General features: G+C 41.3%; 1 protein-coding gene across 1 annotated transcript; it reads right to left on the reverse strand.

Moving 5' to 3' along the window:
* Nucleotides 1-14,685: 14,685 nt before the first annotated feature.
* ADGRF1 (adhesion G protein-coupled receptor F1) lies at nt 14,686-40,483 on the reverse strand. Its single transcript, XM_068558060.1, has 15 exons — nt 40,425-40,483; nt 38,803-38,954; nt 36,609-36,666; nt 34,220-34,369; nt 33,081-33,254; nt 31,007-31,107; nt 29,912-29,970; nt 26,292-26,443; nt 24,979-25,142; nt 23,143-23,331; nt 19,914-21,287; nt 18,193-18,234; nt 17,126-17,185; nt 15,450-15,516; nt 14,686-14,904 (listed from the first exon to the last, which is right to left on the reverse strand). The coding sequence occupies exons 2-15, from the start codon at nt 38,869-38,871 to the stop codon at nt 14,831-14,833; spliced, it is 2,733 nt and encodes a 910-aa protein (XP_068414161.1). The 5' UTR covers nt 38,872-38,954; nt 40,425-40,483; the 3' UTR covers nt 14,686-14,830.
* Between the last annotated feature and the right edge of the window lie 31,606 nt (nt 40,484-72,089).

The following is a 72,089-nucleotide window of genomic DNA, read 5'->3' on the forward strand; positions in this document are numbered from 1 at the left end:
AAACAATGGGGAGACCTGAGATGGGAAAACACCAAAAAGCTGCTTCAAGTGCTTATTTGTGTGTTTAAAAAAAAAAACAGGGAGCTGTGAGTGCCTCTGGATCACGCTGTGTTGAGGTGAATATACAGTCGTATTAAATGAATGAGCTTTACTTTCTGCATCTCCTCCGGCCATATTTTCTCTCCCACACCCGGAGCCACTTTCTTCTTACTCCAGCTTTACAAATGAATGATATAGAAGGCAAAATTGTTTTGATCAGAGTGATGCCCATGTTTCAAATTGCATGAAGAGGGAGATGCCTGTGAACAACTGCTGACTTAGGACTAGCTCATGAATTAGTAGCTTAGTATTGAGAAGATGCAGGTCAATCTTCTGGTGGTTTCTTTTCTATGTTTTCAACATCTGGATAATCAATTAAATCTCTTTTAGCTTTTATCCGATCACCTGCCTTTCCTGTAGAAAATTGTAACGTATATGTATACGTGTAGATGATTCACTTTGCTGTACAGCAGAAAATAACACAACATTGTAAAGCAACTATACTCCAATAAAAATTTTTTTTAATTTATTTTATTCAAGTATAGTTGATTTACAATGTTGTGAAAAGCTTTTTAATTCGCAAATGAAAATGTATACTTCAAAGGTATGCAATTCATTTCTTTATTTTTATTGAAGTATAGTGGATTTACAATATTGTGCTAGTTTTGCATGTACAGGAAAGTGATTCAGTCATATATGTATTTTTTTCAGATTCTTTTCCATTATAGGTTATTACATGATATTGGATATAGTTCCCTGTGCTATACAGTAGGCCCTTGTTTATTTTATATATAGTAGTGTGTATCTGTTAATCCAATACTCCTAATTTATCTTTCCCCCCCTTTCCTCTTTGGTAACCATAAGTTTGTTTTCTGTGTCTGTGAATCTGTTTCTGTTTTGTAAATAAGTTCATTTGTATTATTTTTTAGATTCCACATAGAAATGATTATCATATAATAGTCGTCTTTCTCTGTCTGACTTACTTCACTCAGTATGATAATCTCTAGGTCCATCCATGTTGCTGCCAGTGGCATTATTTCATTCTTTTTTATGGCTGAGTAATATTCCATTGTATGTATCAAATATATGCAATTGATATTCAAGTCTAATACCAATGAGTTAGCTATCACCAAAGAAAAAAGCACAGTCTTCACTGGTGAGAAGTGCATAATCCAGCAGGTGAAACAAAGTTAATAGGGATAAAAAACAGCAAATGATAGAAAAACTATGCAATCAATACCTCCTGTAACATGTTGGTGGCTACTTGAGTAGGATAAGATTCAGAGGAGGGGGGGAGTTGATTCAGGCAGGAGCAGGCAGAAATGTTTTCAAGCAGGATGTGGGCTGCCATCTGAACCTTGAAGAACCAAGGAGGTTTGCAAAGGTGGAAGGGACAGTGCGCAGGCTTTCTAGGTTGAATGAAACAACATGGGGAGTGGTAAGTTTTTCCTTTGGAAGTAGAGCATAAAAGTAGATGAATATCAAATTATTTATTGACGGGGCCCAAGTATTCCAAATCAATAAAAAATAACCTCTCAAAAAGTAGCAGAGTCTAGGAGAGACTGACCAGACAAGCTGAAAATTTGTAAACTTGTGATGGGTTTGTGCCCACATGGATGGTGAGAGGCACATAGGAACCTCATCTCTCCATCTTGTTCACCACTGTATCCTCAATACCTAGAACAGTGTTTGGCCCATAGTAGGTGCCCAACAGATTTTTGTCAAGTGGATGAATGAATCTTGGAAAGACTCAAAGTGAGACCTGGGCTCATACACTTCCAAGCAGAACCATTTCAGACCTACAGAGCTACTGTTACATTTGTTTTCCTGAATGGGTTGGTCTTCAGTGGTGTTTGCTAAGAATACAAACCCATTTGCCCATTGGAGTAAAGGTGAAAGAACTCAAGGAATGTTCTCTTCCCTTCAGAAGTATGTGAGAGTAAATGTCCTTTTCTAAGCTGACCTGTTCCCTGCCCATGCCTGGAAGCTTGAAGTTTGATTGCTCACTCCAAAGTCTGCATGACTACTAATGTTAATAAAGGTCACACAAGTGTTCAGCCCTTTACAAACAACTCAATTATTAATTTTGCCGGAATCATCTGCACACTCTGAGGGTTGAATATGTATGGTAGAGTTTATTGTGCGTAATGGCTCCAAACCTAGTCAAATCCCCTGACTGAGCTTCAACTAAATACAAAGGAAAGATCTGTCCCAAGATTTACAGGATATATTTGGAAGGAGGAAATGCTCCAACTAAGAAAATATGGCGAGTTCAGGTGCCCCTTCATAAGATGAAAATAAAAAGGAGACCATGTTTTATTCCTTATCCTAGAACTAAGGGTAACTGTGATATTTCAGGGTGGTTGTTGTTGTTTTTTCTGAAAATGGCCCTTTCCTCTCCTTTCCACCTCTTCCACCTTGATATTTTACTTCTGACAAATGGAAGAGAGTAAAGAGATTCTCCCAGTACGAATCTCTTTTTCCTTATGTGGGCTCATAAGCTCTTCGAGAAAAGAGGAAGGTCAGTGTCCTCCGTACACTAATCCCCAGTGTCTGCACTTTGTTTTCCTTCTAGGAATATAGAACCCTTTGCAATTTCTCCACAACGTGCTCTCAGTAGCAGTAGAAATAGAAGTGATTTCTTTTTTCCCTCCTTTTTACTTTTTTTTTCTCCCCCTCATGCCTCCAACATCCAATAAAGGTTTTTTTGTTTTGTTTTGTTTTGTTTTGCTTTGTTTTACATATTTGATTGTTTGTTGGACAGCTCTCCCCTGTCCCTATCTCCCTTGGAGATGAGCTGAGAATGAAACTGGAAGATTTCCTAGGGGCTTCTCAATGCCTGTCTTTGACTTTTCCACTCTGGGAGAAAGAACAACAGTTACCTTCTCATTCAAGAAATTCAGCCTGGAAGTGTGACTTCCTGAGAGTGTGTCCTCGCTCCTAGGAGGTAATTCAAACTTCCTGACCTTCTTATCTCTCCATTGTTTGTGGGCACTAAGGTTGGGGAAGTGAGGATGGAGTTTTGATGCCTGAAATGGCTGCACAGACTGTGAAGGTTGTAGGTAGACCCACCAGTAGAACCGTCAACCATGAAGTCCATGGCCAGTATGTTAGTGGCTAAGTGATGACATTTCTTGCTGAGGCTGAATGAACAGGTTGACAGGAAGACATTAACCAAAGTAGACTAATGTGATAGATACCAGAAGGCATCTTGGTAATCCCTCCCTCACCAGCCTTTCGGCGAGTCTTGAGTCTTGAACAGTTTTGGGAGCAGGAAGAACATGGGTTTTGAGGTGAGAGAGTCCCTGGGTTTAAATCTCACTTTTGTCACTTTCTAGGTGAACTTGGTCTCTGTTTCCTCATCTACAGTACCGAAATGGTAACTATAAAGAGGATTAAGTGACATTTTCTAGGTAGAGAAACTAGTATTGACAATTGTACCTGGAACACAAAAGATGTGCAGTAGAAGTCTTGTTGACTCTAAAAGCACTGATTTTTAATAAGATGTGCTCTGAGAGGACTGGACAAGGTGGAGGTGATAACTATAACATCACTAAGTGATAGCACAAGAAAAATGCACTTGTATCTAGGCAACTGTTCAACCAGGAGCCAGAGCAGTGTCTTAAAGTGATACATATGGACCCTAACTCCCGGTCTGCTTGCTCCCCCTCTTCCCCCTGGGAATCTTGTAAGATAAATGAGCACATGTAGGAACCATATGCTGTCATGTACTGCTGTTTATCCGAAAGAAACGTTTGCAAAGGAAGAGCTGGACTTCAATAGTGAAGTCTCACCTCTTGGCAGTAGAAGCTGCTGGTCCCTGCCAAGATAATGTCAGATCTTGAACAAAATAACTCATTGCCCATTTCTGTGTCTACAGTGTATTTTTGCACATGACCATGGGTTTATCGGCTGCGCTGGAGGGAGAATCCGAGTTAACACTTTGATTTGGGGCTTTACGGCACTATTGGGCTGGCAGGGAGATGGGAGAAGAAGGGCATGTGTGTGCAGAATTAACATTTCCCCACCTTCAGGGCCAGCATCACAATCTTCTAAATATCTGCTATGATGACAATATCAACAATTTTGAGAAAGGTATGAATTTTTGGAGAAAATCACATGTATCCCGACCCATTTTTTTTTGTGAATAATTCAGTAGCCATGTAGAACAAGGCAGTTTTTATTTTGAAAATTAGGTATAACTCCAAAGCTCTAATGTTATGAGATCTATTCCCTCTGTATTTCATACCTGGTTCAGTCTCATAGAAATTTTCCAAATCTCTTCTGTGATTTTTTTGAAGTAAACATCAAACACGAGCTGACAAGGGAGAATACATGCAGATATAAAGTGGATCCCATTTGTGTGGAAGGATAAAGTCTTGAAAGATATATTCCAAGAACAATGATTATTTACTGTGTGTGGTGGGGGAATCAGGGGCGGGGTACTGGGGAGGCAAAAGTAAAATAAGGAAACGGATTTTTATATCCTATCTTATGTATTTTTTTATTTATAATAAAATAAAAGCTAAAAGTGATTATAGCTAACATATATTGAGCACATACTATGTTCCAGGAATTTTGCTACATGTGTTATTTCATTTATCGATACTTCTCACAACAACCCTATAGGCAGTTCCTATCACTGTCTCAATTTTATCATTGAGCAAATTGAGGCCTTGGAGGGACTAAATCACTTGCCAGAGGACACAGGGCTAAGTGCAAGAGCTATGCTACAGTGCAAACTCGGAGTCCAGATTCCATACTCCCTGCCACGGTACTCAACTTCCTCAAATGAATAAAGTTAACATTCCTTTTTGGGAAACAAAGAATCAATTTCACTCACTCAGAGTCACACCTCTTACACATCTTATGCTCTATACTTGGAATGTACACTTTGTTTCATTTAGACACTCAACCAAATGTCTGGGACTGTACTACATAACCCCTCCCAGCACCTGCAATGCCACATTGGGCGGGGGAGAGGCAGAAGGGAAGAGAGGCCGGAAAAAGACATCTGAGGCTGGTGACCAGTCTTCGTTAAAGTAAAAAACAAAAAGCAAAGAGAGATGGGCTAGAAAGGCATTGTAATTTAGGAACCTGAGAGTCCTGTACATTTGGAAATGTCCTAAGTGGAAGTTGTGGTAATGCTTTTGATATTCTTAAAGTCTATTTTATATTAACAAGGGAAAAATAATTAGACATTTCTTTTGGTTGTGAGTCTTCAGGATTCTTCCCTGTAAAGCCTTCTTTGGTCTGGACTATTTTTCTTTCTACTTGTCAAGGGTCATTAAACTTTTCTATAGGATAATGAACAAGAAAAAGAAATATACATCCAGGGTCCTTCTCTCCTTCACAGCTGCCCATAGCCTTTCTCCTCAGCTTTAAACAAGTATTTTGTAAGCCACCTCAACAGAATGCTCCGATATGAATGTTCTGTGTGATTAAATCGCTGACACACTGACCTTCATACCCTTGAAAATTGGGTTTCTTTTCCCACTGAAAGAAAAGGAAGAAAAAAGAAAATGTATTGAACTCCTATAGTATTCAGGCATTAAACAAGCCTGAACATGATGACAATAGATAATTGTCATCTTTCCGATTTTTAACAAATAACTAGAAATAAGATAGCCTGTCCAAGGTGGTCAATAGCAGGACTGAGATGTGAACCCTTGTCTCTGGACCTTGAAGATTGTATCCTTCCTCTAAGTGCACTACTTTGGGGCAGTGACAATATCATATAGAATTCATGCTGCTTTATTAACATCAGCATTATTAATATTAGTAATAGCCGGTATTTGTTGGAGGCTTACCAAATACCAGGCAGTATGCTGAGAATTTTCAGGCTTCTCTCATGAGCTCCCAACAATAACTTTACAAAGAGTTATTACCCTTAGCTTACAGATGAAGTAACTGGGCTTTGGGAATGGAATCAATTTAATACCGTTAGTAAGTGCTGGAGCCAGGCCTCAACCCCTTTTCTTTCTTTATCAGTTCTGTTACATTACACATCGATCACTAACACTTCTCTGCTCGCACCAGTACCAAGACCGTCTTGATTCCTGAGGCTCACGGAAGTGTTGTCATTAGAAAATGAAACAAAAAAGTCCTCACTCCCTGCCCTACCCTCCTGCACAGGGCAAGGTTTATTCAGATCCTAATCTCCTGCCCTCAGCCTGAAACATTCCCCCTTTGAGTTCTCTAAGTCGGTGGTCCCCAAATCTGAGTGTGCATCAGAATCCCCAGGAGGGCTTGTTAAAACAGCGCTCCCTGGGCACCACTCCAGAGTTTCTGATTTAGGAGGTCTGGGGTGGGGTCCAGGAATTGGCATTTCTAACAAGTTCCAGTCATGCTGACGCTGCCGGTTGGAGATATAGTTTGGGAATCATTGCTCTAGTCTAAAAGAAAGCAGGGCAGGTGCACTGCATGTTTGCAGAATTTAATATGTAAAAAACTGTCAACATAAATTTTGAAAGTGATTCCATGAATGTGACTTCTTCCATACTCCTTTGAAAGCTGATGGGGAGGGGGGCTGCATAACATTCCCCGCATCAGGTGACATAGAGGACAGGTGGCGCTGGCTCCCCACACCCAGCCTACTTCAGGAAAACAAAGTCACATTATCACCAGCACCAGGCAAAGCTTTCATGCCACAAAGAGTTGTTCTTGGCAGTGCCTGGCTGTGTGTTGTCATGGAATCCACAGCTGCCTTGCCGTGCCCTACTGGGGGACATGGCTGAGATCTAAGAACCAGGAAACCTTATCCATAAAAGCAATGTGTCCCTTGGCAACACATCACACTGGGGCACTCCTCTGCTCTGGTTTCAAGTGTCAGGTCAGAATTCCAGAGGGGTGTTGCCTCCCATCTGGCTGGCATAAAAGTAGCTGTTGGCAATGCTTTACCTGTGATTCCTACCCAGCAAGATAAGGTCTTGCCAAACCCACTTGGTACCCTTTGGTGATAAATTTCTCTTCTCCCAGGGTGTTACCTATGAAGAGACACAGAATCAGAGAAAGTCAGGACTGGAAGGGCTCTCTGAGCTTATCTAATTAATGCAGATCTGTGGTTTTACTGATGGGAAATTGACCCACAGAGAAGTGATTGAGGCAAACTAGAGGTGGGCCTCCCAAGGACTCCATCCCAGAGAGAACCCTCTACATAAGCCCCACGGAGCCCATCAAGGAAATGTACATGGGCACATTTTTTTTAGGATCAAGCCAGGTGAAATGGAGACAAATTACAGAAGAGTTTGTGGTTATCAGTGGGCTCTTCCCCTATCACTTGTCCTTTTCTCAAGTTCTAACCCTTCCCTGACCTTGCCCAGGTTATCAGGAGAATCTGGAGTCAAGTGTCTGGATAAATTACTTCATGGTACAGCCTGAGGGTCCAATATTTATTCCAAAGCAGTAAATCTCTATTCACAAAATATTAGGAATGGTTGCTGCTTGCATAGAGTGAAGCCAGGAGGGTTTCTGAACAAGGGAAGTGAGGCAGAGTGGAGTGCTCTGGACCCTTCCTGCTGCATGCAGCTTACCCAAACTCTCCGAGTCCCAGCTTCCTTATCTATAGAAGGGGGAGAATAATATGCAACTTACTGTGTTGTTTTGAGGATTAAAGGGCATGATCTATGCTGAGTCTAGCACAGAAACTGGAATCCTGAGGGCTTTGGTCACCTCTGTTCCCTTTCCTACCCTTTCTTTCAATAATGTAGTAGGGAAGAACAAATCTGACTCCATATTGGATCTGTCTCTTTTATTTTAATCTTTGTATTCTATTGCTTTTGCTACAAGTTAATCACTAAAGGGATGTTGCCTAAGGCTTAAAGTATACATAATGGCCCATCCTGCCGGAACCCTGCCTCCCATGCCTGAGGATTAAGCTAAAATACCTTTGTTTGGCTCACAGGAAACATCCTGACCAGGCAAACCTAGGAATGACTGCAGGAAAGAAGAAATCAACACATCCCCTCCGGAGTCTGGCCGGAACCAGGAAATATTTGCAACAGTTAACACTTTTTTTGCTTTACCTCCTCACCTTCCCCTCTTGGCTCTATAAAAGAAACTAGCACCCAAATCTGGGCAAGATGGGTCTTTGGGACACTAGGCCACCAACTTCTTGGTCTGCTGGCTTTCCGAATAAGGTCACTATTCCTTGTCCCAACACCTGTCTCTTGATTTATTGGCCTGCTGTGCAGCGAGCAGTATGATGAGCTTGGACTGCATAACACTAATGCAAGCCCTGGCAGCAAGGGAAGGGCTGAGGAATAAATTGCAAGCAGCCCTGATCTTTCCCGATTAATCTTTGAGGACCTAGTAAATCTTTGCTCTGAATGAAGTCACAATTTTGTGTTTCTTTTGTTTTGTTCCCTCCACCCTGAAGAGTTAGGGTAATTCGTTCATGGAAGCTCACGTATGACAAAACTGTACAAAATCTGCCAAACCATTTTCCCCGAAAGTAAACAATGAATCCAAAAATCTAGGAATATCCCCAATCTATTGGGTGCCACATACTTGAATTAACTTGCATTTGCCCAAGTTACCCAAGGTATATCCTGTTAAGACAACCTACATTTTAAATAAAACACTGGTGTTCTAGCAGGCGAAAATCCCCTGCCAACCATGGCTAATTCCTGCTTTGCTTAAAAGCAGCCTTCAACTGTTCGTCAGCACCCTTGGGCTTAAACCCAGGAAACAGAGATATTGTTTCCCAACCCCAAACAGAGTTATTATGTTCTTAGCTCCCTAATCTCTTTTACTAGACAAAACACAGTAGCAACACTGTAAATTGTTCCTAATTAGAGTAGTTGGATTAAAACGCCTTTCACCTCGCCACATTCCAGGCTGGATCTCAGGTGTATTTAAGCTTTGAGCAATTTGTCCAGGATTTATTTCTTGGTCAGAGCCCGCCCCCTGAAGTTTAATAAAGGTAAGTACAGCACAGTTTTGCTGCCTTCTTAACAAAAGGCACATTGTCTTTCCTCGTAAGAATCATTTAGAAAGAAATAGATTTGGGACTTTTACCAAAATCTGCATCAGGCTGGGAAACATTCTAGGTGCGACAAAATGACCATCCCTCAGCCCCTCCATTTGTTCTGGAAGCATCCAAAAAACAGGGAGAAAATTAATCTTTCTAAAATAGCTAGTTGCAGATCTGGAGGAGCTTATCCAATATGAGGGATGGCAACATCTAAACACGATTCTGTTCTCTGTACTCAATGTGAAACTTCCCAATAGTGGAATTTCTTACTCTGAGTGCCTATTATATTCATACATTAACGATCTTCACATTCAAACTGCAATGGGCAAGTCGGGCTCTTTATCTTTCTTGACTCTCAGCAGTAGTTAACCCAGTTGCTGTCCTTGAACTCCTTCTTGAAATGCTTTTCTTTGCTTCTGGGTCTCATTGTCCTGGCTTCCCTCCTACTTCACAGGCTGCCCTTCTCCTTCCTCTTTACTGAATCCTCCTCCTCTCCCTACTTCTAAATGATGGGGTACCCTCAAAGCTCAATGCTTGGACCTACTCACTTCTTTCCCTGTACCTGCTAGGTGATATCATCTGGTCCCATGGCTTTAACCATAATGTCCAGGGTGAAGACCCTAAGAGTGTATGTATCTCTAGCCCAGATCTTCCCTTGAACAATAGATTGGTATGCCAAGTGGCCTACTGGACATTACAAATTGAAGGTTTCATAGGCATCTCCATCTTCAGGTCAGACCTGAAGCAGCTGACCAAGGCTACATAAGCTTGTGGCCAATCAAATCAATCAAGGTGACTTCCTATTTCAGGATGTCCCATGCTGTCTCCAATTATACACACACACACCTTAAACCAAAGTCACATGGATATGATTTCAAGAGTCAAATAACTCTATAATTCCCTGCTTCTCAGAGACAAACTCTTTTAACTGATTTAGTTGATTCTTTTGATATTTATTTCTGTTTCTAAATAACATGACTATAATGCTACTTCTTGGTTTCTCAGTTTTATTGATTTCCAAAAACAAAGAATGAATATTTAGATCTCTTTTCCCATCCTCTCAAATATACTTCCTATTCTCCACCTTCCCAATATATTGTTATTATTTTGGTTATATCAAAATCATTTCACATTATTGGCACTCTGTATGCTGTATTCATAGCTGAGCCAGGTAGTATGTTTAATTGCTCTTCCTTTTCTGCACAACATTTTATTTCTGTTAGGTGTAACTTTTTTTTACTTGCTTAGATTTCTGTGTTCTTATGAAAAATCCATCCCCAACCTACCTCAAAGTATGTAGGTCTCTTCTAAATAACACTCAAGTATATCAGGTATCCTATCAATATCACCTTGTTGAGCAATCTCCCCTGTGGGTCCAGCCTGGACCTGCCCCACGGCTGCTGTCTGGCTAGCGACCCCCTTATTCCCACCCTAGAGGTTCCCTCTCTCTCTCTCTTCTACTGCATCTTGTGTCCCAAGTCTTTCTGGGCTTATTGCTGCCTTTGGTGCAGTCTGTTCCCCAGTAACCTTTGGGAAAGGAAGTATTGCAGGAAAACGTGTCAAGAATTTCTGCATCTGAAACTATCTTTATTCCTCCTCACACTTAATTGCTTTTAGGTTGCAATCTTTTCTTCTCAACATTTTGAAGACATTTTCCGTTGTTTTCTAGCTTATATTGCTGCTGTGAAGAGTCCTGATAATATTCTGATTTGGACCCTTCAGGTAAATCCTACTTTTTCTCTCTGAAAATATTTGCATCTTCTTTTTTTTTTCTTCTGTGACCTGAAATTTCACAATAATGTTGTCTCAGTCCATTTGGGCTGCTATAGAAAAATACTATAGACTGGATGCCATATAAACAACAAATACTTATTCATCACAGTTCTGGAGGTGGGAAGTACAAGATCTGGTGAAGGTTCTTCCGGGTTGCAGATGTCCGGCTTCTTGCTACGTCCTCGGGTGGTGGGAAGGGCTGGGGAGCTCTGTGAGACCTCTTTTATAAGAGCCCGAATCTCATTCATGCAACATCCACCCTCATGGCCCAAACACTTCCCAAAGGCCCCACTTCCTACCACCATCACCTTGGAGACTAAGTACTAACATATGAATTTGGGGAAGACACAAACATTCAGATGATAGCATGTCTAACTGTGGGTCTATTTTCACTTATCATACTGGGCATTCTGTGGGCCTTTTCAGTAGAGAAACTCATGACCGTAAGTGACCTAAAATTGTTCTCTATTGATTACTTGAATGATGCCCTTCCTTTCGTTCCTCTAGTCTTTCTTTCTGAAAATCCTACTATTCAAATGGTGAAATTCTGGGTCTAGTCCTCTAATTTTTTTCTCTTTCATTTTACATCTTTTTCTTTTATTTCTATTTTCCAGGTCATTGCCTCAACTTTATCTTCCATCCCCTCAGTTGAAGTATTTTAGTGGTTATGTTATTCTATTTTTAGTTCCAAAGATCCTTTCTGTGGCCCCAGTATGCCTTTTAATAGCACCCTGTTCATAAAGGCAATGTTCTGTTGGAGGTTAGTATTGATCCCTGCCCTTCACCCTCTTTCTAGTCATTCCCCCCACCTCCCTGCCCCTGCCGCAGCTGCCTTTCTCTGTTTTCTCCTTCGTCTTCTAGTCGAGCTCATAGAACTGGATTCTAGGTGACACCATACTGGCTCTTTCTGTTTGTTTTGGCTTCTGCATTTAAAACTGGGTGCTTTCCTAGAGAGCCTAGTGGGCTGTGACAGTTTGGCTATACTTTTTAGAGTAGGACATTGAAGAGCTGATTGGAAGGTCTGTGAACAAAGTGCGTATGATGGCTCTTGGCTTCACTGTAGGGTGAGCTGTGTGAACATTTCATTAGCAAACACCCAGAGTCAGTATCTTTCAGTGTTTTCTCCTGAGAAGGACCATCCCAGTCTCTTGCCAGGAGGAGGTAAGCCTCGCTGCTGGTGTTATATGTTAACTTTCACTGAATCTCTTTGTTTTGGAGACGGTAAACTCTCCCTCAAATGCTTCTGGAGTCTCTCAGTCCCCGAATCCCATTTTCCCCCCACATATCCATATATTCTATTGCTAGGATGGAGGAAGGGATGGTTACTTGGTTGCTTGGGGTGAGGGAGGCATCTGAGAGTCTGTTTCCTAAACTGACTTTGAACAACTGTACGGTTTAGTTCCATCTTCACTTCACTTCTTACGGACACTGGGTGCTGCCAAGTCTCAAGTCTCTTGGGGGATTCTGCAGGGTAAAGCAGCTTGCTTCTTGGCTTCCCCCGCTTCTGGCTTCATATTTAGCTTTCTTAGGCCAGCTAAGTCAGTTTGCACTCACCCCACCTGCTTTCCAAAGTTCTGTTGCTGTTGCTTCCTCTCTCTCTCCTTATCCTTAGTAGTTCAGGTCTGGTAATCCCTTCCTCCTGCTGTTCACACCTTTAGAAATCCCCTTCCCTTGAGTGTGGCCAGGACTTGTGACTCACTTCTAGCCGATAGGATATGGAAAAAGTTATAGGATGTCACTCCCCTGAGTACCTTATATTGTACAAGACTCTGTCTTAAAAGCAGACTGGACTAAGAGACTCTCCTTGCAGGCTTAATGACATAAGCGGCCATTTTGGAAAATCCCAGTGGCAGGGATGTGTAGGTGACCTCTAGTGTCCCAAGGTAGCCTCTGGCCAATAGTCAACAAAAAGCCAAGGTTCTCTTTCCCACAGCTGCAAGGAAATAAATTCTGCCCATAAACTGAATGAGTTGGAGGTGGATACTTCTCCAGTCGAGCCTCCAGATAAAGATGTAGACCAGCTAGCTCCTTCAGTCTTGTGAGACCCTGAGCAGAGGACCCAATTAAGCTGTGTCTGGACTCTTGACCCAGGGAAACTGTGAGAACGTAAATGCAGGTTGTCTTAAACCCTTAAGTTTGTGGCAGTTTTTTACACAGCCATAGAAAATATTCCAATGTCTTTCTCCTTTTTTAATTCTTTTATTGTTGTTTCAGTAGCATTCTGGAAGGGAGCTGAGCTGAATGTGTATGTAGTCAGTGGGTTAGACAAACATGATATATGGTATGTGATCCAACACACTTTTAAAAGACCCTACTTTCAATTAAACAGGCAAATAAAAATTCTAGCTACTTGTTATGGACTGAATAGTGTCTCTGCAAAACTCATATGTTGAAGCTCTAACTGCCAATGTGATTATTTGGAGACAGGGTCAGTAGGGAAGTAATTAAGGTGAAATGAGCTGATAAGGGTGGGGCCCTAATCTGATAGGATCGGTGTCCTTATAAGAAGAGGAGGAGACACCAGAGAGCTCTATTTGCATGTGCATGGAGAAGAGGCCGTGTGAGGACACAGACAAGACAGAAGAGCAGTCTCACTGGAAAACAAGCCGAACGGCAGCTTCAACTTGGACTTCCTGGACTCCTGAACCATGAGAAAATAAATTTCTGTTGTCTAAACCACCGGTCTGTGATGTTCCGTTATGGCAGTCTGAGCTGACTAATATAGTCCTACAGATAGCAGTAAATGTGGACTTGACTTACTTTTGTAATCACAGGCTGCTGAGACTTTAGGACATCACGGCTACTCGTAAAATAGTAGCTAGATGATGCCTGAGCTCCCTTGCAGACCAAGGAGTCTAGGATTCTAATTACAATTAAATTAGCAGATCCAATCCTGCTAGGCTGACTTATATAACCCTCTTCTTATTGTAGTTCAACTTCCATAACTACTACCCTGGCATAGCCATTTGCCATCCACATTGCCCTGCTCACATCTCACCTCTCTGTGCCTTAGTTTCAGCAGCTGTAAAACAGGGATAATATTATTCCCCCTTCACAAGCTCATTGTGAAGATTACATGAGCTAATAGATGCAAAGCACTTAGAATAATGCCTGACACATAGTGAGCACTCTCTACATGTTGTTTCTTCTTTTATGACTTCTTAACCACCGCCATCATCATCATCATCATTGCAATTGTTATTGAAAGAAATCAACACTTGCTTTGAAAATGCCACAGCAGATTTTTAGGAGACTTTATGAGGCTGTAGAAACGGACTAGGAACCAAAAGTCCTAAAAGCGCCCTTTACTGGCTTCACTTTGGGAAGTCACTTCACCTGTCCAAGCCTCTATTTCATCATCTCTGCACTAGGTCTGCCTGGACACCTCACGTCATTGGATGGGGGACCAGATGAAAGTGCCTTGTAAACTGAAAAAATACTGCATTATATATATATAAAGTACTGCATTATACTTCCTAAGTAATGGCTATGAAGCTATCTGAAATGGACACTTCCATTTTGTTTCTGATTAACTTTCAAAGTTCAGTGACTGTACCTAAAAAACAAGCATAAAATCCAACTGGAAGTTTTTGGAGGAAAATGCCTTTTCTCTAGGAAATTTCACCAGTGACTTTTTTATAAGAAAGTGAACATGGTCCATCAATGTATCTAAAGTGATTTCATGACATTTCCTTACTCCAATTCAGATGATTAGAAAAGTCACATGAATAATGCTATTTTATGAAAAAAGGAAACCATAGTTTGTGGCAGTGAGAGGCTAGTACAACTGACATAATTTCCGACAAAAACCTAATCTTCTGCATTTATGAAGCAATTCCTTTGAATCAAACCCCATGGAAGTAATCTCTCCATTTAATTGAAGATAAAGATGGCTGTCATGAAACTGCTGTGAGTTCCTTATTATATTCTCAGACTCCGAAATCAGAAAAATCCATTGAATATTGAACATCATTTCTTCACTGACATTTAGCTCTAATGTCAATTTGCTCCAAAAAATTTTTCTTGATTTTAGGGTTCCCGGCCTTATTCAGATGATGAAAACTGAGTTAGCATGATGTCGTTTGAGGACTCTCCAGTATAAGAAAGTACATATTTGCCTAAAAAAGGAAAAAGAGGATAAGAATTATTGCTACTATGTTGGAATCAAGCATAAGACCAAAATGAAAATAAGCCTATGCAATTCCTTACAATTCTGGACAGTGTTAGGAAGAGGTTAGGGTGTACAGCATTTTATTAATGCCATAGAAGCTTACATTTGCCAGACATCTCTCATTTGAGAAGAGAAGCACCGTATTTTCAGACGTTGGGAAATGAGATTGGTTTGAGATCACTGAATGTTATTGCTGGAAGGAAACTTAGTGATCTCTTAGTTTTTCTTTTTACTGATGAGGAACAAAGGTCCAAAAAGGTAAAGAGATTTATTAAAAGCCCTCAGGCTGGTTGGTGGCAGTGATAACAGGACCCAAAGCTTCTGCATGAGCCCATTGAGCATTTTGGGAGGGAAATATGCTCTTTCAAGTTCCGACACTTGAACTTTATCTGAAATTCAAAGAATTTTGATTGGACTCTAAAGTGAGTTGCCCATGATGGATTCACGTTCTTTCTTCCTACCCCTTAGAACCTTTGGTTTGCTGTAACTCACGTTCGTGTTGGAATGGGTTGAAAGTCTTTTTGAATCTGGGTTTGACAGATGAATCTGATGAGTTTTGCTGCACAAAAGAAAACCAAGTCATTTAGGCATTCAAAGTATTCTTTTAGGTGCCTGCTTTTTCATTCAAACTCCCTCAGAAGATTACAAATACTCATTTTTTCTTCTGCCAAATGTGCATTTACTTTAAAGCAAATGAGCCACCTACCCAGAAAACAAAATCTCACTTTTGTCACCTAATTTGAAAGTGAAACGGGAGAAGGGGTACAAATCCAGAAGATGCAAAGCCCTCACTGACCACTGCTGCCTTCTGAAAAGGGTCAACAATTTACATTAAAAACAGGGAGATAAACCACTGTCAGGCATCTTTACTTTTGGTTTTGGTGTATTTTACTTTTCAGTGTTTTTCTCTCTTTGGCCTTCCAATGAGAATAATTCTGACTTCCTGCTTTGTAGGGTGGGGAGTGTCCTGTCTTGCTTTATTAACTAAAGGTTTGACTTTAATGCAGTCACACATGCTGAAACTCCCTCCTTTTCTTAAGAGTAGAGAATGATTCATTAGTTTCACATTTTCTGTTTCAAGGGATTTTAGTTCTTCAAGACATAAAATCAAAATCACAGAATATTAGAACTTCTGCTTTGAGTAACTAGTCTAACACTTAATTTTTACATCTTGAGAACATTGAAACCAAAAGGTACTAAGTAACTTTCCTGAGGTCACACAGCCAATTGGTTACTGAGTCAGAAATACAGGGCAGGTCTGCCAGCTCCTGGGTCACAGCTTCCTAACCCACAGCCCTCTCCTATGAAATGCAGACCCAGGAAAATTATTTTATAAAAATGCCAGAGGCTAATTTCCTCACTGTTTTTTTTTTATTTCAAAACGTTATATTATCCCTTGTTAAAAATCTCTAAATACCCATGTAGTTTTTCATGCACTTAAATCAGCTGATTTTTATCACACACAGAAATTTCTGCTTTAGAACCCTTTCTGAAAGGCCCTCCATGTCTTGCTAAAAGACAAAAGTCTGAGTTAACGTCAAAAATACAAAACTGAGAGGCAAGCACTTTTGTTCCTAACTATACTGTTCCTTACATGGATTGCACTTTTGTGGCGAAGAATGAAAATAAGAATGCTTTGTTTCCATACAAACTTGTCAGTTTGTAGACTGAAGAGCTAAAATTGCAAGAGACAAAGTCAGGTACACCAGCATAAGAGAAAATTCATAAAGATCATTTTACATATTAGAAGTTAATGAAGACTTCCCCCTCTGATTTTCTGGAGAAGGAAAAGGGGTCTGCAGGAGATCTAGACAGGCAGGCAGAGCAAAGGACACTATTGATTCTAGAAATTGGGAGACAAGTCAGACTATAGCAAGCAACAATGTTGAAATGTATTTGCTCTCAAGAGCACCACAGACTCCCATGCCTGAGAATCCTTGAAGCTTTCCACACCTTCACATCCATTCACCCATTCACTCATTCACTCATTCATTCAACAGCTCTTTAATGAGTATTGACCACGTGCTGGACATTGTGCCAGATACCAGGAATATAACGTAACAGAAACTCAAGGGGTTTACACAAAAGTGGGCTTGCCGTTGAACTGCGTAAAAAAGTGCAAAACTGGAACTTCACAAGTTGCCTCCACGGCTGCAGGAGATGATTACCTTTGATGCTTGGTTCCAAAAGCTTAAAGGAGACAACTTGTTGAGTAGCAGCTGTCGCAGCTATAGGGCAAAAAAGAAATAGTGAGGAACTACACATAGGCAATCATACAGAGGCAAATCAAGAACAAAACTGCAGAGTGTAATTGTTATTTAGCGGTAGTATTTCCCGGAAGCGTTTAATAGGCTATAAGCACGTGGATCTGATGAAAGGATTTCTTTTCTTTTATTTCTTTTCTTTACCTGTAAACAAATCTAGAATGAAACAAAGAGCAACAGTACCAAAAACCATAATAATTCAGATTCTAGACATTAGTAACTGGCAATAATGGCTAAATCGAAGTTTATCTTTGAAGTGAAGAGTGTCCTCATCAAGTGAATGGTGCCAACAACAGAATTATTTAGTCCAATCAAGAAGGAGGCAAATTGCTTCTTTGTAAACAGGGGTTTGGTGGCATGTGCAACAATTATGATAATTATAAAATATCCTTATCTTCTTATTAAAACAGAGGCTACATTTATTAGCTTATTGTCTTTACCTCTCTCTGCAGAATGGCTCAAAGCTTGGAAAAATAATGAAAGAAGTTTAAGTTTTTTTCTATTATCTTTTACTTACATTGGTCATCCTTCATTAGGAATTCTATTTAATGTTAGAGGCTATGTAATATTTACTATATAAAATTCTAGAAACATACAAATAGATAGGCCTTTCAGCATATTCTAAGTGAATGAATAAATTAAGTAAAGGAGCAAAAAGGAATTCACCCCTAAGGAAAGTTTTTCTGCTGGTTAATTATGCCAAATCATAATTTAAAAGTAGAAACAAGTTTCCCCTTTTTTTCTACAATGTTCACATTATATGTTGTGGTTAGTTCTCTACAGCTCTGTTATCAGCAATGAGTGTTTAGTTTCTTTGTCTCCTGACTGAACCTGCCTTTTGTGAAATTATAGAATTTTATTATGCAGGTACCCATGGTCTAACTTCTTATATATGAATAAAGGCCCTAGAACTGAAAGGGAGGGACTAGATGCCTGGGTTAAAGGAGAAAGTAAGAAATGAATACACATACCTTACTATCCAAGAACATTCCAAAACATAAGATGAAAAAGCCCTTAAAAAAAGGAATAAGGCACATGTATTATCTTTTCCTTTTCCAGTAAAAAAAAAGCATTTATATGTATTACTATTCTATTATATCCCCTCACATTGAAATTATTTCCTTGTCTGTCCCCCTGTTGACTGTGGGTCCTTGAAGGTAAGGATACTGTGTAAACTCCACAACGCCTGGATTAACACAAAGTACGCAAACATTTTTTTTTTTTTGGTTGAACATATAATTAAATTATTGCGTGAATAAAGTCTGAAACACATGTAGAGCATCATTTTCCCCTTTGTGTCATCCTAAACCCAAAACAAAGAACTTCCATTTGCTTCTATGTCTTAGTCTTTCTTTAGGCATTAAACAAACGTTAACTAAGCGTCTATGATGTCAGCAGTCACTGAAGTCCAACCCCAAGGCCAAGTAGAGGAAGTTGACTATATCAGCATCCTTTCCACCAGGTCCATCCAGCCCTTGGGTAACCCTTGGCAGAGTCTTTCTTGGACCTTGAAATCCTCCTCCCAGGCAGAGGACCCTCAGTTGGTGCCTGTTCAGACAGCATGTCACCAAGGGCCCTGGACAGAAGTTCCCTAAACCTGTCACCATTAGGTGTGTGCTCTCTATGACTGCCCTCTGTGCCACAACCTAAATGTACCCTGGTTTGTTGCAGTAGGTGGAGAACCAACTGGATTCAGGAGATACTTACTGAGCGCTTACTCTGTGCCAGGCACTGCTCTAAGTGTTAAATGATCTCATTTAATCTTCACATTTACTCTAAGATACAGGTAATAATATTATCCCTGTGTACCAAACGAGAGAATTAAGGTATAGAGAATTTAAATAATTTGTTAGCAGTCACACAGTTGGATAGCATGACATATTTGAGCCCAGAGCTATTTAACTCCAGAGCTCAAACGTTTAACCCCCACTACCCTGAGTCATTGTCCAGAGGAGACCCAGCAAATATTTCTTGAACCAGGACTGAAGGCTCTCTTCCAGATTGACCAAAACCTAAGGATTGCTTTGCCCACCTACTCTCTGAACACTCTCTGATCGTGGCATGTAAAACCCATACTTGGCAGCAGAGTTGGGCAAACTGTTTCTGTAAAGAGCCAGAGAGTAAATATTTCAGGTTTTGCAGGTCATCCAGACTCTCACAACTGCTCAGTTCTGCCCGTGTAAGGAAAACAGCCACAGACCCTAGGTAGACGAATGGGCATGGCTGTGTTCCAATAAAACTTTATTTACAAAGACAGTGCTGCCTACCATTGGCCAGGCCCTGCTTTCTGGCACATTGGGGACTTCCTTTGCACCATTCAGACTCAAAAAGCACTCTGGATTTATTTCCCTTTCCCTGTGTGCTTTAACAGACATCAGCACAAGACAAAGAGGACTGGGTCAACAGCAAGAGAGATTAGCGTTAGCTATGTGAACTCTAACAGATTTAAAACCCTGGAATGGATTATTGAAGAAGCCTGATATTCTGCTTCAGTATGAGAATAACTGTTGGGAAGACTGGATTTTTTTTTTTATTATTTTTTTCTATTCACTGTTGCCAGGCAATTTAGGTTATAATAGTCCTGCTAGAGGCAGGGAAATGAGATTGCCCCCAGAGTGGTCTTCCCATGCTCAGTTCTCTACAATTATTCCAATTACCCGATGATGTATTAGGTGGTTCTTATCGCTCTCACCTGGGATGCATTGAGTGATGCGAAAATAACATGCCAGACCAGATTCTGGCTGTCAACCATTGTTCCTATGCCAAATCCCCAGGTGAGCCCTAGCAGGGGGGTCAGAACGAGGAGGCTCCTGCCCATGCGGACGACAGTGGCCTTGCTGTCCTGAGTCAGCCTTTCTCCAACAGCGGGCCTCCAGAGCTTCGTGAGAACTAACAGGACCACCACCAAGTTCACAGCCACAATAGTCAGGGCAGGACCCGCAAAGGCCAAGAGAGGTTTGCTCCCATCGGACCAGTTAAGCCAACACACATCTTTCCTTTCATAGCCATTGCTGGGTTGTGTGACCGCAATGGTGATGATGGATATAATGAGAGGACACCCGTAGCCCAGGCAGAACCCGACAGCCACCAACAAAGGCGTGGCCATGTGGTGGAACACGAGGATAACCCGATAAGCCAGCAGGAAGCCGAGCATAAGCATCCAAAAGAACAAGGAGAGGTAGAAAAAGTGTGTAAAGAACACTGCAGCTGTGCAGACTCCAGAAGGGTTTGCCGTGGTGTCCACGGTGGCAGCGACAATAAACCAGATGTCTGCGATCAGGAGGCACAGGGCTATGTTCACCATGCAAATGTGACGCGTGTGTGAGGTTTGGCTTTTGTTGACCTGCTTCCAAAACAGAGCTTCGATGGTCAGGCATAAGATGAGACTTCCGATGGAGACCCCCAGTCCCACAAAGGTGATCCATTTCACAACGGGAACGATGGCAGGGGGGACAGAGGGTGACATCAGCATGGAGAAGGAGGTCAGGTGAGTACAGCGGCACGTCACCGAGTCTGGAGTTTCATTCACTAGGTGGCAGCCATTATCGTTCCACTGCGAATGGTTGAAATCCCAAAACACACAATGAGGCTGGCTCAGATTTGATTCTATCTTGGAAAAAGTCAGGAAAATTTCACTGATGGAATAGTTTGGGATAACCATGGATATCACGGGCCCATTGACCTGAGCATTTCCATTTTTGGTAACAGGTAGAATGTTCCCCAGGGTCAAAGAGGTCATGCTGATGATAGTTTCTGGAAGGGGCTTCTGGAATTGGTCTGACCTAATTAATGCATGGCCTCTGATGGGAATGGAGGTATTTTCTGGGAACATTTCAGTCTGATAGTTGTAACCCAAATTGCTTTGATTTGAGGATGCTGGAATCCCTTTCCAGTTAATGAATTCTCGAGAAAATTCCAGAGGCAGAGCTGTCGAAGGGACCAGAACGCTGATGTTTTCCAGTGACGCTAGTAACTGGGATCCGGCATTCTTTTCTTTCTGAAGTAACACCGTCCAGTTGGTTACCGAGGCAGAATTAAGGACGTGGTCAGATATATTGATGACATTCTGAAATACAAGGGTGAAAGTCAGTTTGGATTTTGAGTACACAGGTCAGAGGACTACGGGTGGATAGTCATTAGTCTTAAGCTCAGGAAAATTGCCCAGAGAATTGGCTCAGTTGAGGACCACATTAAAACTCAGCAATGAAATTCAGCTCTGGTGCTCCACACGGTGGAAGCATTGGGTTAAGCAATGAGGGTCAGCAGAATCATGTCAGTTCCAGGGTGATCACCCCTGGGAATTCATACTCCGATTGGGGCTTCGGCGTAGAGGAGGAGAATCCTGCAATGGGTGCTGCAGAGTGTGCATTTTCTTCCTTCTGAGATGGCAAACGGGACTGCATGACTCCTCAGGCTGAGGGTCCAAGAGTGAGACGTTACTTGTAATTGCTTTCCCATATCATGTTTTTTTTGCTAATATCAGAAGTTCTAAATTCATGTCATGAATGTTCAAGTTTTAATTCATTTGTATTTATGACTTTTCTTTAATAGAGGAGAATATAAAGCAAAAATCCTTAAACACTGGACATGCAACAAGGAAGCATTGAATTGTTGTGGGTTTTAAGGGTCAGTCTCAGTTTGAGATTCCTTTTCAAGGAATTCCCTGGCAATTCAGTGGTTAGGATTCTGCGCTTTCACTGCTGAGGGCCCAGGCTCGATCCCTGGTTGGGGAACTAAGATCCCGCAAGCAGTAAAGCCAAACAAACAAACAAAAACAATAGCAACAACAAAAACCAGGTTCCTTTTCCAAACGTACCTGAAAGGCAGCGTTTTCTCACCCAGGACCCTCATTCACTCTTACGGGTCTGGTTCCCAGGCATCTGCTGCGGGCGTCTATCCCTCTGGCTGAGTCTTACCCTAACTGAGCCCTCTGTGGCTTCTGGCCCAAATCCCATAGTGAGCTCCTCCTATTGCCCCAGCAACCTCTGCCTTCTTTTTGTTTGTGTTTGCTGCTCTGTTTTTGTCCTTCATTTTATCTTTAGCCTTTTTGTGTCATCTTGTTTTAGTTGGTCTCTTGTAAACAATGCATAGTCAGACTTAAAAAAAAAAAAACAAATCTGAGCATCTTTGATTCAGGGAGTTTAACTTATTCACACTTAATGCCATCTCTGATGCTATGTTCACCTTATACAGTTAAGCAGGATTGTGTGATTATGTAACAGTATACATTATATAACCCAATTTTGTAAAATATTATATGCTTTAACATATAAAATGCACACATCCAAAGTGTTTGGAAGGATATTTATTTAACAAATATTTATTGAGTACCTGCTATGTGTCCCTTGTCAATTTTCTAGGCACTGAGGTGACACGTAAAATGTAAGCAGTGGCTATTCTAGGGTGACAAGATTACATATCACTTATTTTTCTTTTTGTTTATTTGCATATCTTATAGTGAGCATGTCTCATTTGAGTAATTTTTTAAGTTAATTTTTAAATATCCAAACTAAATCATGAATTCCCCAGTCGAAAAAATGGAGTTCTTAAAATATACTAAATATGATATACTAAAGTCAGAGCTTATGGCCACGGGAAGGAACAACTGCCGACTCAATATTAAATATTAAAAAGTTGGCACCTGCGTCATTCAGCGTCATTCAGGGCAGAGGCTCACGCTTTCCCCTCAGCCAGATGCTGTCCAGGCAGTCTGCCTGGAGGCAGCTCCCTCTTACTTTGAACTCACATAATTGACCCCAGGGGTTGCTTGTACACTGCAGAGGAAGCAGTGAAGCTCACATCAAGACTGTTACATGGCTCTTTGGTCCTTTTCAGCAGCACCCCATCAACTGGGGCTTCTGCCATTCCTCCTGCAAGATTGAGCATTTAAAGTGAGCCATTCAAGCTCAGGCAGACCTTACCTCCATTGTCGAAATGGACACATTGAAGTGTCTTTCTAGGGACAGGGACGAGATATTGCCCAGAATTGACACCACAGAAGCCAGATTCCCGGCTGTGGTTGATGGGTTTTCCTGAATGACCATTGACAGATTCTGCACCAAGGATGACACGGTTGCCTCAGTGGCGTTGCTGGCAATCACACTGAAATTCTAGGAATAGAAATGGTTATGTTCTGGAAAACAATGAAATGTTTGTGCTTCATCAGACTTAAATCAGATTTCATGGCCACGAATAACCAGCATTTGTATGGTGCATTATAACGTAGGATAATCATATAACAATGTTAACAACAATATAATGGCTGTCATTCAGTGCTTTTTATTTTCCATACAGCGTGCTAAACGTTTTACTGGGGATTCACTGATTTCATCTTTACAATACCCTTTAAAGGAGGTACCATGATTATTTTCACTTTATGATTAAGGAAACTGAAACTTGAAGAGATTCACTAAGAAGCAGTTTTATATAAATTGTTACCGTGATTATACAGAACCTGATGTTCAGTGAGATTCAGTGACTTTCCAAACAGTACCCAGCTAGGAAGTGGAAAGGTAGGGTCTACTTGGCACTAAATCCTATGTTATATCCATTATACTATGCTGAGAAATCCCTATAGAGGATTTAGAGGGACATACGTGGAGATTTTGCTACACTTGGTCACTGGATTTGGGGTTTTACTTCTTCCTTGAGGCTCCCATCTGCTTCCACGACACTGAGCTAATTTGGAAGGCAGCCAAGAGGGATAGTCCCTTTGTTCAAAGCACATCAACCCAGGATCCCAGATCCCCCCTGTTTTCCTTTTTACTCTTCTCAGCTGACAGAGCTGTCTTCTGCCTAGGGCACCTGGGATCTGACTGTCCTCACACCCTGGGGTGACCCAGTCCCAGCTACGATTCGTGTCCAGAAACTGGGCCAAAGAAGGCAAGAACAAGGATAAACCTCAGAAGACATCTGCTCCAATCTTCCTCCCCAGTTTACAGATGAGAAAACTGAGGTCCAGAAAGAGAGCAGTAAAGCTTCCACAGTCCCTTGGTGAATATTGTGGGGTTCTCTGCTTCCAAAGCAGGGTCTCTGGCTGGGACTGAAGTCTGCTCACTATGAACTATTTGCAGGATAGTGTCTGTGAACTGGTCTTGGAGTTCCTCTTCCATGACTTGAGTTTTAACTCCTCACCATTTGCTTCCATCTTTCTATCTACTACATCTTAAGTACTTGAAACTTCCTAAGAGAGCATCATGTGGAGGTCATAGCACTGGGCTGGAAATCAAGTGACCATGTTTCTAGTTCAACACTACTGCTACCAGAGGGACCACTAGCCCCTTAGTCTCCCCTTTTCTGATCTATAGAAGGAAGTTGGTGAGGCGCATGGCCCTGGAGAGCCATTGAAGTTCTATCATTCTATATGGCTGACTCACTCCCTGCCCCGGTTTCTGACAAATGTACTAAGGTTATAGCTTCTGACTTATACCTTCACTTGGATCTTTGATTCCCAGGCTTTCTGAGGCCAGCTTAGTTGCTGTTCTGCCATCTTCAGCTCTCTTCAGCATTGATTCACACCTCTGCAGCACCCTCCCCCCAAAACCATCCAACCTGACGTTTCTGAGGTTCTCGGCTGCTACCTAGACTCACTACTCACACCTACACTCCCTGGGTTTCCCAGGGTCTGATGTCACTGACTTCTGACCAAAGAGACAAATTGATACATTTTACCTTCCACCCAGCCATACTCACTGGGAGACACCCACTGTGAAACTCAAAACCAGGGCAAATCTGCAAGGTGGAAATGCTTTTTTTACCTTCTTCAGTTCTTCCAGCTCAGAGAGCACACACGTCTCCCTGAGGACATGCCACCCAGAGGGCTGGCACCTGGCCGTGATGCTTCCGGAGTAGCCGCTGCTACAGGGAAGAGTATACTTATCATTCTTAGACCCAAATCCAAAGACTATGCTGTTACACTGGGCTGGAAAAGAAGGGAAACAAAGAAGAAAAATGTCTCTGAATATTTTGACACTCTCTATAAACCATAAAGCAGTGCTTTTTAAGTCATGTTTTCATACAAAACCCAGGCAAAATTCAGGAGTAGGAGAAGTTTGTCTTTGATGCCCAGCTTCACCCCATCAGCCCCTTTTCCTCTTTCCTGATGTCCTACCCTCCCCAAGGCTGGCCTCCTTTCCCTCCAGGTGTCTGATCTATGCCAACAATCTGAATTTAATGGGCTATCAAATAGTCAAGTATTCAGTGAAAATAAGACAAGGTGTGATCCCTCCAAGGAAATATTTTCACTCTTTAAGGGAATGCTAGAAAACCAGAAAATCTTCAAGACACTATGGGACAAAGCATGATAGGGTTAAAAGATAGGCAGTTGCCATTTGGGGGTGACATGTCCTACTTTGTACCCCTTTAAAGGCGTCTCACATCATGATCAACCACTAGTTCCTCTTGCAGCTGGCCTTTCATAATATATTCTTACCATGTTGGGACTGGGATAGAGGAAGCCTTGAAAGGAAGAACCACAAGGGCTATGATTTTTGTTTCTTTTCCCCACTGCTGTGTCTTAAGTGCCTAATCACTTTGGACACTTAGTAAATATTTGTTGAATAAATGTTGAAAGTGGCACAAATCTTGGTAAGAGAGTTTTAAAGCTGAATGTAAAGAATTTTTTAAACATCTGAAGAAAAGAAGTAGGGTGTGTGTGTCTATGTATATCTGTGTGTGTTTGTGTGTCTGGGTGTATGTGAATGACCTGGAAAAAATGCTTTCTTTCCTGGGTCCCTTGGATTATGATTTAGGAATTTCATCAGCCCCAGGGCTCTTCCAGCATGTATACCAGGAAACCATTGCTGAATCATTTCCATCAGCGCCTGCAGTGAATCAGTCTTGTGTGACGTTTACACTAAGAATTGGAGGTCAGCTCACCCATGAGCAACAGTCTGAAATAGTGAGCTGAAATTGAGTTTCATCCTGGTTGGGAGGGGAAACAGCTGCTTGTTTCTACTAAAAGTCAGTCTTAGAACAATTCTGTTTCGGGAACATCTCCAATATATAATACAATCTACTAATTAGGCTCCCCTAATCTACTTGCCTACAGAGGACGGGAATCCAGTGTTACCTTTTCCGAACACTCTGAAAGAGTTGTCTTCTAGTGGAAACAGCTGATGCAGGCCTGTCTTAGCCTTCTTCGCCGCCTGCTCAATGCCTGACAGCAGTTCAGATGTGTTGCTGGAACCAACAACTTCATACCCAGCAATGATGCTTCCATTTCTACGATGATGACGTGGAAAGAAAAATGAGATTCATTCATTCAGTCACTCGAGGCTTATTCTGTGTGGGAATGGCATTGGGTCTGTGGGAATAGATCAAATAGATTTGGTCTTTGCCTTCTTGGAGCTTACGTGCCAGTGGAGAAGGCAAGGCAAGTAAGAAACAAATAACCACTAAATATATATATATATATATAAAATCATAATTATAAATATATATATAATCATAATTATAAATATATATATATATATATATATAATTCCAAATTTTGTTAAGTGTTATGAGAGACAAGTTCAGGGATAGAGTTACAGATGTAGAAAACAAACTTATGGTTACCAGAGGGTAAGGTGGGGGGAGGGATAAATTGGGAGATTGGGATGGACATATACACACTACTATATATAAAATAGATAACTAATAAGGACCTACTGTACAGCACAGGGAACTCTACTTAATACTTTGTAATGGCCTATATGGGGAAAGAATCTAAAAAAGGGTGGATATATGTATATGTATAACTGATTCACTTCGCTGTACACCTGAAACTAAGACAACATTGTAAATCAACAATACACCAATAAAACTTTTAAAATAAAGTTTTCTTCATATAGATCTTTTTAAAAAAAGAATATCAAGTAGACGTGAGGCCCACTTTAAATAAGACTGGTCAGGAAAGGCTTCTCTGTGCAGAGTGTCTTTGAAGCTGGGACCTGAAGGATGAAAAGAAACAGCCAGTGATGCAAAGAAAATTGGTACAGCATGGCCAGCACCTGAGAAGGGCTGGAGGCAAGAAAATGCCTGTGAGTCTGACAAACTTCAAGGCTAACGTGACTAAAATTCAATGAGCAGGTGAGAGGTGGATAGGAGAAGACCCTCGAGAGGTACCCAGGAGCCAGATGGAATAGGGCCTTTGAGTCTGAATTTCATCTTTTATTAAAAGGTTTTATTCTTTTTGAAAAGGCATGGCATGATCAGATTTATAATTTAAGATCATCACTCTGGCTGCTGTGTAGAAAATAGGTGAAGGGAGGAAGCAGAGAAGCAGGAAAACTAGTTAGGAAGGAGAGGGTGGTGCCCTGAACTGATTGAGTAGCAGTGTGTGTGGGGAGAAGTGAACTGGTCAGTTTCACGTTGTATTTGAAGATAGAGCCAGAAGACTTGCTAACGGAGCAGATATTGGGTGTGGGAGAAAGAAACCAGGCAAGAACGACCCCAAAGAATTGAAAAACAAATTGTAGTATATTCATACAATGGACTATTACTGGGCAATAAAAAGGAAGGAATCACTGATACTCAAAAAGCCAAGGATGAGTCTCAAAGGCCTTAGGCTCAGTGAAAGAAGCCATGCACACAAAAAAACTATATCCTAGATGATTCCATTTAGGTAAAGTTCTAGCATAAGCAAAACCAACCTATGGTGATAGAAATAAGATCAGTGGTTATTTCTGGTAGGGAGGTAGGAATGTGCATGGAGATTGGCTGGAAAGGGGCACAAGGGAACTTTGGGGAGAATGGAAATGGTCTGTCTTGATAGGAGGTGGCGGGTATTAGTATTTGTCAAAGCTAATAAAGCTGTACAATTAAGTTTTGAGCATATCACTGTATGTAAATTATACCTCAATAATTAAGTATAATTTATTGTAAAATAAATCAAGACAGGATAACTCTAAGATTTGGGTCTGTGCAATTAGAAGAACAGCATCTCTGGAAATGAGATGGGGAAGACAGTGGGAGAAGGAGATGAAAGCTTATGACGGGGGGGAGTTGCAGGACTCCCATTTTGGACATGTTACATTTGACATGCCTACTAGAAAATCACCTGGAGATGTTAATAGGCATTGAATATTGGAGTCCAGAGTTTAAGGGAGAGACTGAGGTCAAGTAATAAATTTAGAACCCATCTGTATACAGACGGTATTTGAAGTTATGAAAGCAAGTGAGATAACATGGATTAATTTAATCCTGCAACTCCATGAGGGTTAGGGTTAGGGTTATTCTCATTTTATAGATAAGAGAACTGAGTCCTAAAGAAGTTGGGTCAGGTCATTAATTATTAATTGATGGATATGAACCTCTGGCTCTCTAAAGCTCAAATTCTTAATCACTACATTGAACTAACATTGAACTACATTGAACTCACAATAAATAAACCCAAATACCCTTTTATGCTGTGATGATCACAATGTGTTTTCATTGATACGGCCCTTCTATAGTGTTTGAAAAGTATTTTTCTATTATTTCATTTTATGTAATGAGGTTAAATCAAATTCCACAGGTATTAACAGTCCTGTTTGACAGATAAATAAATTGAGACTGTGAGAGACTAAGATTTACTTTAGATCATGTATGTAAAGAGTAAAACCAAAATAGTTGTATTTTATAGACTTATCTACTTTTACTGTGATTTTGTCTACAAATTATTGGAGACAGTTTGTAAGATATATATATATATATATATATATATATATATATATATATATATATATATATATGATGGAATATAAATTAGAAATATAAATAGAAAACCAGGACCAAGGAAAAGAAACATGTGAATATTGAATACAAAACTGTTGATTGAGTTTCAATGCTGTCTATGAATTCAATGACGGCAAAGTCAAAAACAGAAGTTAGATTAATTCTATAGACCTTGATATAAGAAAAAAGAAGCAGTGTTTTTCCTAGCACTGAATTTTAAAGAATATTATACATGTGAGCCTTTTTATGGGTACATGAGAGGGCTTAAAGGATACTGTCCAGGACAGTATGTTTATAGCAAAAGTTACTGAAAATTTCCTATAGCTATTCTTTAGTTGTGAAAAAAGTATATAAGAAGTTAAGTTCTCTGACCTCTAAGTCACTTCCTCTATCAAGCAGACTATAAATAGCTGGTAATCAATACACACACAGGTAACTAACCAAATAACTTTTGAACTAAAGTATAAACAAAAGGCTAATTTACTAAATATCTCTTTATTTGCTGTAGACAATGACTACTGGACTTTGAACTGTGGTACATACATGATATCTACACAAAAATATAATATTTTACCCAAGGAGCCCCTTCTGGCCCCCAGTTATACAACATCACACCCTCTGTGTTTATGGAAGGAGAAAACCCATCCCTCCGCAACCCACACCCTTGTCACCACCACTCGCCCCTTCCCATGCATGCACACCACATCCTCCTGCTTCCTTCCAAGCCATGCGGGTTTCCAATTCTAGTTTCTGATCCATAGCTTCGAGAATGCCATTTAATATTTATATTCGCAAAGGCATTTAAATGAGAATATAGGCTTTCCTCAAGATTTTTTAAAGCACCACAGACTTTTATCCAGTTTTAGTAAGAATCCTACTTCAAAGAGCAGTTGACTTATTTTCTGTCAAGGTCACTTGGAAACAGCATGAGGCATCCTGCAGGACGGGTGCATGATTCCAGGGATGCCCTTCTAAGACCATTGTATTACTTACCGAAACTGGGTGACTTGAACTGACTCAAAACCTTGGATACTTTTGTACGCTTCTTTCAGCTTTACAAAGAGAGCAAAGAGCAAAGAGCAATATGTTGATCTTTGTCCCACACAAGAGAGACATTTGAGCAAAAAATGGTCGCAGACAATAAATAACCAACGGAAGCACCAAGAAAAGGAAAGAGATATGGCAAGAGGTAGTTGCATGTTATAGAAATACATTAAAAATGATAGCAGAGAATGTACACACACACGCCTGTGCACACACATATAATTTAATTTTGAGGTTGCTAATAAAGAATGTAGAACCAACTGCTTAGACTAGAGGTTGGGTCGGGTGCCAGATAATATAATAAATTCACCCAAAATCTATTTTCTCCTTCCCCTAAATAAGCCATTGATTTCAATAGATGCTTAAACTGAATCTACCTGCGAGGTGTTTGTGCATATCTTCAGTTAGAACCACATCTGAACCACCATCCTAGGTAGAGGTAGTTTTATGTGACTTCATTATGAAGTCCAAAATTTTGGTCAGTAACTCTCTTTAGCCTCTAACAAGAGAGGCTTCTTTAAGGAAAAAATCCCAAATGTTAACAATTGAGCTTAGATCATGAAAACTTTGTTTTGACAAATAAAAATCAGAAAATAATCAAGAAGGCTTGATTCACTTATCTTGTTATGAGAATAAGGTGTAACTTTGTGGCTGAAGACTTGCAAAGAATGAAGATAATGGGACCTTTTATTCTCAAAATAGTGACATTATCTGCAGCCACAGATTCAATATCAGACCTGAGAATAAAGATCCTTAGTACTTAAAAAAAAAAAAAAGAAAATAATCAAGATGGCTTGGTTTAATATTACCCTAACAAATGAGCAAAACTAAACACTAAAGAAATGGGAAGAAGTCAACTGCTTAACGCTCCTTGAAAGAAAATGTTCAAAGGACATCACTTGTGGGCAGAGTGATTAACTGCTATGTAATAACTCATTGAAAATGAATAATTAAGAATATGTGTTAAATAAATATGTTGAATTGCAAACATCTGAACTTATGTTTAGCCAACGATTTCTTTTGTAATAAGTAGAAGGTGCTTACTTGAATTTCAATTCCAGTGGTGTATTTGGAGTATAGAGCAGAAGATGAATCCAAAAGGTCTTTTGTAAATCTTTTATTAATTTTGAAAGTACCCCAAACCTCTATGGAAAATAAAAAGAAATTTACAGAGATAAAAATTACTCACTTGATATATTATAGCTTAAAATTACAGAAGTCTAATTCAGCCCATCTATTTGACAGTGGTACTCCAACTCCTTTTTTTCTCCTTTCTTTTTGTCAATTTCTTTTTATGATGAATGTTCACCTAAAGTAATATAGGAAGCATCCACAAAACCGGAATTTTCTTTTGTGGATTTGGAACATAATGGGAAAGTGAGATAATCAAGATGACCTTATAAGCAGGTAAATGAGTAGCCACTCACATGTGGTTATAAAAGGCAGTCACTTATCCCAGTCTAGGCCCTGAGCTTAAACGTTGTCCCTATTTAAAAATTAAAAAAAAAAAAAAAAATCACTACTCGCTAACTGCAACTTACCCCTTGCTTACCCATTACTGGTGCTTTTCTCCTCTGGGACAGGTTATTCCCCATCTCTGGATGGACAAATCCTGTGTATCTTTCATTCAAGACTTAGTTAAATGCGCCTCTTTAGCAAGACCTTCCCTGGGCCCCAGATGAAAAGAGTCTTCCTCTCCTTTAAATTCTTACAGTACTTTATCCATACCTCCCTTCCAGCCTCTTCACCTACACATCTATCTATGAACACACCTCATGCATGTACGTCCCCACTCTACTTTAGGAAGCTCCTTGTCAGTGTAATCCCTGTCTGATCCATCTTTGTATCCCCCAAAGATGGATCAGACTTAGACCACTTTTCAAAGTGTAGGCTTTCATCAAAGTTTGTTGAAGAGATCACATTGTCTTCTTTCATGTGTCAACAGCCTGGCCTCCCCAAGTAGCTTGCTAATTGATCGACAGCAAGAGAAATGCCTCATGGTGACCTCCCAGAATTTGCCCCAGATCTGGGTATAAAGATGGTGCTTAATAAATACGTGTTACTTGGGGCGGGAAGGATTAGGAGTCTGGGATTAGCAGATGCAAACTATTATATATAGGATGGATAATCAACAGGTCCTACTGCATAGCACAGGGAACTGTATTCAATACCCTTTGATAACCCATAATGGAAAAGAATATGCAAAAATATATATATAGATAGATAGATAGATAGATATAAAACTGAGTCACTTTGCTGTACAGCAGAAATTAAACACAACATTGTAAATCAACTATACTTCAATAAAATTTTTAAAATGAATAAATAAATAAGTGTTACCTTAACCTGAACTGCTGTGGTTCTGGGAAAGGGACCCAGGGAGACCCAGGAAAGCTGGGCTATTTCAGGTCCTCCTTCACTCTTTGCTCCACTCTACCAAAATCTGGAGCTTCAAGATAACTGGACTCGTCTCTGGGGACATTTCTTAAAAGTCCTTCAAGCTGTTGGAGCCCACGTCATCCAGCTCACCCCATCATCCCCTGAACATCAACCTAAGTCAGCAGTAGCTCCCTCAGCATCCACTGGCTCCTAAACTAGACTTTCAACTTTTGTTTAGTTTTGGCAATTCATTCAACACACATATTTGTTGGCAATTTACAGAATTTCTTTCAATATAATCACTAGGTAACCCTCCCTGCTTGCGCACCTCTAAATTTTTATTTTCTGGAAATTGATGTTGGCCAAAGAAGTCAAAAGAAGGTGGGAAGAAAAACGTTATTTACTCAAGCTGTTCCCCTACTTGGAATTTCAGGGAATCTCCCTAAATCTCAGAAGAATCGTAGAATTGTCGAGGTGAGCTGGATGTACCTCCAGGCTGAGCTGGCGCCCAAACATCAGCTTGCATTTCTGAATTTTCTGCACTTACGAAGCTCTCGCTGTGTCCAGCCAAGCCTAGCAGGGTACGTCATCACTGCCCTTCCAACTCCCTGTAAACACTGGCTCTTCTCTGGGAGGCAAAGAGAAACACTGGGGCACAGACCCAGTGGTCCTTCCCTCTCTGTCACATGTGAAGGTGGGAGGGGCCCCAGCTCCCCTCTTGGTATCCTTACACACTTACTTGTTCTCTCACAGAAATGGACACTCTGGGTGAGGTTGTTGAGATGACAATCACAGCTCTGGAGAGATCCCTCCGTGTGAAGGTAGCATTTCTGGGGATCAAGGCACGAGGGGGGAAACCAGGAGTAGCCGTCGTCACAGGCACAGCGCAGGACCCCGTTCTGGATGCCACAGTCTGCACAAAAAACAGAGCTTGGTCTCACGGGACCTGGTTAATAAATTGGCTAGGGCTGAGTTCTCATCTTTGGTTCTGATATAGAATCTGAACCAAAAGCTAGAGATATTTCTTTCCAAAAGCTATAAAGGATGAAAACAAGATGGAAACAAGTATGTTTAAGGTTAAGGAAACGTCCCACTCAATAGATACTGAGGTTGGATCAGAAACCCAGCCAACATAAAAATCAAATGTCTGGGGCTAGCATCCAAAAGAAGGATGTGTGTCCAGTAGGTACCACTTAAATGGAGAAAGAAGCAGAAGAGGATATGTCGACCTGAGAGTCATTTAAAGGGTTCTAGATGGTATTTGTCCACTGTCTTATCGGAGGCTCCCATCCACCTAGCAGCACTCCCCCAAAGTCCCTGTTAGCAATATGGCAAAGGCAGAGAGACCTTTTTGTTGAGAGTCATGATGAAAAATTTTATTAACCAATCCTGTATGCTTGTATTGGACCTAAAACTCCCACTAAAAAACCTTTCCTTTTCAAGAGAAAACAAAAAACAAAAAATGGGGCAAAGTCACCAGATACTGTTGTGAAAATATGCCCAATGGTGTGCTGTAAATGGTTCTCAAACGCGATCATGCATCAGAATCTTCTGGGAGGGGTCTCATCCCAAAGTTTATGATTCAGTAAGTCTGGAATGGAGCCAGGGATCTGCATTTCTTTTAAGTTCCCTGAGGCTGCTGCTACTGTCAGTCTGGGTACCACACTCTGAGAACTCTTGCTTTAGATAAATCATTTAACTTCTCCTAACCCCATTGTGGTGGTCATTAGTGCTGTTGGTCAGATATTTTTTACAAGCATTTATTCTTTTCAGCTACAGATATTGGGCAGATGATTGATTCCCCAGCATAACCTAACCTCTCCCGACTCACACACCACCTTCCCCATCTCCACTCCCAGTTACCAGAGACTGACTCACACGTGGTGGCCTTTGCTCTGATAATCTTCACCGGCCCAGGTAAAAAAAGAGGGTAAACCTCCAAAAGCTTCAGAAAGTTCTTCACGTCTCTTTTCTCCTTGGAATCTCGATAGGCCACCTGAAGCAGCAGCTCGTATTCCTGGAATGGACCTAGAGAGAAAGAGAGACTGTCAAAGCCTTCTTTTCTCAGGCTGGGAGGGAGATACTGCAGAGCAAGTGACCTCGGAGCAATTGTCAGATTCAGCCTGAGGGTCACGGACATGGCTTGGTCACTTCATCCAGACATGGACTAAAAATGAGCATCCCGAGCAAAGCATCAGACCGTCCACAGGTGCCTAAGACACCTCTCTCCTCTGACTTCTGACAGGCCAGCTGCTCTGTGCTCTCTGACCCACCCCAGCATTGCCCTCCTGACTTTACATACTTCTCAGGTCACATCCAGAGTCAAGTTTCAGGGTCAAGACTGAAGGGAGAAGAGGTGAGAAAGTCCTGGTCACTCTCCCTTCCTCCTCCCCCAGCTCTGGTATCCTGGACGTATCTCTGATATAAAACCCCCAGTCCCCTCTTTCCTCTCCAAAGAGCCCTTCCTTCTCCTGTACAAATGTTCCACTAATTAGCTGAGTTTGATACTGAGATGAAATGCACAAGTAAAACCAAACCAAACCTTACTTGAGCCTTGATGCACCCTCACCTCCACCTTATCGTTTCTGAGCAGTACCTTTTGTTTCCCTAAGAAGAGACCATTAGGTGTTTGGGGCTGGGAGAGAAGAGGAATCGCACCCAGAATTCACTTAGGCACATTCACATGAAACTCTGTATGAAGTTCCATGGGGTCTCAATATCCTCCCAAGGTCCTCTGTGGACCCCAGGCTAAGAATGTGAAGGGCCTCAGAGAAAAAGAGGCAAAAGGCGAACATCCTTTTTTCCTGGGTCTCATTTTGTTATCATTGGCAGTGAAACCTCTTAGGATCCCTTAGATGTCTCAGGACGGGACCGTGCTTTCTACAGGCACAGGTGAGATGGAGAGCTTCTATGAGACTGTCCCATTTCTTAAGGGTCCGGGGGAGCTGGGAGATTTATAGGGAAGAAAAGCAGCTGGATCAATCCCTAGGCTTCTCAGAAGGAAATCCAGAAGCAGAAGCACGTCCCAGGACATTTACAGGAGACTCCTGCCTTTTGTAGTTGCCACCAACTCACCCCTCCCCGCATCTCCTTAAGGCCGGAAACTCTGTCCCGGCCTTGGGAATTACTCCAAGGGATGTAAGCTGAGGGGATAATCCACTCCCGTGGCCCAAGCAGGTAATAGGCGGGGAAGGGGGGAAAGATTAATGGCTCTGGTTCTGGAGCCAGACTGACTGGGCGTTGAATCCTGCCCCACCTACCCACCGGCCTTGTCAGTTTCACTATCTATAAAATAAAGAAGGCGATTGTAGGGCTTCCCTGGTGGCGCAGTGGTTGAGAATCTGCCTGCCAATGCAGGGGACACGGGTTCGAGCCCTGGTCTGGGAAGATCCCACATGCCGCAGAGCAGCTAGGCCCGTGAGCCACAATTACTGAGCCTGCGCGTCTGGAGCCCGCGCTCCGCAACAAGAGAGGCCGCGATGGTGAGAGGCCCGCGCACCGCGATGAAGAGTGGCCCCTGCTTGCCACAACTAGAGAAAGCCCTCGCACAGAGACGAAGACCCAACACAGCCATAAATAAATTAATTAATTAATTAATTTAAAAAAAAAAAAAAAAGTCATAAAAGATGGCGATTGTACCTAACTCAGAGGATCTTTGTGAGGATTTAATTCATCTAACACACTTAGAATAGGGCCTGGCACTGGTAACAGTTCAATGTATACTTGTGCTTTTACCTTTCCATGGCATTCCAAGTTGAAATTCTGGTTTCATTTTCCCAAAGAACTGTAGCCTTGCTACGATGTGGTAAGGTCTATGGCCCTATTAGCACATTGCTGGATGGCAGATTCACGGCACCGTAAAAAGGCTTCTGAGGACTGACCCAGGAATCTAACCACCATCTGTGTGTACCATTGTTTCCAGGAGGAAATATACACAAATGCTTGAAGCATCAGACCCGCAAATCAAATTTCAGACCACAACTCATTCCTAGACTGAAGTCTGTGTCATTCATCACATTATTGGGATCAAGATGAAGACGGAAAGGAAGACTATGGAGCAGCTACTGGCTGGTTATGGGACAGGATACTACGCCTTTATTACATTATTTCATCCTCACAAGGAATTACTATAACTATCGTTTTACAGATTTGAGGTATTTCACGATGTGCCAAAGATCATAAAACCCATCAGAAGCACTCCTGGGATTTGAACCCTGCTCTCTGGGCTCCAGCGCGTGCTGTACCATGCTATCTGAGGGAGTCTCACCTAGAGGCTTTTCCTTATTCAAAATGAGTTCTTGCTTTGTTTTGATGCCATCATCACTCTGTGAAGAAGAAAAAAAAGAAAAAGCATAATTACAGCGAGGCTTGGTCATATTGCATTTCATAAGGCCTTGTTGGATTTCTCAGATAAACTGCAATCATGGATCTAAAATGCAAGCCAGGGATGGTGGGGGCGGGGGGCAAAACAGGACATCGCTGAGGCACCTTTTGAGCACAAACCTGAAGGAAGCAGGAAAGTGAGGATCCCTGAGAAAGAATTTCCCAGGAGGAGGGAAGAGCAGGTGCAAAGGCCCTGGGATAAGAATATGCCTGGCACGTGAAGGCCAGGGTAGCTAAGTGGAGTCCGGGAGGCCGGCCAGCAAGTGACGTCAGAGAGTATCTCTGGGGAGGCAGGTCCTGTAGATCCTTCTGGGCTGTGGCAAGGGCTTAGCTTTTGCTTGAGTGGGATGGGAGCCCACTGGAGAGTTCTGAACAGAGGAAAGGTGTGCTCTGCTCCACTTTTTAGAAGGCTCAATCCTGCGGCCGTGTTGGGAATAGACAAGCACCGAAGCAATGAGAGCGTTTCAGGGGCTATCGAAATAATATAGGTGAGAGATGATGAAGGTGTGGATCAGGATGGTAACCACGGAGTTGGTGAGAAGTGTTTGGAGTCTGGATATATTTTAAAGAGAAAACCAGAAAAAAAGATCTAATGGTTTAGACATGGATTATGAGAAGTGTCAAGCGTAGTAATAAGTTTTCTGCCTAAGCAGCTGGAGAGACAGTGATACCATTTGCTGAGATGGGCAAGGAGGGGCAGGTTTGGTGAGAAAAAACCCGAGAGTTTAATTTTGGACATACTAAGTTGAGGGGATATTGGCACCCAACTGGAGATACCAAGTAGGTAGTAGATACGTGAGTGTGGAGTTCGGGGGACAGGTGTGAGAAGGAGACACAGATTTTGGAGTCATTGGCATGCAGAGAACATTAACACCATGACCCCAGATGAAAGCATCAAGAAAGTGAGTAGAATGTGGAGAAAAAGGAACCCTCCTACACTGTTGGTGGGAATGTAAATTGGTGCAGCCACTATGGAGAGCAATAGGAGGTTCCTTAGAAAAGCTAAAAAATAGTGTTGCCATATGATCCTGCAATCCCACTCCTGGGCATATATCCAGAGAAAACTCTAATCTGAAAAGATACATACACCCCAATGTTCACAGCAGCACTATTTACCATAGCCAAGACATGGAAGCTACCGAAGTGTCCATCGACAGACGAATGGATAAAGAAGACGTGACATAGGTGTGGAATATTACTCAGCCATAAAAAAGAATGAAATAATGCCATTTGCAGAAACATGGATGGACCTAGAGATTATCATACTAAGGGAAGTGTGTCAGAAAGAGAAGGACAAATATCATATGATATCACTTACAGGGGGAATCTAAAACAATGATACAAATGAACTTATTTACAAAACAGACACAGACTCACAGACTTAGAGAACGGACTTATGGTCACCAGAGGGGACAGGGGCAGGGGGGGTGGGGGACAAATTAGGAGTTTGGGATTAACAGATACCCACTACTATGTATAAAACAGATAAACAACAAGGACCTACTGTATAGCACAGGGAACTCTACTCAAAGTTTTATAGTAACCTATAATGGAAAGGAATCTGAAAAAGAATATATATATATGTATACATATATATATGTATAACTGAATCACTTTGCTGTATACCTGAAGCTAACACAACATTGTAAATTAACTATGTAAACTAAACTAAAATATGTAAATTATTACTTCAATTAAAAAAAAGGTTACTAGAAAAAAAAAAAAAGAAAGTGAGTATAGGTAGGGAAGAGGCCAAGGACTGCTAATGTCGATCTATATGCTTTTTCTCCATCAAAGAGGCCATAGGAGAGGATGCGCTGAGTTAGAAAAGATCTCCAGTATGGCTTAGTCCAAGATCCTGGTTTTTGCAGTCAGGTCATCTAAGCTCCAAGAGATGAAGTGACTCATCCAAGGCCACACAGCTAATGCTGGTAATGTTGAGACAAGAACCCAGCACTTCTGATGCCAAGTCTATGAAATTTTGTCATTGCAGTTGCCTAGAGAGTGACGGATGCTCAAAGTGCCAGAAGGACAGAGGGGAGGTGGTAGAGAAGAAAACAGGACGTACACAAACTCACCCCCAGAAAGCCATTCCAGCCCTCGGTGATCATGAAGAAGGAGAAGAGCCAGAGCGTAGGAACTCTCATCTTCCCCTGGCCCCTCCTGGTTCTGGACAGGACATGAACAGCTGGAGTCACAGTCTGTGACTAGACGTGTGCGCCATGCAAGGCTGAGGCACAAAAACAAGTCATTCAAGCCAAAATTTTTAAATGCACACGGAGGTAAAGCCTAGCTGGGCTCATCAGAAGCCCTGAGCACTTGGTTATTTTTTTGCACCGGAGACACCATCACTTCCACTCCCACTGCAGAACTAGTGAATTTTTCTCTTTATGAACCTACTAGAAAATTTCTCCAGAACTCTCTTCTAAGTTTAAGTTTGATCTAAGTGATCAAATTTGACTCAACACAGGCTATTTTAAAATCATGGCTTGCTTAACTTTGCAGCTGGGTGCATTTAACATCCAGCCTTTTATATTTCACTGAGGTTTTCTTTTCATCTCAGTAAAGACAAGCATTCAAATAACCAAGGGCCCTAGAACCATTAATATAAAGATAGACTCTGAGTATTTCAGCATAAAAATAATAGTGAACCAATCCAGCAAATTTCCTTCTTCATAGTTCATGTAATTAGCAACCAACTGTCCTCAAGTTCATGGGTATCTTAGAATAATTTAGACAAAACTCAGCCCATAGTCATGGTCACAAGATTTAATCATTTACACACAGGTTATTTGGGGGCAATGAAAAAAATCACGAGTTAGAGCTGTTCTGTCCAATGTAGTAGCCACTAGCCACATGTGACAGTCTAATTTTAATTAGAATAAATTTAATTTTAATTAGAATAAAATGAAATGAAAAACTCAATTTCTCAGTCATACTAGCCACATTTCAAGTGCTCAATAACCACATGTGGCTAGTGGTTACCATGTTAGGCAGTGTAGACACAGAACACTTCCATCATTGCCAAAAGTTTTATTAGGCATGGAATATTATTCAGTCTTCAAAAAGAAAAAAAATTCTGTCACGTGCTATGAACATGGATGAACCTTAAGGGCATTATGTTAAATGACATAAGCCAATCACAAAATGGCAAGTACTATATGATTCCACTTATATGAGGATCTAAAGAAGTCAGACTCATAGAAATAGAAAAAAGAATGCAGTTGCCAGGGACTGGGAGGAGGGGGTAAAGGAGAGTTGTTATTCAGTGGGTATAGGGTTTCAATTTTGCCAAAAGAAAAAGTTCTAGAAATCTGTGGCACAACAGTGTGAATATATTTAACACTGTTGAACTTTACACTTAAAAATGGCTAAGATGGTACGTTTTATGTTGTGTGGGGTTTTGTTAACAAAAATTTTTAAAAAGTTTTATTGGCCAGTATTGACAGAACATGAAGGAATACTTCCCTGTGGCCTTCTTCCTAGTTGATGTGGTTAGCAACAAATTGTCCTCAAGTTCATGGTTATCTCAGAATAATTTAGACAAAAGTCCATAGTCATGGTCGTAAAGTTCCCTTTCTCTTTACATCTCCATAGGAAAAGATGAAGAGCTATGATTCCCAAGCTCAATAACCCACCATTGGAATAAGTGCCTGGGGTCAGCAGCACAGAAGCCCAGGGTTGGTTCTCCAGCCCTTACCTTGCTTCCTGGGTGCACTTTAAACTTCATACATGCCTTGCCATCCCAGCAGTGCGGCCTCAGGCTTTGCTCTCAGATCTACAAGAAAAGAGAACAGGTGGGGAAGGATGGAGTGAGAGGTGGGGATTAGCAGATGTAAGCTTTTATATATAGAATGGATAACAACAAGGTCCTACTGTATAGCACAGGGGACTGTATTCGATGTCTTGGGATACACCATAATGGAAAAGAATATTTTTAAAAAGAATGTATATATACCTATAACTGAATCACTTTGCTATACAGCACAAATTAACACACCATTGTAAATCAACTATACTTCAATTAAAAAAAATATTGATTAAAAAAAAGAAAAGAGAAAAGGCGTTAGAGACAGGGTAACGACTCCCACAGATGTGGCCTACATGTCAGCAGAGATTCTTTCTAGGGCTTTCTAGGGCAGCATGAAAAATAAACCATGAGACACATACCCGTTTTTTATTTACCTTCTCCCCTTAGTGAATGGTCCTTGCATGCTCCCACCCACCTGCCTGCCAAGACTCCCCCTAAATCGACTGCTTTAACTCTCTTTGGGCAGCTGTCCAGTCTCCAGATCATTCTTCCCCATCTTGCTTCCCCAGACCTGCTCTGAGCCCTATTCCCTCTGGTCTGTGCTTTCTGCTTTCCAAAAGTGATGGATGTTTGGCTCTGGAGTGGCGTTTTTTCAAATATTTTTGACCCCATAGAAAGAAATATATTTTATAAAATGAGGATATAGATACACACATACTAGAATGTGTATATATCTGTATTATGTATGTATATATATATATATATATATATATACACTAACATATAATGAAAATTTTATATATATGTAAAATAGCTGAAGAGTTTTGTGAAATAAAACTTCTTTCTCTGTGCCCTTTGGATATTTTCTATTTGTTTTTATTTATATATTTGTTTGTTTGTTTGTTTATTGGTGAACTGCCACATCCTGCTGAATTTATTTCCCAGTACCTTCCTGGAGTGCAGCCACATTGCAGACAGAGCTTGTGCTCTTTCCAGCCCCTTTCTCAGTTTTCCTCCACTTCCAGGGACCATTTTTAACATGATCTACCCCCTTTCTTGTGCCAGGGCCGGCTTCCAAACGGGAGGCCTGGCCCTCATATGGCTCTTTCTCTCCATCTCTCTCTCTTTGAAACATCTCTTTCTTGCATGTGGCATCCAGGCCTGAGGCTGCAAACCCAACGTGAGGAGGCCTGGGTGACAGCTCCAAGCTTTGTGAGGAAACTCTCATCCTCTCAGCCTGTTTATTCTCTCTTCTTCCCACACTGGAGGGTGGAGCCTGGGCTGTCTCCTTGGACTGGCTAGAAATGGTAAAGTGGAACTTAGAATCAGGGTTTCAGACCAGTGATTCCCAGTCATGAATAGTCAGACTATGAAAAAGGAGGAGGAGGAGCTGGGAAGGAGACAAGGAAACACTTAGGGGCTCATTTGAAAATAATGGTGCCCCCATCCCACAGTAAACCTACTAAATCTTACGCAGATCAGGCACAGCCATGTGCGTTATTAAAGCTTCCCAAGTGACGCTGACCCCCAGACAGCTTTGAGAGCTGTTATTCTAGACTGCTTCTAGGAGAGGGAAAAAGAGTTCTGCCCCGAGGCTAATACTGTGACTTGAATTCTCCTTTGGAGTTTGGGGCCAAACGTCAGATTTATCAAAATGTTTTCTTTGCTTCCTTGGTGCACTCAGCTCCCTCTGGGGTAGGGTTGGAAGACTGACTTTCAGATAAATAACAAATAATTTTTTAGTGTAAGTATGTGCCACATAATATTTGGGACACTATTCATTGTCCAGAATTACAGCTGTTTTTCTGAAATTCGAATTTCACTGGGCTGTATTTGACAACTAATCAAAAGGAGGAAAATCGTATCTCCAGGTGCATGGGTCAAAACAGGCTCTGTGGCTAGACTGCAAAGGCTTCAGGTCCTGGCGTTTATCAACCGGACGCCTTTTGACATTTTTTTAGGCTTTCTATGCCTCGGTTTGCTCATCTATAAGATGGGGAAAGTCGTATCTAATTCAGAGGTTCTTCGGAGAATTGAATGAGTAATTGAATATAGAGGACTCAGAACAACGCCTGACAGGTGGTGAGCCTCAACGATCGATAGCTGCTAATATTAGTACGACTAGCATTTCAATCTCACCACCAGTTTTTGTAGTTATTTGTTGGATTGTGTCAGAATTTGACTTCAATCTGAGTCAGATTAACTGATCAAATAAAAGGTGCTCCTGGGTTGATGGCTAGCACTGTATAAATGGAGGGATCCCAGCTTCGAGGTGGTAAAAATACATTTTTACAGTAACTCAGTTATCTGACTCTAAAGAGGGTCAAGAAATATTGTGTGTGTGTGTGTGTGTGTGTGTGTGTGTGTGTTGAGGAGGTGTAATCTTAAATCCAACTTAACTTTGCCTTCACTAGAGGCAAACCCCGTGGTATTTTCAGCACATCCCTTCTAAGCTGGAAGGGTCCTGATTATTTAAAAAAATATTCTCAGAATCCATGTTCCCTTGCCATAGACGAGAAGCTGTTTTTGTCATCAGAGTGTGTGTGCTTGCTTACAACACACGTCTCTCTGTGCAGCTGGGGGCCAGCAATGCCTGACCTACAGCTGTGTTGGCCCCGGCGTCCATGGGAGGCCCTGGCATCCATGGGAAGGCTTGGCCGTGGTGGGACTCCCCTCATTTCCTTGAATTCATTCAAGTGAATTCATTCCTGATAATCCCTGTCCTTCAGTTTTTAGAGAACAATCATTAGAATTTGCTATTGCGCCTCTGGAGACAGCTGCCCATTGTCTCCTCAATCTTCCAGTTATGTATTTATGGATCCAAATATCATTTATTTATATCAACAGCTGTCTCCTTATCAACAGTGGTGCTTAACTGGCACTGCTCTCACCTACATTTTCCAGCATTTTTAGCAACATTCTATTCTTAGGCAGAGTTAAACTCTTGGGCTGTTTTCCTGGCATCAATATTTATGGGATTATGTTTCTTCCTCTATAAATAGAAGAATTCCCAGTAGAACTGTCACCCTCCTCTCTGCCTTGGATTCACATGTGCACACATGCATAACACACACACACACACACACACACACACAAATGGAAAGAACAGATCTCCAGCTGGGATCTGAAAGAAATCAGGATTAAAATAGAACTGATTAATAGGCAGAGGACCTTTAAAATCTTGGTTTTATTTTACCTCTTATTTTATAAGTTTTTGGTCACATTTTCATTGGGATCTGCCTTTGTATGGGAGTCCTTGGGCCATTTGCCTTTGAGAAGAGTTTCTTTGCATTCCTTTCAGTAGGCAGATATGGTAGAGAAGACAGGTGGGAATATAGGTGGGAGACAGAAAAGATAACCAGTGTCATATATGGAAAAATGTTTGGTGGTTTGGTAATTTTTATGAGCTAGACCAACTTCTTTTGGAAGGACTCTAAAGTTATTTAAAAGTTCAGTGAGTGTCTGTACAAACATGTGTTCCCAGTAAAATTTTAAACACATATTTTATATTTCAGCATGTTTTTAGTGTGTTCATGTTGAATAAACTTAGTGGGAAAAGACCTAGATGAATTAGACCCTAACTTCAGCATTGTCCCTTATCTGCTAGAATTTGTGAAAGTTAAAAAGAAAACTTGCTGGACTCAGTTTCCTTTTCTATAAAGTAAGCAAGAAAATAGGGTGCACTCAGATCTGTTCACATTCAGATTCCATTATTATATGCCCATTTCCCAGTTTCTATTTGTATATGTAATTGTTCTTTTCATTAGTGTCTGCCAGTCATCACATCTGAGCCTAGAAAGATTAAATTTTTTTTTACTGGACTCTGTTCCTGTGTCCTCCTCATACTGATTATTCTCATTCCTGAACATCTTTTGAGATGGGCTGAGAACCTGATAAGAATTAAGCCCTTCGGCTGAGAATAGCGGTAGGTTTTTTAAGAACTACGGAGTTATAAGGCTGGAAGAGACAAAAGGAATTACTTAGCTAAGTTGTCCCTTTCCTTGCGACACTTTACCAATCTGCTAAACTTTGATTTGTCCAATCACTTGTGTATCGAGAGCCTTGTGTATTGAGCGCCTCCAATTTCCCAGGCAGGGTGTTCGTGCCACCCACTTGGGGAAACTCCAAAAGCCATGATCAGACCTACTTTTGAAAACAACTGCCGGGTTGCTGGAGTCTCTCTGTTCCAAGGGCCCTATTTAAACTCTCCGATGTTTCATTGAATGGATCTCCCTTCGGAGTCCAGTTTGTGACCATGCCTCTTATCTGATTCTTTTCCATCCAAAAATTGAGATACATTTTTGACGAGGCCCTCTGTCCTTTGCCACGAATCGGAACTTCAGCTAGAGAGCATTTCTCCTGTTGCTGGTGCTGTCAGCCTAGCTCAGCTGTCTGCTTCCTCCTCACAAGGATTCTGGGTTTTTTTAATTCATTTATCTCTGCTTTGTTTCTTAGAAGAGATACAGAATGACTTGTCATTCTTAGCTCGTCACCCAATACTGCTTCGGGCGTACTGGTTGAGTTTATCACTCACAGACAAGTCTAGCTCAATTCTGTTGTAAAAAGCCTGACCGCCAGCCTCAAGGGTTGGCTCTATTCCAACCCCCTGTAACTGAGGATTTGCTCCTGTCACTCATGGTTCAGTAGAACACAAGTTACCACCAAGCCCTTAAAGCGTGATTAACGGCATTCCAGAAAAGGTGCCAAGCTCTTTCTTCAGCCAAGACTTCAGCTTAGCAACTGGGGACCCAGCCTTCCTGGAATCCCCAGGTCATTGTTTCCCAGCTTCCCCACTCGAATTTGCTTACTGACAATCAGTAAAGCCCAGAGAATTTGACCTTCCTCTTGGACTGTTTGCTTGAAAAAAGTACCAGAACCGCACTCAAGGGCGGGGATATTTACATAAGAAGAAATAGGATAATTCTTTCTCATTTACAAAATGCTTTCATATGTATTGCTTTGATTATTTTGGCAATTAAGTGGGAATTATTTTGGTTTTACACTTGTGTAAAATGAGAAGGGTAAACCTAAATTCTAAATAAAAAGAATGTATTGACTATTTCCTTAAGTTTCTCTCCCCCAAAGAACCTGTTATTTCTATTGGACTCTGGGCCCAGTTCATTTTGTTGCTTGGGCCATGATTTTAATAGAGTCATGATTTTTAACATGATCCCCATCTGAGTTCCTGACAATTAAGCTTTCTTTATTCAGGAAAAAGAAGAATATATGTTTCAAAGCTATCCTCCTAACAATGTGAGTGTCACCAGTGTCCAAGGAAACTCAGCTCTTCAAGGGAGAAAGCACAATTCGTCAGGCCTACTGGAAAGAACCTACAGAACAGGCTTTGTGGGGTCTTCATGGGTGAAAGGTCAGATTAAGGACGTTACAAACTGTCCTTGCGTGATCTATTTTTAAATAAGAGTAAAACAATATCTGACTTTTCATTCAGTGCTCACACTGCTAAACCTCAATTGTTTCAAATCTACCAAAAAACACTCATTCTTTAAGCTTCCCTAAGCATATTAACAGTGTTTTCATCATCATTTCCTAATAAGTAAAAGCACATTTTCCAATCATATTCCCCAAATGATTTTTCTAGAAATAAAGCCAGTTGCCTGGCATTCTACCTATCCTGCAAATATCGTGCCAATCCACACTCAAAAACCTTCTGGGCTTCACGTTATGTACAGACGAAAATCTAACACATTATCAGGGCAAATTTGTTATTTAGACTCCTATAATCTGCCTCAAATGTTCCTTCTGTTAACCTTCTTCTTGTGCATCTTTAATTCCAGGTTATTACATTTTGAGTTTTGATAGACATGGCCAAATGGCCCTCCTAATTTGTACCATTTACAGTCCCTGGTAAGGTGTAGAAATGCCTGTTTCATCACACTGGCCCCAACATCTTTTTAATATTTGCCAAACTGACAGGCAAATATTTATCTAATTGCTTTAATTTTTATGCCTTTGATTATTAATAAAATTAAGCATTTTTTCAGATGTTTAGTGGTCATTTATATATATTTTTTTCTGGCTTGACTATTTAAGTCATTGTCCTAAGTGTCTCTATTGGAATGTTCACCTATTTCTTAAGAACTGCTTCTAGGAGCTCATCATAGCATGGATATCAGCTCTTTGTCACTCGTGTTATAAATATGTGCTTATCATTTGTCTTTGGTCTTTAACTTTTTACGTTGTCCTGTTCGGCACAAAGGTTTAAGACATTCGTCAATGAATGTCTCTGTCAATCCTTTCCATTATGGATTTTAAATTGGGGTCATGCTAAGAATTTTTTTTCTATAAAAAGATGGTAAACATATCCTCCTATATTATCTTCTAACACTTCTTTAAGTGAGTTAGTTCATTTGTTTGTTATATACTTTTAAATTCTCAGTCCTTCTGGAGTTATCTTAGGTTTCAGTATAAAATAGGGGTTTACGTTCATTTTCCTCCAAATGAATAACCAGTTACACTAACTACATTTCTTGACTAAACCATTCTTTATCAAGACCACCTGTAAAATTCGTTATCAATTTTAAAGGTGCACATGGTCATATAATAAAATTCTAACCTAAATATTTTTAAAATTCTATGCTGTGTCTTTTCTTTTGCTAGTTACTTGCTTAATTGGCATCTTGGTCGACAATGTAGAAGAGTGTTATACGCCTAAGAAATATGTCTTTCTCTTCTTAGAAATAATTAGCCCGATTCTCTTAAGAGATTAAGCATAGGAATGTCTTTAAGCGAAATTAGGCTAACGTACAAACACAAGTGTGAAAGGTCATCATGGAAAATATAATCTGCTTAATACAAAACCTCTTTACCCAAAACTTTGCAGGTGTGAATCTGTTCTGTTGTGACAAAGCTGTCCTAACACCACAAATTTAGAGTAAATGCCTGCTTATCCCTAATAATAAAGGAATTCTTATGATCAGGTTTTTAAAAATTTTGTCTTATGAGAAAGAAGCAAGTGATAAGGAAACTATCTTCAAGACTTTATTTAAAGTCTTTAATTTAAAAGACTTTCTTTAAAACAAAACAAAAAAAAAACCACTAGCGTTTCCATGGTTTGTGGGCCTCTGGGGATTAAAGACTGACGTTCTCACTGAGAACCCAGAGACACGATGAAGACCAGATAACCTTCATCAACAAGATTTAACTATATTTTGCACATTTTAGGGCTGCATACCTCATGGCTGTCACCTCTTTGCATTTCATTCTTTCAACCGACTGTGCATGGGAAATTTACTATAATTCTAGGAAATGCCAGGGCACTTTCACACTTATTAATTCTTATGGATTTTTGGCCTCAACATGCCAGAGCCCTGGTTTTCATCTGCCGTTGAACTGGAGCCTTGATGAGATTATCTGTGGCATGCTGGGGAGGGGGCGTGGTAAGAAGCCCCGCCCCACCCACCCCCCACCCCCCACCACCACCCCCCCCCCCCACTCCCCGCCCGGTTCTGTGTACTACAGTGGTGGAATTCAGCAAGGCTAGAACCAGCTGGGCGTGGGAGAGAGGATGATGATCTAGATCTTTTGCACCATCCCTCCAGGTTCCTAAGATTATTTTCATAGCTCTCAAGACCGTGTATCCAGTCCAGAACTACGGAGACCTTGACATCCTGTAAGCACGTCTCTGCTCAGACACACTCTATGTAGCTATGGGTATTCCCTGCCAAAGACCTTTAGAAAGAGAATAAGGCAGACTGTTGTGAAAGTGGCGGAGACTTATGTTTAGATTGGGTAGAACGTGGTTCCTTAAGGAGCGGCCGTAAGCAAAACTGTGAATTCAGTGACACTGTCCTAGGGATGCCATCCCTCTACTTTCTGGGTGGTTCACCCTGGGGACACACCGCTGCCACTGCTCATGTCCTTCCGTACCCAGTACCCTCTTGCTTCATCCAGTTCACACTTGCTCCCAGCCAAAGTGCTAAAAAATGTCACTGACACCCTAGTTTGAATGAATGTGTTCACTTACTTTTCCTAGGAGGATATTTGTATCCCTTTAATTGTGGAATGAATGACACCAGAGGGCATATGGATGCCACAGTATTGTGCTCGCCTAACCCTCAGCTCCACAAGCGATAAACCCTGTGATGGGAACCCTGTCCTTGCTTTTAAAAAGGAATAAAGAAATACACTGTCTTTTTAGAGAAGCAAGACATATGTACCTTTGAGGCGTGTCGGCAACAATTTCCATCAGCTTGCGGTCATGCACAGAATAGGAGTGTTTGAAAGTCAAATTTCTAAGACTTAACACAGGCAGGCTCTCATTTGAACACTTCATGCTCATGGCTAACATTTTGCAAATCAAGTGACCAGAATAAGAAAAGCTAAATAATTTGCTCAAGGTTATGTTACTTGTTAATGGTTGAATAAAGTACTATATGTGGCTATACAATATACAATCCCTTTAAATTTGGGTTATGGTTGAATAATTAATAGTGGTTTTATTAAGAACATAACAAAAGGCTTGTGCTAATACTCTGATAAATTATAGAATGTACTTTTATCTATTTTTGTTACTTCTCTTGTCTCTGTAATTTCCAGCCTATGTGTGTTATTATCAGGTTTAGTTTAATGGATTTCTCCATGGAAATGCCAAAGTCATCATTTTTCCACATTTCTCCACCCTGACCTTCTTTCTATACCTCCTTTGGTAACTTCTCATTATTTAGTATCTGGCCTGGATGGATTACATAGAATATCAGGTTTGCATAAATTAATTCTTCATGAAAAAGAAGAAAAGGGAAAAGAAAAATGACTAATTTTCAAGGACTGTCAGAAAATATAGTGTATCACTTTATATTTATTTGGGGAGGGAGCAGAGGAAAGGATTAAAAGGGTCAGTTTGTGGATTTTTTAGAGTCTAGGGAAGGAGTTAAATTGGGAAGCACTTCCTGGAAATATACCAATTAGGTCAAAGCTTAAACTAATTCATCCTAAAGTAAAAATAAACTTGATCTTATCAAGAATATTTTTATTTCAAGAGATGGCTAGGGGAAATCTATGACTAATTCATGGAAGCCGAGAGATTGACGTTTTTAACAATTACCCTTGGCCGAGCCTTCTTTATTCCAGTCAATCCATCTCCCAGGCACACCCCCAAGAATAGGGGTTACCGTGTTGCAATCGATAGAGAGAAGGCTGTGCTTTGAGTCAGCAAACCTCTAGTCTGAGACTCACCAAACATCTCGATTTATATAATTACCGAGAAGCTGAACTCTATTGTATCTGCTCATTGTTTTTTCCACTCTCTGTTCCTTTAGTTACCCTTCTTTAGGAAACGGGATATTGAAATCAGAGTTTTCCCCATGGGGAGAGGAAAAATCATCTCAGATTAACAGGTAGTAAGGATGATAGTAAGACACATTCTAAGGAATCAAATCACAGCTTTGGGGCTTACCTGTGATTCCTTTCTTCACATCACAGCCCCAGGGAGCCCTTCCTCTGGTGTAACCGTGGCTCAATCACTTCTTGTTCTGTTTGGAAAGATAATCGTAATATCTGAGCCACAGGAGCTCACTGGCAGGTGTACAGGCCACTGATTCACCAGCAACTCCTGCAGCACGTTGCTGCCCAGTAGGCAGACAAGCCCAGAACACACCCCCTTCAAGAAGGAAGAGAGAAATACCTTTACGTTGACTCTCCCTCCCACTTAAGTCCCTATCAGGCCTGGTAAGAGGAAAGAGCTCAGAGCCCAAGACCTAATGATTCTCTCAGCACACAGAAATCACAGAAGGAAAATGGGAGGAAAATGCTCTAGGGGAATGCAGGACACTTCTGTCCTAGATTCATGTGTCACACGATGCCACTCTGTCAAGCTTTCACATCCAGCCTCTCGACACCCAGGGTCATAGCCCATAAAGCAGAAGGAATGTAGCCTTTCATGCATAAATTTCAGCTGGGGAGAGGTGGGTCTTTCCAGTGAGGTAAGGGGAGAGGTAGATATTATTTTTCCTTTTCCCACTTTCTCACTCAAGGCTGAAGAATCAACCTGCTACTTTCCCAGGCAAAGGCACCTTGGACTTCTGGGTGGAATACTATGGAATGGGGGTGGGCAAAAGAGAGCAACGGCGTGCATGCCCAGGGCAAATGCTTTCGGTATGTTCTTTGTCCTTAGAAAACCTCGTGCTAAACCTAACTTCTTTCATAAGTTTCTTTCTAAGGAGTCATCCGATTTGAAAGCTGACACTCCACATTTACCAATGACTTGAGGTAGTTGACACTTTAAACCACTCTATAACTTACAAATGATTTGAGGCGGCTTACAATACTAATGCATAAAATTACATTAGAATAGACATAAAGAAACATAAACTATAAAAGTTCTATACATAAACTATGTGTATGTACATGAACTATAAAAAGGGGAAACTATAAGAGTGGAGAGTCACAGGAATAGAGACGTAGACATAGAGAACAGACATGTGGACATGGTGGGGGGGGAGGGAGGGTGGGATGAACTGGGAGATTAGGTTTGACATAAATACACTACCATGTGTAAAATAGATAGCTAGGGGGAACCTGCTGTATAGCACAGGGAGTTCAGCTTGGTGCTCTGTGACGACCTAGATGGGTGGGATGGGGGGGAGAGGGAGGTCCAAGAGGGAGGGGATATAGGTATACATATAGCTGATTCACTTCATTGTACAGCAGAAACTAACACAACACTGTAAAGCAATTTTACTCCAATAAAAAAAAAAAAAGAGTAGAGAGTCAACTAAGAAAAAGAATGTAAATAAAAACCTATGAGGTAGTTACAGTGTTTTGTAAATTTAAAATGTAACTCTAGGGACAGAGCTTCCTAGCAATGAAATGAGGAAGCTAGTCAGATACATTGTTCTTATTATCAGAAAAGAGGAAGCATCCATTTTCTCAGGAAGGACAAAATGGTCTTCAGGGCACTAAAATCTAACAGAAGTCTCTCTCTTTTTTTTTTTTTTTTTTTTTTTTAGAGTGAACAATATTCCCAATATATTAGGGTCCATATTTTCATTTTGAATACCTTTAGTGCCAATCAGGCCTAAACTCAATGTGATCCTCTTGTTTCCAACACCATCTGGGCCACTTGGTCCTCATCCTGCCTCTTCATGACCAGGTCTGGATCTGGTCCAGTGGAAGAGCTGTCAAGAGAACAAAGCCATTCTGACAACCTCCAATAGTTCAAGGGCATCAACCATCTCTCCTGTGTCCCCCACCAGCCTGGGTGGAATAAAGCTGATCTCATAATTTAGTCAAGTTAATTCTCTTCTCCTCATGTGCTTTTTCTGAAGGGTTCTGTCTGTTTTCAGGATCCACCAATGGTACGTGGAGACCAAATTTCCATTCAATACGAAGGGTCGAGGACTTCTAGAACTATATACTCTTACTCAGTTGATCCAATGTCTAACATTCTAGGATTAGGTACCATATTTTCAGTTCAGTGCTGCCCTTTTCCTATTGTCTGTATGAAAACGCAGGAGCTTGTAGGAACATATAAGTCACTGACATCTCAGTGGGAATGTGTCTATAAAATGGACTAATAATTTATTAATTACTTAGGGAGAAAGTAGCTATGGAATGGCGTGGGGGGTGAGGGGGAGGGGTAAGGAAACGGCGGAAGAGCAGACTAAGTGGCCGATCAGTGTGGAGCTCAGCGTGGTGAGGGCTGGCAGCTCGTATGGCAGCTCTGTTATTCACTTCCAGCTCTTTTTATCATGAAGCCCAGCAGCTTCCTAGGGGCTGGTGTATAGCCCTCAGAACCAAAGGGACCCCTACAGTTTCTTATTAGATCAAAACCATTTAGCAGATACTAGAAAATTAGGCAACCAATAAACATCAGTGATTTCATGAGTACATTGATTTTGGTGAAACCCTGAATTCAAATAAATGTATGTGTTTAATAGCTAATTCCATATTTTATAGAAGGAGATCATAGTATGCCCCATATTTAGGTGGTTTCACAAAGAGGGTTACTGATGACTCACCACCAAGCCATTTAATCACCCCTTCTAGCTTCCTCCTAGTAATATGCTAACACACGCGATGCTGAATTTTTCAATATTTCCTGGTTAGGGGATGGGGCTCCCCCATCACTGCAGAGGACAAAGAGCAAAAGGAAGAAGCATGCTTTGAGCCTTGTGGTGACATTGTGACATGTCTTTGTTATGAGCCCAAGAAGAGCCACCTTCTGCGAAGGCAGAGCTGAGAAAGTGTTGCTGCTCTGGTGTGATGGTAGTGCTCCTTCTACCCCCAAATCTCACTCACTAACCTATGAAGCAGAAACAAGGTTGTTCACCTGAGGGTACAAAGGCAGCTAAACCAATGCGTTTTGGTCCATCTGGTCAACTTGACACTTTTTTCTCTGGTGAACTTGACCACAGAGCTTCCTTGGCGAGTCTGGGTCCAGCATCCTGCAAATGCCGAAGAAGAACAAGAAGGAAGACCTGGGGCTGAGGAAGAGCTTCAGGCCTCCTAACTCGATCTGTTTGTTTTGGTCTGATGGCTTGGTTTCCCAGCAAAAGAGTAGAGTCACAGGAATAAGCAGCAACGAGACTGAGGCTTAGGAGAAAGGAAATAGCAAACAGAATCGTGTTACTGGAACTAGTTATCTAACTCTTATGACCTCAACAATCTTTCCCTGAGTGACGGCTGTGGGGTTGAGACAATATCTGAATTTGATCAGCAGGTGGACCTGCGAAGGACATGTACCCACGCTGAGGAGTGTCCTTCCATCAGAAGTGCTGGGTATCCTTTGCGTTTGGTCTTTGAGAAGCTCTGATCCAGGGGCTGCAAACACAAAGGGCCACCTTGAATGACATGGTGATTCAAGGGAGGGATAGGTCCTGAACTGTTTCCAGTGGCTTTATTCCATAATTGTGAAAGGGTTAAATGCAATTTTAAAAATTCAGGTATAATTAGAAAAAGAAACTGAAAGGAGAAGTAAAGAGGGGAAGAGTTGACTGTAAAATGTAAATTACAGGGCTTCCCTGGTGGCGCAGTGGTTGAGAATCTGCCTGCCAATGCAGGGGACACGGGTTCGAGCCCTGGTCTGGGAAGATCCCACATGCCGCGGAGCAGCTGGGCCCATGAGCCACAATTGCTGAGCCTGTGCGTCTGGAGCCTGTGCTCCGCAACAAGAGAGGCTGCGACAGTGAGAGGCCCGCGCGCCGCGATGAAGAGTGGCCCCCGCTTGCCGCAACTAGAAAAAGCCCTCGCACAGAAACGAAGACCCAACACAGCCATAAATAAATAAAAATTTAAAAAAAAAAAAATTTTTTTTAATGTAAATTACAGTGAGTAATATGGTAAGTCTTACAAATATGGTAAAACAATCAAAATTAATGTAGTCTCTTAACACTCAGAACTAGGACTTAAAGAGAGGTAGCTGGGGACTTATTGGACTGTATGAGGACAAAACTTGGTCAGTGTGACTTATGGGGAACTGTTAGGGGGAGGCAGTGTTATTGCATGATAATTGAATTGTTATTTAGCATTAAAATAAAGGACATTCAAATAAACAAGGGGAGGGTCCACAAAACGGTAGGAACCCCTTTCCCAACTACATCAGAGACAAGTGTAACAATCTACAAACCTGGGAGCCAGCCTGGACAGCAAGGGAGAAAACAAGATGACCTGTCAAGTACTGAGTATCAGCTGTCTTTACTGAGCACTAACTATGTCCCAACGACTGTTCTGAGTCATTTCCATGTGCTTTTATATCCTCAGCAACCTGTGAGGCAGTGATCACTATCATTCCCATTTTACAGATGAGGAAAAGGAGGCACAGAGCAGTGAAGGAAATGATGGGCCAGGACACTAACACAGCCTGACTTCAAAGTCTGTTTTCTGAACCTACACTCCATTGCTTCTCTAAGACAGATGAGAAATGCAAAGAGAAGTGTCAAACACTTGCAAAATAACCAAAGAAAAGATAAAGGCAAGGCTATGTCTCAGGTGCTAATGAGACACAGCGTTCTTACCATCTGAACCTTCCATAATAAGTCAGAGAGCCACCAGAGCCCCATAGAATCCACAGTTCCATTTTATTCAAGTAGCTTCAAGTGTCATTAAATTCAAGGCTCTGGGTGCATTTAACAGGGTTGGGCAATCTTCCATTCACTGCCCTTAATCAGTTCAGAATGTACTGTGTTTGAATGCCAGAGGTAACACTGAGAAGAGAAAGCCATGGACTATAAAAGTATTGAGCTTTTTTTTAACCCCTTACTCTGCCTGTCTTTAAAATGCGAATTACAGAGCACTAAAAAAAGAAAGGGAATTCCATGGCAGTGGTTAGGACTCAGTGCTTTTACTGCCAGGGCCCAGGTTTGATCCCTGGTCAGGGAACTAAGATTCTGCAGGCTGCATGGGTGTGGCCAAAATAATGATAATAAGAAGAAAATAAGAATTATACAGCACCAAGCAGCCCACCTTTCCAAGCTCAGCAGACCCTCACTGGGCACATGAAAGACACAACCACAGGCACCAACATATCCCCTGTGTTCACGTGATACTCAGGAATTCAGATGAGCATCTGGGCAGCCTCAGTGGAGAAGTTTGTCCTGATACAGCTTACAAGAATTCTGCTTTTACTACACAGGTTCTAGAGTCCCAGACCCTTACCAGTAAGATGCATTTCTCCACCAGCCGAAAGCAGCAGAGAAAAGTAACACCAACGAGACTTCTGGAGAACGCTCATGAATCTGCTGGATTAGAGGCTAAAACCCAACAGACTGTCATTCAGTGCCCCCAAGGGTGCATTCCTGTGGATAAAAAATTCTCCCAGAACAAAATAAATCTGATTCCATCCCTAGGCATTTTTTCTTTGATATTGTGGCTGTCTTCAGCTTCTTCAAGAGGACAAACATATGTAGAAGATGTGGCCTGAGATTAAGGCATTCTTTTTTACTTAAGTATTGTTTCTTTTTAGCAAACCACAAGTTGAACCCAGGGCTCCAGAATGTCTTTTAAGCAAAGTGAGACATCTAGTGGCCAAGATTCACAACGTGGAAGAGGCCACCTGTAAACAAAATTGGGTACAAATGTTCAGCTTGCCACGAGTGCACTGGGGGACTTGGGGGGTGGGAGGGAGGTAACCTCTGAGAACCTGAGCTACTTTGTCCAAATATTTGGCAGGGATTCTATTTGCAGTGGAGTTCATTCATTCATCTACTTATTCATTCAACATACATTCATATTAAATGTCTACTAGGTACAAGATACTGTGCTAGGCCCTGGGGATCTCAAAATCTATAAATATTTCTAACTTTATAATTTAATAGAAAGGCTTGAGCTTAATAGAAAAACTAGGCCACCAACAATCAATTAAAATCCTTTGTGATATGGGCTAACCACAGTACGGCTGCCCCTAGAAGAGGCACTTAAATGAATCTCAAATGGGCACCCTGAGGGCCCCATCTGGCTCACAGATGTGTTTGCTTGGCCCAGGCAATGTTTTTAAAACTCTGAATTAGTTGTTAACATTTAAACATCCTGGGATTTCACATGAAAATCCAGATTTCAGCTTCTTTTGGAAAATGGGCAGGTCTGACAATACTGTTTCCATATTTCTGCCTTGGTGACATTTAACTGAAGCTGAGCAGAGACTGTCCATGTTCCTGTTGCTTTCTTTCATCACAGCAAAGAATTTAATTAGTTCAATGAATTTTTGGTAGATTTTACATGAACGAGGTACAAAACTCAAAATTACAAAAATATATTCATTGGAAAATTAGTCTTCTACAACTCTTGTTCCACAGCTCACAGATCATCATCTACAAAAACACCCACCCTCACCAGTTAGGTATTGTATGAATATGTATCCCTCTCTAGCAACTTACACCAGAATCAATTTCATCTGGCTTAAAAATGTTAAAACAAAATATGAAACTATAAAGATACTAGAAGAAAACAGGGAGTTGTTGCTCTTATATCCATTAATTTGTTGATTTAATGAGAAAACCTTTCCAAAGTAAAACCATAACCCAGAATGACAAAGAGAAACAATTGGTATTTGACTATATAAAAAGGTGTGGGAGGGGATTCTTCACGGCAGAAACCACAAAACACAGCATCCAAATATAAATAATTACTTGGAAAAAGATTTCCAATGTATGTCGTAAGTGAGTCTTTTATTGACTATGTAAATAGTTCTTACAAATCTATAAGAAAAAGTTATGTCTGTTGAAATAAATTTCTGGGCCCAAAATGGAGCCACTTCTGCCTGGAATGCCACATCAGCAAACTCAAACTTGGGTGACTTCTGTGTCCTTGTAAATGCTCCACTTGACATGAAACGCAGTCTATCCAGTTAGCCAAACACCAAGCCAGCTCTGGGATCTACCCTTATTTCCTTGTTCTTTTTCACCCCAAACAAGGTAGACTCTGCAGCCCCAGTCAATCAGATAGTTTTTATTTTCTCTTCCTTATTCCTTATTCTTTACATATAAAAGCTTCCTGCCTTCTGCCCCATTTTGCACCTCTCTGAATGGAGACTGTCTACTTCATGAAGTGTTAAATAAAGCTTGTTTGGATCAACTAAATTGTCTTCTTTAATCATTGTTAATACAACCAAAGAGACAAATGGACAAAGGGATATGAAAAACAAAAACAAAAAAAGAGGTAAAAAGACTTCTGAAATATATGAAAAGCAAGGAAAAGTCTAATCTAACTTAGACTTGAAAATGAAAAATAAAACATTAATGAAATATTACATTTCACCTCTCAGGTGGGGCAAAGATCAAAAAGGTTAATACTGTTGTTGCAGGTAGGAGGAAATAGGCAGTCTCATATATAGCTAGTGGGAGTATAAATCAATAAGTCTATGCCAAATTTTAAAATGTACATATCCTTTAACCTAGCAATTCTATTTTCTAGAAATAGAACCTACAGATATACTTGCCCACGTGCAGAATGATATCTGTACAAATGCGTCCAATGCAGAATTACTTGTGATATGTGACAATTGGAAGCAATATAAAAGTCCATCAATAGGTGTCGTGGCTTCTATTTATTTAAAATATGTTATATGCACAAAATATAAACCTTTTTTGTTTTAAGCATCTGAAATTGTTACTACCATGAATCAATTTCATCTGGGTTAAAAATGTTAAAATATGAAACTATAAAGATACTAGAAGAAAACAAGGAGCTGTTGCTCTTATATCCCTTAATTTGTTGATTTAATGACAAAAACTCTTCAAAGTAAAACCATAACCCAGAATGACAAAGAGAACCAAACAGTGTTTGACTATATAAAAAGGTGGGGGGGATTCTTCATGGCAAAAAACCACAATAAATAGCAGCCAAATATAAATAATTATTTGGGAAAATATTTTGTATGTATATTATAAGTGACTCACTCTTTTTCATTGTTACCACCATTGACTTAGTTGACTAATACAGAAATTAGTTCCAAGAGTGGGGCAAAAACTTCCATAAGAGAAATTTGAAAATTAATGGCATTTGCTTCTGGTCTAGCTAATGGGCAGCAAAGAAACTGTTACAGGAGACTAAATTGAAGGCAATCTATGTAATGCAGTAAAACTTTTGTGAGAACTTGTCTGGTAGATAATAATATGCTGAATAAGCTTGTGGTCTTAGATAAAGAAGTTAGAACCCCTTTTAGCACAGCTAGTGGCTCTCTTGACAGTGTAACTCTCTTGAAAACGTAGCTGGCTTTTTATCTATTTTATTCAATTAGCTTTATGTGCCAATCGTTATACCCCAGTTCTTTTCCAGGCAGGTATCTTGAGCATATCAGGCTTTGGCGGGAGAGCCGTATCTTTGGTCTATTTTCCCGGAGCAATTTTGTCCAACTGAAAGGATTTACTTAGAACCACCCTAATTATTCCAAATGTTTAAGCAAAGGGTTTTGATGGTCATACCCTTGACTTGCTCCTTGTCATGAGGCTTAGTAGTAATTGGCCTTAATCACTCAGAGGCCATCTCGGTTTTATATTTTTCCAGTTAGAAATGGGAATTAGTTACATCTTCTGTGCGACAGATCCTGGAGTTTGGGGACTTATTTTTTTGTCCTTTTATTCCTTTTTAAGAGCAGCCATCTTTTTCTTATAATGCATAGTCTAAACCAGCCAAAGCAATTAAAGCTAGTAACTTTTTCTCCAGCTATTTACCCATTTGTTCCAACACTGTTGATTGAATAATTCATCTTTTCCTTATTGATTTGAGGTACCACCTTTATTAAGTATGAAATTCCCATGTTTCTTTGTGTCTATGTATGGATTTTACATTCTTTGCATTCATCTGAATGTACTCAAGAACCAGCTCAATACTATTTGCTGTAGCTTCATAATACACTTCTAGTTACTTACCCAAGGGAAATGAAAATAATTTATCCACACAAAGAATTGTATACAATGTTCATAGCAGCTTTATTCATAATTGCTCAAATCTGACAACAATTCAAATCTCCATCAATAGGCACAGGGACTAACAAATTCAGATATAGCCATACGATGGAATACTACTCAGAATATATATAACATTCTTAGCATGATATCTGAGCCTGTAAGGTATAACAAGGAAGTTGTGCTCTGTGCAAGAACAATGCTGTAGAAATACAAGGTATGCCTTCCTTGGTTTACATCTGTACTCTTCCTACTTTGAATTATAGTGTCTCCGTGCCTGTTTGAATGGGTGATAAACTCAATTCTATTCAACAAGTATATACCGAGACCCTCTATGCATGGAGCCTGGCACAAAGTACTAATATCTAAATACTGTTAGAGACACAATAAGAAATAAACCAGGTCCCAGGGTGTAAGGAGCTGACAGTTTTGCGTGGGAAAGAGCACTAATGCATGAAAAAAGTTGAGAACAATGTTATACAGTACAGTGAACATTTCCAATGCCTGTTGCCTGCTTACGTTCAATAAAAGCAACAAGCAGAATAGTAACCTCAATATCATAAGAACTTGATCAAAACCTTAAGCTATGCCACGCTTGCGGGTCCCCTCTCACTTCCACGTGGAGGGACAGCCAATTTGCCCTATGATGTCATCTTCCACAGATTGGGGCTCTAACTTTTGGTTTTCCTGCTTATTTTAGTAAACCACCACAGTGTTATCATATATTAAATTTTTAACCCTTTGCTGAACTTATTTTGTCTTCAGCAAGTCGCAGCATCTCATGGAAGTAATTTTAACCCCTCTTAAAAGAGTTCCTGGGCTTCCCTGGTGGCGCAGTGGTTGAGAATCTGCCTGCCAATGCAGGGGACACGGGTTCGAGCCCTGGTCTGGGAAGATCCCACATGCCGCGGAGCAACTGGGCCCGTGAGCCACAACTACTGAGCCTGCGCGTCTGGAGCCCGCGCTCCGCAACAAGAGAGGCCGCGATAGTGAGAGGCCCGCGCACCGCGATGAAGAGTGGCCCCCGCTCGCCGCAACTAGAGAAAGCCCTCGCACAGAAACGAAGACCCAGCACAGCAAATAAATAAATAAATAAATAAATTTAAAAAAAAAAAAAAAAAAAAAAAGAGTTCCTTTAATTTGCCTTAACTTTAATTTTTAGACCTCAAAGCACACTCTTATGCAGAATAGTCTCCAATTTAGTGCTTCTTTCATATATTCCGTATGCCTTTATTCATAAATTTGATTGGACACAGTCTCATGCTTACACTTTGCAAGCTGGCGACCTAATCTGTAACTTGTCATATGCAAAACTCTGTAACAAAAACTGAAAAAAAAAATCCACATAAATTTAGAAGCTTTTAGGAGGAGGTCTAAATTTATCTTTATAAATCCATACTCCCTTTCTTGGTTCCTTCACATAACAGCAGCTCACTGTTAGGCAGCAGGCCCAGGGTTTGGGGTGCAGATACTTAAATGCAGGAAAGCAAATTTAAGTGACCCATTGAATGCCTGAAGATACTAACACAGCCAGACAAAAGCATGCATAATTTTCCAAGTGTAATTAGTCAGGGTTCTCCACAGAAACAGGACCAATGGGAAATACATATACAACTATATAGATACAAAGAGATTTATTATAAGGACTTGGCTCACGTGATTATGGAGGCTGAGAAGTACAAGATGGGCTGTTGACAAGCCAGAGTCCCAGGAGAGCCAATGTGTAGCTGTGGGCTGAGTCCAAAGGCCTAAGAATCAGGAGAGCCAATGGTGTAAGTAAGTTCCAGTCTAAAAGCTGGCTGTCTCAGGATCCCCGAAGAGCAGATGTTTCAGTCCAAGTCTGGAAAACACCAATGTCCCATCTCAATCAATCAGGCAGGTGATGTTCTCTCTATTCACAGGAGGGTCAGGCTTTTTGTTCTATTCGGGTCTTCAGTTGATTAGATGAGAGCCACACATCACATTAGGGAGGGCGATCTGCTTTATTCAGTCTACCGATTCAAACGTTAATCCCATCCCCAAACACCCTCATCGACACAGCCAGGATAATGTTTGACCAAATATCTGGGGACGCTGTCTCCCATTTGACTTGACACGTAAAATGAACTGTTGCACCAAGCTAACTAGCCATAGACGGTCCAGCCCAGAGTCTACAGTTCCAGATTTTTCATGCTGCTCTTCCAGGGCTCCACGTGATTTTTACCACGTTCTTTAAAAATCGTAAAATTATACTCTTTTGTTGAGACCCATCTAGTTAACCCACCAGAAATAGATAAGAATCAAGGAGGTACAGGCATAACACAGAAGCCATCAATAGATCAAAAGCCTGCTATCCTTTGTCAATGGTATGGAAAGTTTCTGGCACTTCACCTGCGTCACCTTAGCCACCCTGATCCCACAGATGACTCCTACGACCTCAGTCAGAGGCCACACAGCACATGAAGGGCCCAACACTACGTCCAACTGCCCCCAACAACTCTGACTAGCTAAACAACATCTGGACCCTTCAGATTCACTCACCAAGCATCATTACTGTGTTCACCATGACCCAGAATCCCAAGAGGTCCCCAAGGACAATGTCTTTTCAGAGGGACCACTTAGGCATGGGGAATACACTGAGAGGTACTCATATCAGTTCTAGTCATTAGGGCACTTTCAGGTGTTGGCTTGCATACAAGATGCCAGAAACAAAATCCAAGGAAAAGAAGCTTTTGGCTGAGGGTAGACCATCTTGGGTGGCCTTTGGGAAAGAGGTGTAATGATTCACAGAGCAGGTTTCTGTACTAAGGAACAAGGAGAATTGTCCTTTGGCGAAAATGTGAGGATTCTCCCTTTCTTTGGGGCGGGGTTTGGGGACTGGAGGCAGTGAATTTCTTCAGGCGTAACAGCATCTGTGCACTTCCCCCACCGACTCATGCAACCCGTTAAAGCTGTTTTCCATGCCGTTGTCCCACAACAAACGCACCACGACACTTCCTCCACCCACCCAGCCTCCTTTGCCACCTACCCCTTCCTAGGAGACGCAAATAGCCTCTGAATGAAAATAGCCGAGGCAGTACCGCTAATTTATTTCACCTTCTAATTTCACATTTATGGGACACTGCCTAGTGCCAGGGAATCCTTTGGATATATTTTCTCAATTACATTTCACAACAACCTATGATGGGTTCTGTTTTTTCTTCCCTTGCACAAGGATGAAACCAAGGCTTTGAAAGTTTAGCCAGCTCACCCAAGGTCACACAATCAGTGGAAAAGCTGACCCTGGAAGTCAGGTCTATCCACCTTGGGTTCCTGAGCTTTTCATGATTGATCTTGAAATCATGCCTTAGTGCCTCTCTGTCCAAATTTAGGAATCACAAGGCCTTAAGTACATGGTTAAAAGCAAACTTTACAAGAAGTCTTGAGACATTTCAATGGATGAAGTTCCTCTCCAATATGCACAATGCATAAAAGTTTGTGGCCCTATTGGTTAAAAGAGATGTCACTTCAGAGGTTTTATTTGGGTCCCAGAATATAAATTTAAATTGCTAGATCCTTTAAGGATTTTAGATCCTTAAAAGGCGTTCGACCATTTGAGAAGGAGACAATGGAGGCTTTGAGTCTAACTTCTCTGTAACTCTGCTCAAAATCATATGGCTGAAAATAAATGTTTTCTTCTTTTTCCAGCTTTATTGAGATATAATTGACATACAGCATTGTGTAAGTTGAAGATGTACAATGGGATGATTTGATATACGCATATATTGTGAAATTATTACCACTAAATAATCTGATTTAATTAATTCAACTTGAGAGCCAATGGAGATTTCCTTCCATTACTGAGGGACTTACTGAGCCAAATACTAACAATCCTCATCCTCAGGGAACATGCAAGTTAAAAAAGGGCACGAACAAATAGACAGAAGGGTGATACCGCGTCACCTATAACAGGAATTCGGGTCTAATAGGACTGATGATGAGCAGATTCATCCAGGTCATTTCGTTCGCCTCCCAGTGAATTGACCCTACATCACTTTAACCTGAATTTGGAGGATGCCGTTTACATTGTTACAGCAGGATTTTCTATAGCATTAATATAATGGCTAAATGTTAGATCAGCAGATGCCCAAGAGAGTACTGAGCACCCAACCCATGTCTGATCACAGAAAATGTATGTCAGTTGCACCCACTCTGCCGATCAATCTCCACTCCCCATTTCATCTCAGGACACCCCTTGTCTCTCCTGTTCCACCATGAGAAGCAGTATAGGGTAGGCGTCAAGAATAAGGACTCAGGGAGACATCCGTTGGGTTAATCATCTGATGATGCTGAATGAAATATTTCACTGCCTCCCTCCCGCAGCCTCATTCATAAACCTAGAAAAATTCATGCCTACCTTATAGGGTTGTTGTGAAGATTAAATGAGATAATGTGTGTAGAGTGCTTTGTCAATGATTAACATTTAATAAATGCTTTTAAAAAGTAGCTTCCTGGAATGCCCATTTCCCTCTTCTCCATCTCCTCAGGTCCTGTGGAGACTTTGTGGATGAAGAATGTTGCCTGCCATATCAGTAAACAAAGGATGTTGCAGCCATCAAGCCATCGGCCACTGCAGCCAGCCCGGGCTGTGTACCCTGAGGGGTTCAGGATGGAGAAAAACAGGATACCGGCCTTAGATAATTAAGGTGCATATCAAAGGAATGATTTCAACAAGCCCAGACTCTTGTATCTTCCCAGTACATAGAAAAGTACTAAACTCATTAACTTGAGATGTCTGGTTTTCTTTCATTATCAGTAATCTTTTGATGTTCCAACTACCTGGTTTTTGTTGTAAAAACTCCTATATCCTGGCTTTTCCCTTACCTCTTCAGAGCAGTCCCTCAGAGCTATCTGAGAGGCTGCCTCCTGGGCTTAAGTCCTCAGCAAGTCCAAGTCTGTGAATCAAACATAATTCTCAACTTTTAGAGTGTGCATTTTTTTCAGTCGACGACTTTCAAGCCTGAATCAAGTTCTCTTCTCCCTGGCTACTTTCTCCCCGACTACTCCAGCTCTTACGGGAATGACTTCCCCTAAGTAACCCACACTACACACTTAAGCCTTGGATAATAGGCTTATTAGATGCAGGCAATGCCTGAAAGGGAGGTGGTGGCATTTGGATGGGTTGGGGTAAATATGGGGCAGACAGGCAAGCATTATTTCCCCAGTGTCGCTCATGCTGGTCCAGGCTGGCCAGGTTGCCAGAATGTCCCCAGGAGGGGACAGAGGGGACCACAGACTGCATTTCTACTTTACCATCCTTCTCCCTCAATCTACTTTCTAGCTGTATATCCCAAGATAAGGCCAGGCCTTGGTTGCTTTATCTGTAAACTGGGCAAGCTCCCATTTTCCCAAGCTGAGGTCAGAGAGTTGAACCATATCCGAACGTAGGACCTCCTCCAGCTCCAGATCTGGGGTTCTCCTGGCATGTGTGGCCCTGGGTGTTGGAGGCTACATCACCCTCCAGCTGAGTGCCCTGTACATACAACCACCCCAGAGGCCTCCATACCCTCTGAGTGAACAGGACATGTTGTTCGTGTTTCCCTCAACTCCCTCCAAAATCTGGAATCTCTTTCCAATCAGGCCACGAGCCAACAACTACTAATACCCAGGATGCCAGCAGGGCAGTGCCCAGAGCTCACTGATGTAAACACTGGGAAGGAATGATTGAAGTTTGGCTCTGCCTGTCCCTTTCTATGCTATCTTCAGCCAAAGGCCTGCAGGCTTTCATCTGCTGAGCTGGGCTGTGTTCAACAACATTTTTCTTCCTGCCTGCCTTGACTCCCACCCCTTCCTCTGGCTGCTGTCTCAAAGGAAATAACCAGCAAGGACAGGACAGCCCCAGCCATTTAGACTTCTTGTAAATGGGAAGGGTGCTGAGAGAGACAGCCAGCTCTCTGCTTCCTTTAATACGGACGTGGTGACAGATCTCAAGGAGGAATGAGACACAGACAGAAGAGGCGACTGGAGACTTCCTTTGGCTGGAGAAGAGGGAGAGATTTGTGATCAAAGAGTCCTGACCCTATCTGTAACCAGGCAAGGCCTATGTGCTTCCAGGTCTCGCCTAGACGCTGTAGGAGAAGGTCCCTGGTGACAGTGACCAGCAGTCAAAAATTCATATTTTTATGGCAAGACAAGAAAAATTTAAACAAAAATTCTTCTCTGCCCTTTGGTCTCCCCCCTCCCCCCACTGTGCATTGTGTATCTGCATTTGGCATCGACCAAACCTCCCCCGTTGACAGAAATACCTGCTCAACCATAAAGACCAACATTCTCCTAGCATCAGTAAGATAACTCCTTAAAGATAACATGTCTTCTGGATCTCGTAAGGGGTCACATGACCCACCACAATGGCGCTCAGATCTGGACGATATAAACTGTCCATAATAGGTCGTTTGATGTACAGCCCTCTGTCTCAAAAAACTTACAGAACTGTGCCTTGACTTCTAAGGGGCAGAAGAGTTCTCAGAGCTTTCTGAGATGCTCTTCCTGGGTTATAATCCTCCAATTTGGCTCGAATAAAATTTTCCATTTCTTTCTTAGATCAACTGATTAATTTTTCGTCAACAAAGCGAAAGAAGAAAAATCACACCATCATATTAACTGGTGCGGGAAAACATGTCAAAATTCAACATCTATTTATGATTTTTAAAATACCTCTCAGAAAACTAGGAATAAAGAGGAACTTCCTCAACTTGATAAAGAACGTCTACAAAATGCCTCCAGCTAATATTATGCTTAGTAGTGAAAGACTGAATGCTTTTCTCCGATCAGAACAAGGCAAGGGCCTCCAGTCTCATCACTCTTTTTCAACGTGGTGCCAGAACTTCTTGCCAACGCAAAAAGCCAAGAAAGGAAATAAAAGGTATACAGATCAGAAACTAAGAACTAAAACTGTGCCTCTTTGCAGATAATGTGATTATCTACATTAAAAAATCCCAAGGAAGCTAAAACTCACACACACACACACACACCCCTCCTCCAACTAATAGGTGAGTTTAGCAAAGTTGCAGTATCACCATGCAAAATCAGTTGTATTTCCATATGAAAGCAGTTGTATTCCTGGGCATTTGTATAAACATACGGTCATACAAAGCACTGTATATGAATGTTCATAGCAGCTTTATTCATAACAGCTCCAAACTGGAAACAAGTCAAATGTTCTTCAACAGGTAACTGGTTAAACAAACTGTGGTACACCCATACCATGGACTACTATTCAGCAATGAAAAAACTATTGATACATGCAACAACCCCTGGATGAATCTACAGAGAATTATGCTGAGCAAAAACAAAAAAAGCCAATAAAAAAATTACATACTGTATGATTCTATCTATATATCGTCCTTGAAATGACGCAATTGCAGAAACAAAGAACAAATTAATGGTTTCCAGGGGCTAAGGAGGACGTGTGGATGGGAAGGAAGTGTATATGACTATAAAAAGGCAACACGCGTGACCCTTGTAGCAATGGAAGTGTTTTATATTTTGACTGTATCCATGTCAGTATCCTGGTTGTGATATTGAGCTATAGTTTTCCAAGATGTTACTCTTAGGGGTTAACAGTACACTGGATCATTCTGTACTGTTTCTTATAACCCATGTGATCCTATAATTATCTCAAAATAAAAAGGTTAATTTTTAAAATGTAAGGCAAATGTAGTATCAAGTTTTTAAGAAAACAAACAAAAAATAAAAGCCATGCAAACTCACTCTTACCCAGTTCTGTGGGTTCCAAGTGAGTCATAACACCATTCCATGCTCAAGGAGAGGGGAATTAGATTCAACCTGTTGATGGGGTCAGAAACATCACAATTTTCCCCTTTAATTGGTTCTAGGTCCTATAACATGTGGACAGGAACACATGACTCATCCATTGACTTGCCTTATTTCTTCCTTTGAATGTTTTCACTTCTACTTTATGCAGAGTCTTTAAGGTGGCGGCTTAATATTTGAAGTCATAGAACATCTGAGCTGGAAAGCACTTAAGAGATCATTGGGCCCTACCTCCTCTGACTCTGGAAATCCTCCCCTTCATACAGAGAGCAGTTGAAAACATTAGGAAAGCTTAACCTAAAGCACAAACTCAAGGATCACAAGGGCCTTAAGGTAGTTGAAAGATTCTCCTTCTCCTTTCTCTGAACTTGGGGGATCAGAGTCCAAAACTTGCTAAAGGCCAAAACATCCCAATGTTGGAAAGTGCCGTTTTCTGTTACGGAATGTGCTCACCCATGGACAGAACAGACACTTCACCTGGATGCTCTATAGGGGTTTTTGAACCTCAAAGAATTGTAGGATTTAATGACTTTGAGTCTTTTTTCTGCCCTGGGATTCTAGAGCTGTGTTATCCAATAGGATGGCCACTAACCATTGAGCACTTGAAATCTGGCTCATCCAATGTATAAAATACATATTATTAGCTTTCAAAGACATAGTAGTAAAAAAATGTAAACTATCTCATAAATGTCTTTTGTGTTGATTATATGTTGCAATGACAATATTTTGAATTGATTAGGCTAAATAAAGTGTATTATTAAAAGTTAGTTCACCTGGTTCTTTCTACGATTTTGCAATGTGGCTCCTAGAAAATTTTAAATTCCATAGGTGACTGTGTCTGACGTGATATTTCTATTGGACAGCACTGTTCTAGCTAATTTGAGGCACTTTCTCACCTCCAGGCCTCACACTTTCCTTACGCTAGTGTATCTTCCAGCCAACTGTGACATGACCCTTTCCCACTTCATGCCTTGAAATTTACTCAAAGACTCATCCTTTGGTTAAATGACACTGACACTGTGTGACATCGTTTCAAGAAGGCATTTAATACAAATTTTCTATATGAATGGGAAAGGTAGAGATTCTCTAACCCTCCCCCATTACCCGTTAACATAGATTAGTTTATAAGACTGGAAGATAAGTTTATTCGATCTTGAAAAGAACATCTGGCTCAAGTTGAATTTCAGAGGTGTTGAATTTCAGAGGATGAAACAAAGTGACATTTAGGTCATCAGGAAGCATGGAAACCAGTGGTGAAAGAAGCAGGGTAGAATGACACAACCAGGTCTTTATGTTGGGTGGTTAGAGAAGGATGGAGGTCTCAGGGCAGAGCAATACCCAAGGTGATTGGCAGGTACCGAAGGCCATTGATTGGCAAGGGTTCACAGATAAGCACCTTTGCCTCCTTACCACACTCTGTCCAAAGACATCACCAAAAGCAAAGCAGGCTCTTGATTAAAAACCCACTGCTGAACAGGAATCCTTCTACCTAATGGCATGTGTAAAGCCTCTTTCGTAAATGAACCCCTGCATCCCAAGGCTATTGAAATGATTGAATGAAAGTGCCTGGTACAGAGTATATGCAGAGTATATATGCTCAGTAAGTAGTCGCAGGTATGATGTGTCTTTCCGCCCCCAACTTTAGGCAAATATTTCATATGGATGAACCTGAAGATGCATTCCTCACAGCCTCACAGGCTTTCAGTGAGCCTGTGCTTATGAAAAATAAAATAGCAGAACACACATTCATATTAGTTGTGTTGCTAGTACATGACAGTCAAATACAAATCCATTTGCAAAAGTCATAAATCCAAATTGCGAAAGTGTTCCCTGACCCAAAACTGTAATTTTATCTTCAAAATATTAAAATGCATTAAAAGCGCTTAGCCATTTTAATGTTTGACTAACAGCAGGGAATGTTTTGTGCTAGCTAACACTCAGTAAACACTCCACAAATGCTAAGGAGGAGAAAATTCATACTCTTGATTATTAAAAATACTGGATAAGCCAAATGGCTTTATCTCCTTTCTCATAGCATACATCCTCTCAGGCAAAGCTCTTCAGTGCTTAATACTTGAGACTTGTAAGTTACACCTGTCCAACTGGAAATGGTTGAGAGTCTATTCATTCATTCGTTCCTTCATTCATTTATTCACTCACTCAGAGAAACATTTATTCAGTTTTGGCACTGTGGTAAATGCTGAAACAAAAATGAGCAATGCTGGTAATAAAGGGCTATGAGTCCATGTGAAAGAGTGTACAGAGTGCCGTGAAACTCAAAGGAAGGTACCCTCGGTGGCACCTGGAGGTGAGGGATGGGTTAGTATTCAGGAAAAGTCTCCTAGGGATTAGAGGTGAAATAAGTCTGGAATTGGGTCTAAAACAGATATGTAGATAATGTGGCACTGCAGTGGGTTTAGGGTGGAGGGAAATGGACCAATAGCAAGTTGGGAAAGTCAGAAAAGGAACAGCATTATTCTGGGCAAAGTGAAAAGAGAGTGCATGTTTTTGTTTTGTTTTGTTTTAATTTATTTATTTTATTTATTTATTTTTGGTTGCATTGGGTCTTCCTTGCTGTGCGCGGGCTTTCTCTAGTTGCGGAGAGCAGGGGTTACTCTTTGTTGAGGCGTGCGAGCTTCTTATTGCGGTGGCTTCTCTTGTTGTGGAGCACGGGCTCTAGAGCGCAGGCTCAGTAGTTGTGGCGCATGGACTCAGTTGCTCAGCGGCATGTGCGATCTTCTCGGACCAGGGCTCGAACCCATGTCCCCTGCGTTGACAGGCGGATTCTTAACCACTGTGCCACCAGGGAAGCCCGAGAATGTATGTTTAGCCTGTCTCTGTGGGGAGTGGAGTGCAAGAGGTTTAGGTGAGAGATGAAACTAGAGAACTGAACGGTAGGTGGGGGCTGCATGATTTCTTGGTCCCACTAAAGAGTACGGGCCTCATATTAAAAGCAATAGAGAGCCACTGAAGGAAGTTCACTGCAGATGCTTTGTAGGAGGTAGACTGCAGACGAAAAAAACGGGAGGCAAGAAGGGCATTTTAATAATCCAGGGAAAAGTCAAGGACAGCGGAAAAGGAGGGCAGTGCATACATATCAGAGGTGCTGTGGAGGTCAAGTCTACAAGATTTGGTAACCGATTAGCCATAGGAGATGAGAGAAAGAGAGAAAGCCGGGATAAGCGCCCAGGTTTCTGACTCGGGTGAGTAGATGAATGGTGGTGCTCTTCCCTGGATTGGGGTACAGGAGGAAGAACAGGTTTTACAGGAAAGATAAGTGCAATTTTGAGTATGTTGAGTTTGAGCTGCCTGTATGGTATTCCAGGAGAAGAGATCTTGAAGGAAGCAGTTGGAACTTAGGGCAAAACATGGGGTAGAGATACAAACATAGGGGTCGTCAGTATGCAGGTAGGAGGTGAACCATGGACATGGGAGAAATTACCAGGAGAGATTAAGAAGGGATAAGATCCAAGGATCCTGAAGAACTTCAACAGTTGAGGGTTGGTGTGGAAAGGAATCACCAGAGGGGGAAAAGGAGAATTAGGAGGTGGTGGTGTCTTAGAAATGGAGAGTAGAATTTCCAGAAGAAAGGAGTGACCATGGAGACAACTGCTACATAAAATCCAACAAGCTGAGGGTAAAATGAGCTCTTGGCCTCTGACAATTAGGTCTTTAGTGTCTTCTTCCAATCATTTTCGTGGCCTTGGGGGCTGGAAGTGGGAAGCTTGTTGGCAGGGAGTTTGAGGGTTTAAAGAGGAAACCATAGTCGTGAAGAGTGAAACAGGATAGAAGTGTGGATAGAAGTGGAGGTGTTAAATATAAAGCATCCTTTGAAAGATCTTATCTGGGAAGGGAAGAGAAAGGGAAGCTATCGGGGGAGATGGGGAGAAAGACAGGTTAAGAGAGGGTGTTTTTAAAAGATGAGAGAGACTTGAGCATCTTCATAGGGTATGGAAATGGAGCCAGGTGACTAAGAAAAGGACACTTCAGTGCAGAGCAGACGTACCTTGGAACCAGCTCCTGGAGGAGACATTTGGATGAAGACCACAACAGGAGACACCAGCAGTAAATTGGAGAGAGGCTGCCTTTGTCTGAAACCGGAGGAAAAGAGCCAAGTGCAGGGTTCCGGGTGGCTTCATCTTCTCCCCCAGGCTAGAGGCCAGGAGGTTTGCTGGCAGAGGAGGCTTGAGGGGAGGGAGGAAGGCTTAGGAGAGCAGATGTGGAAGAGGCAACATGACCTTTGTCATGATGCTTGGAATTAAACTTCCTAAGAACACTCTGTTAAAAACTGTTTTGGCTACAGCCCCTAGAGGAAGTTTTCCTCCGAAGAGATAACCAGCTTCCTTGGAACTTCTTTTGCCCTTTATGTTTTCACACTTCTGTGTTCGTTTTAATGAAATTGGCCTTTATTTTGGTGAGTCATCAAAGAATATTCTGGGATGGAGCATGTTAGAGCATGCAAATCCGCTACACTCATTTCTCCCCATGGATCGAATTAGCGGCCACCCAAAGCTCATCATCACCCTGCTAATTCAAGTGACATAGCTGTCCTTATGGTGGAGAATTAGTGTAAGTCTGGTTTGGCAATCCGCAGAGGTTGTTAAGGATCCTCGTGAAAGGGGCAAGGTACCTGGTACAGAGGGGACAGATCTGGTCTGTGTAACATTATTATGGCAGCAAAGCTTAGACCAAGAAGGGCACAACATCTCCTTTGGAGACCAGATCATGGGGCCAAGCAAGATGCTATCTGGCCCTGTCAGCCTCAGAAAAAAAAAAAAAAGATGGTCTTGAAACGATTTGGGCAGGGAGACAATAGAATTCTTTACTTCTTGGCACAGAAATGAATGAATCTTTATTCCAAATGCAAAGCAGGCATTAAATCCAAGGACAATAAATGGTGAGAACAGCATTCCAGGAACAATCATGGGCTTTCTCTGTGCCTTCACAGTGAAAACAGCCCCATGGGGCTTCCAAGAGACGTGAACTTCTTTTCTCTTCTTAAGCAAAACAAAATTAAGAGAAAAAAAGCACTTCCTACAGCTGTGAATGCCCAGAATTTCTCCCTACCCTATCCCAACCCTGACCCCAATCCAAGGAGCTCTCATCCTCTCTGGCCTAAAGCAGCGTGGTACAGCGAGTGACCTTGAGGTTGAATGTGAAGCTTTCTGGGCACTGCTTTGAGATCAAGGTTGAAACATTCTCCAAAGCATAATGAACTTTCCTAACCCCCTGTACTTCACGGCCTTTTCCCTATTCTTTAAAGATAAATTTATATGTCTTTGAAAAAGCCCCAACATTGATCATGTGATCATGTATGCTTGCAAAATAGATAAACTTGCAAAGTGGGGAGGGTGAGATGGTCCATGTTGGAACAGTGTGCACTGGGGTACTTTGACTTGCCAGCTCTTTGATGCATTTTAAAAATTAGTTTTTATTTATAGAGATACATGAATTTGGTCTTGCAGGA

Source organism: Eschrichtius robustus, chromosome 12 (assembly GCF_028021215.1).
Source record: "Eschrichtius robustus isolate mEscRob2 chromosome 12, mEscRob2.pri, whole genome shotgun sequence".
NCBI lineage: Eukaryota > Metazoa > Chordata > Mammalia > Artiodactyla > Eschrichtiidae > Eschrichtius > Eschrichtius robustus.

Coding starts and splice junctions, on each gene's coding strand:
- ADGRF1 (XM_068558060.1), bottom strand. CDS start 38,871: ATGAGAGTTCCTACGCTCTGGCTCTTCTCCTTCTTCATGATCACCGAG. Junction 25,143..26,291: donor TTTCAGAGTGTTCGGAAAAG/GTAACACTGGAT, acceptor CTTCTTTTCCAG/CCCAGTGTAACAGCATAGTC. Junction 18,235..19,913: donor CATCACTCAATGCATCCCAG/GTGAGAGCGATA, acceptor CCTTTTTTTAAG/GGCTTTTTCATCTTATGTTT.